This window comes from Enoplosus armatus, chromosome 8 (genome assembly GCF_043641665.1).
Source record: "Enoplosus armatus isolate fEnoArm2 chromosome 8, fEnoArm2.hap1, whole genome shotgun sequence".
Taxonomy (NCBI): Eukaryota; Metazoa; Chordata; class Actinopteri; order Centrarchiformes; family Enoplosidae; genus Enoplosus; species Enoplosus armatus.
In genome coordinates, this window is record NC_092187.1 from 22,692,384 (window position 1) to 22,753,331 (window position 60,948).

At 41.1% G+C, this 60,948-nt stretch overlaps 2 protein-coding genes across 2 annotated transcripts; both read left to right on the top strand.

Annotated features, from left to right (window-relative positions):
* Nucleotides 1-20,750: 20,750 nt before the first annotated feature.
* sall4 (spalt-like transcription factor 4) lies at nucleotides 20,751-26,685 on the top strand. Its single transcript, XM_070910684.1, is given in 5 exon segments — nucleotides 20,751-20,800; nucleotides 20,802-20,917; nucleotides 23,276-25,738; nucleotides 25,827-26,131; nucleotides 26,251-26,685. Coding segments are annotated over 5 exon segments (3,369 nt in total).
* A 3,864-nt stretch (nucleotides 26,686-30,549) lies between these two features.
* Nucleotides 30,550-59,781, top strand: LOC139288819 (probable phospholipid-transporting ATPase IIA). The gene is made up of 28 exons (XM_070910240.1): nucleotides 30,550-30,617; nucleotides 32,834-32,978; nucleotides 35,392-35,505; nucleotides 35,688-35,796; nucleotides 37,119-37,177; nucleotides 38,132-38,183; nucleotides 39,250-39,344; nucleotides 40,633-40,713; nucleotides 41,131-41,206; nucleotides 41,678-41,754; nucleotides 41,991-42,151; nucleotides 42,254-42,396; nucleotides 43,234-43,346; nucleotides 44,142-44,351; nucleotides 46,988-47,149; nucleotides 47,740-47,832; nucleotides 47,965-48,048; nucleotides 48,961-49,131; nucleotides 50,205-50,303; nucleotides 51,694-51,783; nucleotides 52,055-52,199; nucleotides 52,870-52,934; nucleotides 54,211-54,366; nucleotides 55,792-55,856; nucleotides 56,087-56,195; nucleotides 56,301-56,358; nucleotides 57,812-58,015; nucleotides 59,645-59,781. The coding sequence occupies exons 1-28, from the start codon at nucleotides 30,550-30,552 to the stop codon at nucleotides 59,779-59,781; spliced, it is 3,141 nt and encodes a 1,046-aa protein (XP_070766341.1).
* The last annotated feature ends 1,167 nt before the right edge of the window (nucleotides 59,782-60,948 follow it).

Here is a 60,948-nt window from a genome sequence, read left to right on the forward strand (position 1 = left end):
CAGACCTCTTGATACTGTATGGCACTTCTCAGTTCCTTCCTTCCTGTGTTTGAATGGGGTCATAAACGCCCCCCCCCCCCCCCCCCCTCACCAAAAAAAAGCCATTTCCACTCACAGCTGCTTAAAGAAATCGTAAGTTGCGAGGCATTCCTCCCAGACATAAATAGGTAAAGAGAGGACCAGCTGATAGCAGGACCAGAACTACATCAGCACATGAGAGTTAGCAAAGGACGGCAGGTACTTTAGATGGTGTGAAAACAAACCTGAATGAACTCAGTATTCAGCTGGTTTCTTTCATCAGAGGTGTGTTTTAGTGTAAAGTGTTGTTCACGCTGCACTCCTCCGGGTACAATCTGTCACTCAGGTCAACAATACATTTCTGACCTTTGCTTTGTTTGCACACAATTTGCTATCCCATCAGTAAATGGCATTGAATGGCTTAATGAAATTAACTGATTGGTGAAGTATTGATATGGATTTGTTTTTCCGATGCAGGCGTCTTTTGGCTGTGACACTATTGACATATTAAGTGAGTTTGTGATTCCTCAGTACACTGCGGGCTTTTATCTTGTCTCTGTCCCATTCTTTTTGTCCGTGTGATTGAAATACAAGATGATAGAGCTAATTGATCAGCCTTTTACAGCCGCGTAACAAAAAGACACTTTAATGTGCCTTTCTGATGCAATGTGATTATTTGCTAAGACACTGTTAGGATATTGTAGTGTCCAAGAGTGGAATCAATAGCAGAACTTAGATTATTTTGCCCCTGTGAGTGGTTGTATGCTTCATGTTATATATTTTTTTTCTTTTTTAATAAAAGCACAAGTTAAAGTTATTGTCTTCTCAAATCTTCACAAATTTCTTCTCACTAATCAGATTTTCTTTCACATTCTCTGAATGCTTTGTCACCTCTTTTTTTTTTTGTGGTATTCAGTGTTTAGGGTGTTGTTTTTGTCTTTTTTGTCTATCTTGGGTTGTCAGGAAGCATTAACCTGACAGGCTCTTTTGTTGTTCTTTCTTTATGATTGAAAGCAGCAGTTTAAAACCAGTTCTCAGGGGGCACAAAAATAAGTATAAATTTGAGGCAATAGGCATGGCTGGAGTGAGAGTGCCAAAGCCCATAAAAGTCCTTTAATGGACAAAGGAATGCTACAGTATCTGCTGCTCTCCAACACAGAGCCAGTGCCTTTTTATAACAATGTCCTTTATAACGATGTGGGTTTCACCATTTAGCGATGAGCGCTGAGTGTGATCTCGTGAATGCAAATAACCAGCTATCAGCTTTTGTGATTCGGTAACAAAGACATTTAGCCATTGTTTCCCTGTCCTGTTTCTGTGCCACTAACCCTAAACAAGCGAATGTTTGCGTGGTTTTGACCGTGCGCATGGTGCCATGTATTGAAGCGGGAACAATCGCTCAATTGTTGTCTTTTATTCCATATTTTGTGGGATGCAAAGTTGCGTTGGGAACACTGGCTAAGTGTTAGTCTTGTGCCATCAGGTTTGTTTAGCTGTGCACAGATACAGGATTTGTTTTTTCATGCTCACTTCAGTGACAGCCTCTGATCATTCTCACATGTCAGCATGTTGCTTTGTGTTTCCTCTATCCACATTCTCATCGTTCGCAGTGCAGGACAGTCACTTTTTGTGTGGTTCGACATTTGTTTTCATTGCCGGCCTGCCGTTATGGAGTGATTAGATTGTTCCTCATCGTTCAATAGTTTATAAAGTTACCTTTGTGAAGGACTGGAATAGTAAAGCTGATTATAACAATGCAGATAAATGTGGTTCTGTAGGATTGTGTGGACATTTAGAATGAGGCCGTACTAGTTGCTTTATTTCAGTGTGAGCACCTGGTGGGACTAACAATTCAAACATTGAACTTTTTAATTAATACGTATGTGTTATCTCAGTGAGTGGCCAGTGTTAGAATATTGTCCCAATTAAACTTGTTGCATAACAAAACAGGCCTATTTACAATTTTAGAAGTGCCTGCGGTTTCGACAGATGGCTATGAGCAAGCAAAATATTTTCTTTGTTCACACATACCTTATCCTAAGAAAACAAACGTGATGGAAATCGGATCTTTACAGATACAAGCCATTGTTGTGTTTGTGTGTGTGTGCACATGCATGTGTCTGTTTACCCCGCCTGCTTTCAAGGCACTTAATGCACACAGATACTGCTGCGGCCAAATTCATTCTTATGCAATCTGGAAAAAAAAAAAAAAAAAAAAAAATCCCGGGTGATATGGAGCAATTAGGAAAGCAGTGTGAGTAATATGGATTACTGTTGATTCTCAATAGATTAACTCTGCAATATTAGCTTTTTGAGCATCTTTACAGGGAAGTTTATATATTCACAAACGTGGGAAAGACAGAAAATACATTTTCTCACGCAAACAGTCAAGAAATATTTCATTTTCATAACTGCTGTGGTTTGGTTCATCGGGGTGGCCTGAGGTACTTGCCTGTATATCGCTGGTGATGACTCAGTACACGGGGGGACTGAGTCAGTGGCAGACCCAGGAAATGTGCTTGTTTTCATTTTGATGTGGTGTGTTTCTCAGGAATAGATAGGCGGAGAGAGGGGATGGTGATGGGGGCAGAGAGAGAAGATAAGATTAAAGCTGTGCTTTTTTTAAAGTATTACTATCAGCATAACTAAAGTGGCTACAAAAGGAGTCACTTCTTTTTTTGGTGTTGTTATCAGTAAAAAAGAAGGAGAAAATCTGCCTCCATCCCTATTGGTGCCCATTTGTTTTTTTCTTTAAATGAAGTTCTCTCACTGCCACCATAATGTCCACCCGACCCCATGATCTAAGTCATAGCCTGTCCATATTTGCTGTTTGTTTGACCCCATAAGGGCACGAACCCTGGCTGATCCTTCATCTGAGGACAAAGCTTATGTTTGCAGTGACATCATAAATGCCTGCGCAGAGAAAACAATGGCTGATGAATTCAGCGGGAGTCGGGCACAGTGGACGGCAGAGACACAGAGACGTGGCCAGAAACTTCCAGTGTCATGGAAAGTTTTCAGACCAGGACCCACACCTTGACCAAACACGCAGAGTGCTCCCAAAATGCGGTCCGAAGGGATCAAATTGCTGTAGTTGTTTTAGAGACAGTGGCGGGGAGGGGCCGAGCATTGCCGGGGACCATCAGGTTATATCACTAAATGTTTATATGAAGCTTTGTGACGGCTGGAGACAGTCAGAGATGGGGCTCTGCTCCTTGGGGAAGAAAAGACGCTTTGTTTTTATAGGCTGCCTGGAATGTGTTGAGGACTGTGGACATCTGCTTTATTAGCATATGTGATTCCACCCCCAGCTATGAATCTGCTGGTGGTCTGATAATGCATCATACTGTTGCTGATATCTGTAAATACAGACTGTGTGAATGGCTGGTTGTTTGTTTGTTTTTTTACACCATTTAATGAATGGGGTGTGGTTCCGAATCATATTTTAACCTGTGACTGAAACAGAAGGAGGCTTCGTTAAGTGAGACACAGAGATTAGCACTATATGAATATGTGTTTTAGTCTGGCTCTCCAGAAGCTTATTGGTGTGAAAATTCCTCAGAGTCATTACAGATGCATCCCACCCATGCACTCATACTGGCTCATGGATTACCATTTTCTTTGTTAGGCTAATTGCATTATTGTGGCTTTTTTTTAAATCAAGTAGGGGGATATGTGAGCCGTATGTATGCATGTACAATCACTTATGGATGAGATTTATTTTCTTTCAAATGGAAATGAAACTGTTAGAACGTGAAGATTGTTACTTAAAATTGATAAATTATTTTTGCTGAATGTTTTTTTTTTATTATTATTAGCAACTATAAACTATATCATCTCAAACTCTTCCCTGATGTTACCCTGGTTCGTGACTGACCCACGGCACACAGCCTCCGGGTATTTCCCGTATTCACAGCTTCATGCCAGATAATTAATTAGTTTATGAAAGATGCACCATTTCTCCCAAAAAAAAAAAAGCGGAGTGATAAAGATCACATGGCAAAGTCCCTTCAGACAGATATCATCTATTAAATAGACCAGGCCCGTGTAACCTAACACCTTTTAGGGAATGCACTCAATCAAGCCTATTGTTTCTGCTCACATACAGTTCCTTGTGAGAGATAAGTGTGGCCTGGCCACAGAGATAACAACAATGCCTTAAAAGCATGGATGAGACGCTCACTGTCAACACCTCCGTTTGTAAGATTCCTGCCCAGATTAATGTGCTTGTTCAGCTCAGTCAGGCAGCCGTGGCCGTCCAGATGGAAAACAACAATAAATATACTGTATATGGAAAGTTAGATTACTGATGTGACTCTCCGGCAAACCATTGCTTCTAATATCACATTATCCCTGACTAATATCCAGACTATTAGTCAGGATGTAATGAGGTGGGCCGATGCCTGCGGTGTGATTCACAGAACAATTTGATGAGGGCAGCTTCTGAATAGGCAGCATAAATATTATGGCGCGGAGGATGTGAGTCAGAACAGAGAGAATCCAGTTCATTGGGCCATTATTTGAGTTGAAAGGAAGGAGAGGAAGTTGGTTTGAAGATTTGTCACCAGCAGATCTCTCTGTTTTAGGAAGGGGGGGTGGGCTCTGCATGGCTCAGGAATGTGAAAAAAAAAAGGGTATTGGGAGGTTTTCCCATAAATAAGACTGACTTGTCTAACTAGATTCTGTGTTTGGTGCAGTTTAACAATAATTACAAAATGATTCAAAACACAAATATTAATTTTAATTTCATATTTATTTCATTTTATATACATCTTCACAGTTATGGTTGAAAAGCAACAAATCGCCTGACCTAAATGTGCTTCACGTGCGTCTTAATAACTGTCTGCTTCCAGGAGTCTCAGAGCAACAGGTAAATCAGAAACTGACCCTGTTCTTGTGCTTTCTGTCGTCAGCTCCGATTGGTTCATTATTTCATTTCAAGTCTTGTGACTGCATCTGCATTCCTGCTAAAAGCTCATTTGAGGCAGTTGTCCTCAGACACTCATCACCGGTGGTGGGAGGCTGATGTATCCATCTGCGCCTGCGAAGGGGCCCTAATCCTTGACAACTGTGCCCCTCTGGCACCATATCCGTTGCACTGCTGGTTGTGTGATACAATAGGCTCCCCTCCTTTGTCCTTGAAATTGTTTTAATTAGCCCCACTGCGGGGGTTGGGGTGGCAAACATGAGACTGACTCAACAGGATTGACAAAATCACAGGAGCATGATACGACAGGCTCGGAGATGACAGATGTGCGTTTGAAACAGAAAATAAATGGATAAAAGTAACAGATCTAGAGTCAGCGCAGGTTTATAAATCACAATGAATTAGTCAAATCAACCTTGGACCTCAGCTGGTAGGCTAGATAAATACAGCTGTCAAAAAGATTGTGAATAACGTTGGAAATTCCTACATTTGGACCCATAAAGCAAAATATCTTTCAGTGAACTTTAATTAACTGATTAACCTAATAGAGGATGTGAATACTTTATAAAGACACTTGTAGGGTTTCATATTCCAGCAGTGGTACTGCAGTGGAGTTGAACATCCAAAAAGGAATTTAAGTAGGAAGTAATGAATATTTCCTGACTGACAAACCTGCTGCAAAACAAAATTCTCCTCAAATGTCACTTGCAAAACTCTAAAACCTGTTATGCTCGCTGGTCCACGATTCACTAAACAAATGCAACGTAGGTGTGTGTGTGTGTGTGTGTGTGTGTGTGTGGGGGGGTGGTTGTGTGTGGACATGCATGTGTAGGGTTCGATAAGCCACGGCCACATGCGTTCGCTTGTCCCACCGCCAAACCCCGCAGCAGCCACTCGGACCTCCCGGCAGCCAGTCAGCCCTGCCAACAAGAGGTGACAAGAAGCCAAGTCGTTACGGGATCATGTGACCTCTAAAAGAGCCACCATAATCCAATATCCATGTCTATTGGAAACTTAATTCAAGGAATCTCTGTGGAATGCCAGCCATAGCATTAGCAGCAGCTCTTGATCCGGGGGAGGAGCAGCTGTAATTTAGAGGAATGGTTTTCAGGCAGCAAAACAGGGTGAAAAATGGAGGCCAAAAAAACTTAGTTTGGCCTTTTATGTAAATGCTCTTACCCCCCCCTCCAAATTCAGCTCTCCCAGGTCAAATACAACCCATCCCCCTCGTGTTCTCCTCCTCTCACCTCCCCCCATGGGAGGAGGGGTGTTGGAGAGAGAGAGAGAGAGATCCCAAACCATCTGAATCCCTTTTAACTAAGTGGCCAGAGAGGAGTAAGGGCAATTATTCCACCATGATGCATTCCTCTTCAAAAGAGGATACCAACACTGTTCAACACATGGAATGCAAGCTGTGTTATGGGCACTGAAGGCATGTCACATCCTCACGGAAAACTAGAGATGTGCATCAGAAACAGCAAAACAGGTGCTCACGAAGGCATTAAGTGCCGCGTGCGTATGTACATGCTTTTACAATATGTTTAATATTAACTAATTCATCACACAGCCGAGTGGATGTTGCTGTTTAACTCCTTCAACAATCAACACATTTATTTCAGATGAACAAAATTGTGTTCCTTAGATTTGATTATCCCTCACTCACGCTGTAGGTCAGTTTCCTGCCGCTATAAACAAGCTTAATGATGAAAAATACAGCTGAGGGACGTTTGAATGGAGAAGCCTACAATTAACAAAGATTAATAATGGTGTGCTGGGATGAAGCCCCTCCTCGTACTGAGCCCCTCAGGCAAAGTTTCTGTGAGAGAGAGAAAAAAAAAAAAAAAGTGTTTGTTTATTTTCACCCTTCATAGTCATGCTGATTATAAGAAACTGGAGACGTTGCATTCTTGTCTGCGAGGAATTTCTGGTGGGGTTTTTTTTCCTCCCCTGTCACCTTTCAACATCGGTTCATTGAAAATGGAATAAAAGAAGTGCATGTTGGTTTTTATGAGAAATTGATGGAGACATGTATTTATCAAATTTTGATTATTCTGCAAATCTTTTATTTGCTCAAATTCATCATTTAAAATCCCATTCTTACACTGCCTAACAGCCTTCAAGAGGAAATAGCACACTCCCCCACACTTCTTGTGATTTTAGTGCTGTGTGGCCTCACTCCCCATCTCCCACCTGTAGCTCGTGCAGTATTGATTGCTCCAGACAGCCTTGCAAGGTCCACTTCTTCAGTGGTGTTTAATGGAGCTCATCGTCCCCTACCAATTCTCTCACCATTTCCCCCTGAAACTGGACACTTCTGCCCATGTATCATCCAGCAGCACCTTCCTTAGGAAGCGACTGGAGCATGGAGCGAGAGCTTTAACACTTTAAAGAGTTAAGACAATGAGCTCAAGACAAATTTCCAAACGGAGCAGCTGTGTGGTGGAAAACATTTGCCTTTGTCCAGACCTTCCCACAGCCACATAGGGGCTGTCATATGCCGAGCATTTGTTTGACAGTTTCAGATGGGTTTTTGAATGCATGTGAGGTGGAACCAAACACGTTCTCATGTGTGTGAAAGTCACAGGGCATAAAGACAGATGTAGCATTGCTCAGCTCCTGTTCTCCCACCTCATCTGTGGTATGACTTCGGCCTGAGCCCTGAAGAATCAGCTGGGTTGTGGTATTATTATTATTATTATTATTAATGTTAAGTTGATAAAGCAATGATTTGACATTTTGGGAAATACACTCATTTGCTTTTTGCAAGTTAAATGAGAAAAAAATAAATGCTCCTGTCTGTACGGTAAATATGAAGCTACCGCCAACAGCTGGTTAGCTTAGCTTAGCATAAACAATGGAAGCAGGGGGAAACAGCTAGCCTGGCTCGGGCTTAATGTTTCCCCCTTTTTCCTGTCGGTGTGCTAAGCTAAGCTGCTGGCTGTAGCTTCATATTAGCACAAACATGAGAGTGGTATCGATCCTCTCATCTAACTCTCAGAAAGAAATCGAATAACGATGGCCGAAGAGCAAAACCTCCTGTCTGAAAAATGCACTTTTTTGAGAAACCAAACAAAACTTGTTGTTTTCTTGCAGAGTGCTATTTGTTAAGGATACCCAATACATAATACACTGTTTTGGGACTATATTACTATATTGTTGTATGTTAACAATACCGACTAGGTATTAGTGCCTCACAAAGTGAACATAGGAGGCTTTTCCCCACTTTTCCTGGATCATTTTGCAGATAGGAGGTTTTGCGCTTTGGCCATCGATAAGCATGTTTCCCAAAATGTCAAACTATTCCCCAACTCCAAAGTGTGGACCTATTCACCATTTCAACATTTGAAAGAGACGACATTAGTCAGAAATCTCTGTAGTCTGTGTCTCATCCCAAACTTCACAGTGTCTGTATCGTGTTAGCAGGCAGATTCTGCAGACAGCTGAATGTGTCTGTGCGATAAGTCCAACCCCAGCCTTTCATCCTCTGGACGTTCGGACGGAGACACAGACAGGTCAGGGTTAATGACAGGCTGTCATTGCACCTTTAATGTACTATGTGTTGAGTAAAGGCCGTTTACTCCTCCAGATATGGAGATATAATCAAATATTGATGGAAAACTACAAGCTGCAGAGATATCCTCACTGGCTGGTTGTAAGATTGAGATGGTTTTGTAAAAACAAATGTTTTTGATTTATAATGAATTTGTCCTCCATCAAGGTGGGTTCATATTCCATATCTGTGAACCCTCCCTCTCCTCTCTGCCCTCCCCACAAAGAAACTAAGTATGAACATTTCCTTTAGAGGAGTCTGACTGTAATGGAATACTTGTTAAAAAGAGAAGAATGTGCTTTAATTTGTCAAGGGGATCTGAGCTGACAACTTTAGTAAAGTCCACTATAACAACCTTCCAGGGCCCCTGACCTAGGGAGGGAGTGACCCCTGACCTTATTTGGGCCTCTTTTATGAGGACTTTTTTGGCTCCGGCCAGATGGCTAAACTATCAAAGGGTTTTTTTATGAGGAAAATCTGCAGGCAAGAGCGAAGTAGTATATTTATCTCATTGTGCAGAGGACGAAGCCTCTGTAACTTCCGACTAGGACTGGATACGCAGAGGGGAGTGTATGTGAGCGCCGGCCTGCTCACTGCTGCTAAACATCTGAAGGGTTGTCATTTAGCTCAAACAAATTATTTATTTGTCATCAGTAATATCAGCTAATTAAGCCCACTGACCTCCTTACTTTCCATCTTTCGACTCCACTTTTTCAAATTCAAACGCAACGTAGACGTTACAGTTTTGATATAATTGCAAGATATTTTGCACAATGGTTTGGATTAGCTAGCCATCCTGAAAAAAAGCATTTGTCTTTGTGTCTCCATTATCAGCAGCTTACTATTGACTCAGTCCTCCGTCTCCGCTAACAGCAGCAGCAAACAAGAAAAAAAGATATTGATTTTATGTCTTTGCTACTCAAAAAGCAGCTGCTTGTCAATAGTTGCAATCAGACCGACAGTAGAACGTCGAAGAATCTTCTGTCTTCAAACAAACCCGGTCATTTTTTACGGGTAATGTAAAACCAGTGTATGAACAGATTTTTCTAAATGCTGCCCTGAAACTGATGTGACAGTTGCCTGAGATCACAGATGAGCGCGAATCAGAGGAATTTGTGTGTTTGAGAAAGGGGAAGAGTTGTGTGTCCCAGGGTCGCTATAACTCGCTCAGCTCACATCACTCATGTGGCGTCTTTATGAGCGATGGGCTGTTTTGTTGGATTAGGTTTCTGGGGAAGCATTCAGGGCCGGCCTGTAAGCAGAGCGATACAGGAATAGATTCAAGATCCCAGTAAACGTTTGATATGACGTTTGATATGCATATAACCCAGTGCACATGTTTGCATGTGCATTTGCATGAATCTGACTGTCTGAATGATAAAAATGCTACTATATTAGTTGTAGCAGGAAGTGGCTGCCTTCTCATACACAGCTGTTGTATGCATTACCTGTTTGTTGTTCTCATCAGACACCAAATCAGCTGCTCCCTCTGAGCCTACTCATCAAAGGTCTTTTGACCTCTGTATGAACAGGAGCCGGATCATCTCCAGACATGTATTCCACATGAGTAGAAAGGAGATATAAAGGAGTTTTAAAGTCATTGCAGATTCATCGTGTACACGTATCAAAAAGAATTCTCTCCTTTTTTACGTTAAGAACCAAAACTCATGTCACTTAAATATCCAAATATTGTATGTTTTGGTGTTTATAACCTTCCAAAGCTATTCCCAGAGACACCGATCAATCATTTATGAACACTGGTAGCTTTCAGAGTGGTATCTAACCCTTCATAACTGGGGTAACCTAAGCTGTCGCCTGGCCCGGTTGTTTTAATGTGGCCATTCCTTCTCCTGATTGCACTCAGAGGTCGAGCGAGATCTGAAGTCACTGGAAGCAGTTAAAATAATAGGAGCTGACCATGTGTTTGAGGTTATGAGAAGGGGAGGGGACGGCCCCCTTACACAGAGCCAAAACAGCCTCAGTGGAGACGGCTGCAGTTTGCTTCAACGTGATTAGAACCTGGAGAATATATGATGATCGAACATTGGTTATGAGGATTTTCACCAGTTATTGAGCTGTTCAGATCTCGTGACTGATTTTGTACATTTCTTTGATTGTATTCGCACCTTTGGAGTTACTTTCAGTTATCAACAGGCAGCATGCAACACGTACAGCTATCTCAGATATTGATCAGTAGCCCACAACAGGTCATTTGATATTCTAATCCAGCATTTAAAATGACTGCTGCTGAAGAACTGAGCCAAATAAGATGAAATCTGGAAAGTGAACTAAAGCACTCCTGGCAAAAAAAAAAAAAAAAAAAATCCAAACTGAAAAGTATACAAATATAGAAATTATACGAATGAACTATTTGTAAAATCATAACTCAATAAGGAATCCATGTTGTGGTGTGTACATTTGTCTGCACAAACTGCCTGTTTACTTTCCCCTGCAGGGCAACGGCTCAGCACATGTACACACACACGATTGCCTGCTCTCAAAAATACTCACTCACGCACATGTACATACACTCCGCACAGCTGTCTCCGCCCATTTTCATTCACAAAGAGAAGCGTGGTGAGGAGGGCGGAGCTAAAGTGTACCCACACTGAAAGAGCACACCAGGCACATCTGCTGTGTGCTGCAGAGAAAGCCACTTATCAGTCAAAGTGATACTTTTATTGTGAAAATTCACTAAAGACCCTGGAACCGCTAAACAAAATGTTCATCATAAAGATGCTTGTGTGGTTCCCGTCAGTAAGTTTGAGTACTTTGCTCCACGCCGTTTTGACTTCACAGTTTGCTTTGTGTGTCTTGCAAATGAGCTAGAACCAGAACTATAAGGGGGATCCTTCACCTCAAGATTTTTTTTTCCCCCTCCTGTTTCACTGTTAAATCTCCTAAAGGTTAGAACACAAAGACCCCTCAGCGCTGGCCAGCCCACCCTGCAGATGGCCGGAGGATCAGAGGCTGTCAGCACGCTTAAACGAGCCAAGAGTCGAGGCTTCGGCCCTGCGGGGGAGGACAGAGCATGAATGGGGTATTTCCACCAACCTCTATAGCCCCCCACTGGGCATTTGTAAAATGATTTGTGGCAAATTTGTTTAATCAATATGGATGTGGGGGTTTGGTTGCCCTCCTCGGACAGAAGTCTTTCTTTACCCCCCCCCCTTGCCTGTAAATGCACCAGTGGTCACTGTGTATTAGGAAAACTCAGGGCTGACTTTTGTTTGTATCTGTGTGAGTGAGGGTCCAAAACTAAGTGGATGCATACCTGAGAGGAAATGACTCAGTGAGCAGGAGAGAGATTTCCAAACAGCACAGGGATTCTAACAAGTCTTACAGGTTTGGACGCTTCATAACAAAGACTTCTTGTCTGTGCGTCCCTTTAAATGTATTTTTGGTTTTTACTTTTTACTTTTATCTGAGTCGAGGGTCCAAAGGGTTCGGGGTAGGTTACCTACTTAGTGGCATGTTTCTCTGCGACAAAGGCGTGTATAATATCATGAGCCTTTCCATGATATTGTGACACATTTTGAGATTTTCATTGACACTGTTTGTGCAGTCAAATTTGGGGGGGAGATACTGTAAAAAAAAAAAATGACACACTTTGAATGTATTGTGTGGGAATTCATTTTCACTAAAAGCTTAAATCCTTCCTCCATCACGTCAGAAAGCAGCAATAGTCTCCCTTTTATTCAGGGGCTTTTGCAGGCAGGCAGGTGGCTTCAATCCAATTCTACCGCGGCTGCTGTCCACGAGGAATCAAAGGACAAAGGCACTATAGGGTTTTCTCCTTTTTGTCTAGGTTGTGATTTACAGTTGTGCCTCCCATAAAGTAAACCACCCTCTCTCACACACACACACACACACAAACTTTTGCTCATTTCTTTCTCGTCAGAGAGGAGAGAGAGGTCGCTGTGGTCGTCACATCCGCTGAATTAATTATTTTGGTTACATCCTAACACGTTATGGTATTTCTCATTGACAAGTTTCACTCTCATCTTCATAGCTCACACACACACCGACTCTACTTCGTTGTCATGTACTCTGAAATATCTTAATTATGTTTTAATTGTCGCGATGTTTGTATGTTGCCTCGTTTATTCACCTGTTGTGTTTATGTGCTGTTATGTTTCACCAATAAAAGCAAAATAAAAAAAAAAAAGAGAAAGTCCTAGCAGCATACATATTCTACCTCTGCATACCTTCCTGGTTGCTATGCACTGTTATTATTTACAGCCCATCCAGCTGGATGTTTCTGGCTCTTCCTCTGGAATTGTTTGCCATAATAAACCTTTTGTCACACATTTTTCATTGAGTTGAATAACTTCAACAGGCCCTCATATGGCTTTTCTTTTTTTTTTTTCTTTTTCACTTCCTATCAAAACAGTGCTACTGCATCACAGTTCCTGGACAGATGTAGGCCGAATTCCTAATTTCAGTCTCATTCTCTCAGCCTGTCAGTTTTGAAAGGGGGAAGCAGGACAGAAAATAATCGGCAGAACATCCCATAAGTCTGAATGTGGGGGCAGCAGATGTGGGTGTGGAGGGGGTTGCCACTGGGCCTCCCCAAGGCCCATCTGACTATTGTTCAGCGTAGAAGCCATTTCTGTGGTTGCTATAACAACCATAATACACTCTTATCCATGTCCCTGCACTCATGGTAGAATGAGCTCTGATTCTTTGAACTTTATTGACAAGAAGAAGCAATAACAAGCTCCAACATGTCTTTTTTCTTTTTTTTTTTTTTTATCTAAATGTTAACCTTATTCATGATCAGATATTATGGCACCAAGAGGCAGATACAGCTACTGTGTTTTCAAGAGCACAAAGTAACGAGAACACCATGATATTCAACTCATCTTACAGTGAACAGATTTTTAAATGCCAGGGAGTGAATATTGTTGAATACAGTAGGCAGAGGCTGTGGGGATTAACAGTTTCTTTCAGCGGTCACAGAAGGCAGTCAATACCTCTGAGGTCTGCGGCTGTCTTTGTCAATGGCCCCTGTAAACCTACATTGAAGAGCCTGAAAACCCACCAGGTGTCTTATAGTCTTTGAGCCCCCGGAGAACGACCACATTCACTGTCAAGTGCTTTATGCAGCGTGTTTCTTTTGTATTCAGGGAAGTTTTTACCCTCCAACACCCAAGGGCACTGTTGAGAGCTCTTTGCTTATGTTAAATTAAGCCTTTAAAAATACTTGAATCATTATTCTATTTGTAACTTGTCTGTAACGTCTGTTGCCACATCTGTCAGTGACAAAAAGACTTGAAAGTGTGATCAGAAAAACAACATGGAACATGGCAGCACTGATATCTTTATTATTTATTCTCTTCATTCACACACATTTTGACATTTTGGAAAATGTTTAAACGTGACCTCCACATGATCAATCAGTATTTAGGCGACTCTCATTCGTTGCGAGTACATATGCTGTGTGTTTGTGTGTGCATAATGTTGGTGGGTGTGGCAGCATGAGATCGTGTTAACACGGGTGTGTTACGATCTTCAATGTTTCATCTGCCCCATACTTCACTCTTATCACTTTGTCATCTGACTGCACTTTCATGCAAAACTTAATCCATCAGTGTGAACGAGCACAACATGTCCCCTCCTGCACCATAAACCAACTTGCTTACATTTGGTTTAAAACACAAAATCAATGTATTAATTTACAATGTTTACTTATTTGACTCCTCAGATGTTACTGAGGTTGTTTGGTGTAATTTACATCCATCCATTTGAAGCGTATGGTTCCTGAAGGCCATACACGCCCCTGAATCAGATTGTTTTATTCCTCTAATTTCTCAAAAGTGAACATTAAAGAGAAACATGCAGATTCTTTGTTTCCTATTGATGCATTTTTGGCTTTATCCTATTGCTATTGCCTATTCTTATTGATTTAAATAGAATTGTTTTTGCCCTTCAGCTGAAATGAACACTTGGAAATCACCACTATTTAAATGAAGTATGCTATTGTATAACTGGTGCATTCTCATAAGCTAATTAGAAGTGAGAGAGGACTGATATCCTGCAGGCCCTCTGCTCAGCACTTCCCACCCTGTAAATGTTTATGACCCTGGCCCAGATTGCATCTCAGATTTGAAGGATTGGCCCCCTGTTGACTCACAGCTTGATGGTGACTGCCAAGCTCTCCCTATCTCTTTGTTTATTGTGTCTCAAATTCTTCAAGTTTGACCTCCTCCTCCTCCTCTTCCCTCCAAACTACAATTCCTCTTGATAAATGTATAGAAATGTGTAAATCAATAGCGGGTTAAATGTAAGAGTTGTGGGGGTTTCTAATCTTAAAACACAAATCTGCTGTTGAGCTTTACTTTTGCTCTAATGTGTGACTTCAGCCCTCCAGGCTCGTTATTGCACAGACTCATCATACGCTTCTTCACTGTGTGGCTGATTAGAAGAGAGAGTGAGAAGTGGACACAGTGGGGTTCTCTTCATACAGTGAGTCCTTGTCCCCCCCCCCCAACACTCTATTGTTTATTGATGGAGGCGGTTGTCATAGTCATGCAATAACAAAAGCCTGACTATTGGTGTGTTTACCTCTGCACAGGAACCACTGGGCAATTCTCCATTAAATTACAGCCATGTGTGGGCCACTGATCTCTCCCCTCACCCGCCAGCCCCCGCACCAGAGACACACACACACACACACACTCAGGGTTGAGCAGGATATTAGACTGTTACCATCACTATAAACCGAGACCTAAAAAGCACACATTGGCTTTCTTCTGTCACGTCATCCACCTGTAAGGAGAAAGTGTGGCAAATAAACAGCGGTTACAATAATTATCATCCAAATCTACTTTTTAAGAGTTCATGAGCAGAGCAGAGGTTGTTTGTGGAATGCTGTGGCCCATAATTTCCCCCCCAACCCCCCAGCCCCGACTCCCAGCCCCTCAGCCAACGGTGTGAGACAAATAAGCAGTCATGTTGTTATCTCTAAAGGCACAGATCCAGTTTAAAGACAGAGTCGTTTATACTTCCTGCTTCACCCAAGTGTTACAACCATTTCCGGTTAAACTCTTAACATGCAAATGGGTGTGTTGATGAATTGGATTTTGTATTTCGTCAGATTTTGTTGCAGTCACGTTTTATATTCAAAGATCTCCTCCGAACTAGTTTCAAACCGTATACGCTTCAACAGATGAATGTCAAAACAGCTTCGTGCTTCGTTCTGCACAGTGAGGGCCAAACATCCAGGTGAAGGAACAATAAGCAAACACATTTTTGAGTGGAGGGGGAGCTTTAAAAATGTAATTCATTACAGAAAGTCCGCTCCATATATGCTGTGTCTACATATCTACATCTATGTGATCAGTTGACCAGTATGTGGCATGCAGTATGACTCATATGGGGGATGCCTTTCAAAAGAGCAACATTCAATGGGGGAAAAAAACAATATTGGTACAGCAGACAAACATCCAATACCTTTCACCTCAATGCCCTCAGTCTCTATTCTAGGCTGATGTTACCAAACAAAAGACCTAAATACATGTGTTCATGAAAAGGAGGACTTTTGAAAGGGTGTTTGCCGATCAATAATGAAAACAGTCTGACACTATAGTAATTGCAGTGAGCCTCTATACTTGTATTTGCTAGATAATGCCATGTTTAGATGATTGTACAATCACTGGGAACAAAGGGTGGCAGGGAAAAAAGATGTCTGTGTAGTCTTAACAGTGCTGTCACAGAAAAAGGGGGCATTGATTGCCTACGAGCAAAGCTTATGTTGTGATATGACTAATATGAATGGGAAAAAAAACACAGGACCAAGGTAGTCGAAGCAACAACAAAAGGTCATCGGGACTGTTTTCATTCGTGCTTGCCTGTCCTCAGCATTACTTACCCTTTCCATGGGAATCAAGTCTTGCATGAAAAAAAAGCAAACTTTTCCCTTTGTCCTTTGTGTGAGTTTAATGACGTTATTTATGACTACAAGGGAGGAAATGTTTTAAGGGGCACCTGAAGAAAACCAACAGAGGATAAAATAATGTAACAGGATATAGGAAATACACTCAGAAGGAATCCTGATGCCAGTGAGCAAGAAACTGGTCAACCATTAAAAGACTTTTTGTGGGGTCCCACTGTTGAAGAGAGCACATCTGAAATGGTGAGAAATGAGCCACCTGGCTGTGTTTTCAGGTCCCTATGTAGGAAAAACAATGTTTTGTCATTGTGTTTCTCCAGTTGCCAGTTAATTATTTGCAATCTAACACTTCTCAAGCGTGTGATTCAATGCAAGGAGCTCAGGATTATACTGAAATGTCATCATGAATGTTGAAAGGTTGTGACACGTTATAAAGTGTTTCCTGGTACATCTGGCGACCATAGTTGATCATGAACTATTTGTGTTTTCTCCTCCAGAAATGTTCTCAAAAGCAAAGTTGTCTAGAGGGCAAATATGTTACATTTCAAAAATTGGACTGCTGGACACAAGATGTCTCCTTCTTCACTGAAAAGACAGTGTTCAGTGTGTGTGCGCCGTGAGGTTTCATGTTTCCATGTCACCCTCGTGTGAGTTGTATATTGGAGCATGATTGGCTTTCAAGATAGGTGTGACATCACAAATCATGTGAGTACATGCACGACTTAAACTCAGATTTAAGGCGACAGCGTTCCTTCTTCAGCAGATTAACGTGAAAACAGCCGTCTGGTCTCAAACTAGAAATACATCATTCTGCAACAGTGAAGGTGGAGGGGACTTTAAGTTATTTTAGTTTAGCTCAGTTTAGCAAACTTCAAGATCAAATCTAGTTATTTGAACACACTGATGAGTAAAACAGGCTCTTTTCATCATATTGGCCTTGTTTTGACAACAGTACTGATTGTCACACTGATGTGAAAAAGCTCATCCTTGTTCCCCAAGTTGGCCTGTGCCTTTCATCTTTTACTGAGTCCTAAAAAACACATGTTCAATTCACAATTCCTCAGCAAGTGTCGGGCGGTTATTGCTTGTCCACTGCAAGGTCGTCGTAAAGCTCGGCAAATGACGCATCTGAGAAACTTAACGTCCGACCATCTCGCAGCGTTCTCTTGTGTAAGCTCCAGAGGAGATAGGTCAGGAAAAAGGTCTGGATATAGAAAACATTCAGTGAACACATCGAGGCTGTTTTGAAACTGCCATGTTGGCTGATTATGAGGTCTTTCATCTGTGACCAGTGTGGATTCACTCTTTGTCAGATACATGACCTGGTGAGAGGAGTCAAGGACACAGTATATGTGCTATCTGTGCTCTCCTCAACAGTTATTGTGCCGCTTTTAACCAAAATAAAATGACCACAATGGACCTCAGCGGCTAACAAACAGCCAACACTTTAACAAAAGGCAGCGAAAAGGCCAAGGACCTATCCGTCTATATGGTGTCTTGCTTTTTACAGAATGAGGACGGAGCAGCCAGATGGATTTCTTTTCTCTCACAAAAACACGTTTTATTATTATTAAACAGATTTACTGTATAAATCGTGTCATTTAATTTCCAAAAAGTGTACATCGTGGAGCTGATATCCCTCTGGTTCCCACAACTGCAGTTTTACGACCGCACACAGTTTGACTTGTTTAGATTGACAGTAGAAGACACAGCGTATTCAAGCATAGTTTCTTATTGGGGCAATAAACCGTCTAGACAGCACTCCCCTCTTTTTCACCTTCAGCCAGTCCCTTAAAGGGCATTTGTTTATCTGAATATATTGGCTTGTCTTTGTCTCACAGTTATCAGCTGTGGCATTATATAACGCATACTTTAATGGTAGAAAGGCCAATGTCATGTAAGATGTAGGGTTACTCAAACTTTGTATACTATAGTTTATTTCAATGTAAACACTTGTCTATAGTATATTTGTAAATTATCAGCTAATGTATGAATAACTTTTTCATGTATATAGTCACTTCATTGTCTTTATATGTCAAAATAATTGCAAGTGTCCGTCACAAGTTACCAGAGGCAAAGCTGATGACTTCATCATTCATCACTGGTCCATCAACAAATCCAATAATAGTCTACTAATGCTTTTTTTTTTGTTTTCATGTCTTTTTATAACATCGGAATTGCCTCCAGGTGTGTATATATAAAATAAATAAATAACAATGTCTGTAAAGCCATTTGAAAGTGCCTTGTGTATGAGTTGTGCCATATTAATACATTTCCCTTGCCTTATAGACGAATTGTTTCCGCTTTATTGTGAAAGGAGAGCTTTCTGTTGCAGGTTTCTTTCTCACTGTTTACTCCCTGAAAGCCAGGAGGAGTTTTATATTTAATGTCATTCTTGTTATATCTCAGTGTCCCATGGGGATTCTTTTCTCTCTTCTTCTTCTACATCTCATGAATAATGAATTTGTACCCAAAATAGATTTTCCCACACTTCAATGATCTCAAGTGACCCCCTCGGAGCCTGTACAGCAGCATTTGTACACAGCGTGGTATGTCCTCGGTATGTCACGTTCCAAAGATAAAATCCTTTCTGCACAAGGTAACGTGAGAATAAGGAAAGTTATGTCATGTTCAAGCATACTTCATATCTTCATATCTAAAAGATTAGAGGTGTGGTCTGGATCTCAAAAAGAGATTTACTGGAACGTTAACCAGACTCACAAAGAGTTTTGTAAAACCAAATCCTGTGTCATCACTGAACATGTCTGGATCTTTACCCTCTGATTTTAAGGGAAATAAATGTGAGATTTCAGAATATGTAATAATCCATTCAGTTGTTCTATATAACCCGTGTAAATCTCCTTTTTTTAATTATAGAGTTCACTTCAAACATGCTGGAGGTGACCACTGCACTAATAAAGGTTTTCCTCTTGCGTAGATTCTCTTCAGTGATGTGAGATGAATTTCCTGGAATGTTTTTTGGCACTCCAACTATGCCCACAAGGTGAATGTTAATGTGAAGCAGAACCAACAGTGTTATTCCGGCATCTTTTTGTACAACACGTTGTTACACCAGCACCAACACATTTATTGACTGGGGAGACACACCAGCACACTGACATGTAAGAAACACAGGACAAACTATGCGACAAATTGAGCCTTCTTAGAAAATAAAGTCCCACTGCAAATGGATAATCTCTCACAATAGTTAGAGGTATCATCTAGGATGAACGCTACTCAAGGTTTCTTGCTAAAAGCCACCCGTGTAATGGATTATTATTGTTTGCATTAGCTTGAACAATCACAGTAGATAAGAGATCTATATAATACTGAACATTTTGGAGCAGAGACAAGTAACGGACATTTAAATGGGGGAAAACAGTAACTTCCAGTCACAATAACAACCACCGTGAACCAAAAAAAGCATGTATATTTTGTTTTATTATCCTTTAAAATGTATCATTTGTTATAGTCATGTCATGTTTGGTATTTTCTGTGATGGCTGAAATGTCTTTTGTAAACCTACATCATAAATAACAATGTCAGCCTCAAAAAAATGCTGTGTAAACCAAGTTAATGTGTGTGTTCCCTCCATTACTGTACAAAACTGCTCTAACCTTTGACTGTATTTGGAGTTTCAATAAAACTTTTAAAGTTAGTGATCCCTTGATATTAATTAGAATCTATAAATGTCTCAAGGATTATTATGAGAACATAACAGTGATACCACGTGTGTGTATGATGAGATCACCATGAGCTGACGTTTCCTTACCACAGATGCAGGAACATCCTAAATACATTACAGTGATACTGTGAAAGGATAAAAGATACAAAATATGATGAGTTTCCTGCAAAGTGTTGTGCAGCATGCATGCGCAATGAGTCCCTGCAGAAAAAGCACTATACACACACGAGCTCCAGCATGTGTGTATGAATTTGATAAGAATCTAATAGGAAATAAACACCACAAAGTACGTAAGGTTACTATTTAAACGCTTATAATTATAATATCCCGGTGTTTCTGGTTAAAAGTGCCACAGGTTGTGAGCAGAATACCAGTTTAAGACGATATTGTTTGACTGATCCTTTGCTCAGTTGTGTCTGTCCGTGACAAATATATATATATATATATATATTTTCATGAACAGGGAAAAGAGCGATGAGTTGGGTGTTATTAACCCTGCCTCCATCCTGCAGTCCATCCACTAGCATGGCTCCTCCCGCCCCCTCCTGCCACTCCGCTCCGCTCATCAATAGGGAGCACATTTGAATAATGTGTGAGCACTTGGACTGGAGCCAATCAGCTGTCAGAGGACCGTGATAAATCGCAATGCATTATTGATAATAATAATTACGTTGACATGCGCATTTCTACTTGAGGGGCTAATTTTCCAAGCCGAGGAATTTGTAGAAGAAGGAGAGGAAAATTGTTTGCAACTCTTTGCTCCTGATGGTTGCACCATGTCGAGGCGCAAGCAAGCCAAACCGCAGCACATCAACTCCGACGAGCCCGGTTCGTTAGGAAATGGTAAGTTTACACACAGGCGGAGAGAGAGCCGCTTACCCAGAAAGTTCAACATGTAGCACCGCCATGCAGGACTGCGAACTATCGACATTTTATCTCAAAGTTTTTCTTTTTGGAAGAGGGGAGGGGGGGGGCTGCCTTTTACATTGTTCCTCACGCACTTTGACCTGTCGCTGTCCGTTTGAATTGACCAGGAGGTAAAGTTACCCGGAGTCCCGGGAGGCGACAAATTATTAAGAAATCATTTTCAACACAACACAGGTGCTCGCGAGGGTCGTGTGTTAAATGTAACAGTGGAAGTTTTCACTTGTTCTCGGCCGAGTCGCATCCTCTTATTTGGAACTTTTTACGTGGTCCTAATGTTCAGCTGAGGGACCGGCTCCATCCTGAACCCATTACTCGTCGGTGTTTTGTAGTTATTCGGTGGGCAAATTGAAGACGGTGCGTCCCTTTGAACTTTTTTGGGGGCTTCGCTGAGGCGGGTGTCGCTACCTGTTGGATTGTTTGATAGACTGGAGGAAGTTGTGTGGCAGAGAATGAGTGTCTCGGCCGCTCTGCTCTCTTTTATGTGTATGTTTCTTTTTCTTTTACTTCATTCAGATATTTCTGACTGGTCTCATTTATCATGACGCACCGCTTTTAATTGATGGCACATATTAGTGCGTGCTCTCCAAGCTCTCTGACTGGATTTAGACTGTCGGCTATTGTTACAGTGGCCATTGTTGGTGGTGTAAATTGTAATGATACAAATGTATACTGTGCTTGGAGTCTTGCTGTATCTAATATAACAACGTATATCTCCATGTTTGTGGAGTTTGTTTGCGCCAAAATTGAGGTTTTAAACGAAGGTGGCCTAAAACTGTATGAAATGTGACTCTGGAGTAAGCTGACCTAAAGGCAATAAATCCCCCAGTTTAATGCATGACTGTTTCCTTTCGTACATATGTGTAGAGGTGGGGGATGGAGCAGTGGCCTTTTTGTGGAGACTGGGTGGGGGTGCGTTTTGGTGTTGCCATATGCAAGCTCCAGCGCTGCCGTAGACATCACCTTTTTATACCCAGGAAACTTTGTTAACGCGGCGTTTGGAGAGCTGCGGTGCGTCCTGACTTGTGTATATAGAACATTGTTGTTTGAGAAGAGTGTGCGGTTTGTGCACCACGCAGGTTCCGTGAGTTGAATGTTGTAGTCTGACCTCGTGTCATGTACCCCAGTAAAGGTGATCACACACAGGTCATGCGCCGTCAAGTGGTAAACTGGAGCGTTGCCTCTTTATTTTTACTTAATAATCGACACGTTGTGAAGATTAGGAGAGAGTACATGGTTAAATATTCCTCAGTTAAACCTTGTGTGTTGTTGTTGTTGTTTCTATCGAAGTTACTTGGATTAAGATAAGCGCAGCAGTACTGTATAGTGCGCAAATGTGTTTGGCTGAGTCTCGCTGTTTCCTCCATAGAGATGGTGTAATGCAGTTTGCAACTTTTTTTTTTTTTTTTTTTTTTTTTGGTTTCAATACCTCCTGGTGAGCAATTAACAAGTCCAACAGTTTCCTTGTGCAAATGCAAACAGGTGGTCTACCCCCTTTCTCTGAGGCATTAGCATTTAACAATACACCCAGTTGTGAAATGGCCTCTTGGTTAGCAGACAAATTAAAATGCACACAGGAGCACTTATCAGGCTTTCACAGGCTGCAGAAATGCTTGACTGAAATCAACAATAGATTAACCATTTTTTTTTCTTTCAGTCTTTCTTTGAATAGTAAACTTTGTTTTGTATACTTTCTTGTCTACTCTATTTTATACCCTTATTGTGGAACCTAGATTCACCTTTTTACTGGATTTTAGTTTGGTATCACACATTTTGCCCCCCATGTGGCACTGGAAACAGATCTCATTTTTAGCAAACCCTGTTTCAGAAATGTAATGCCCATGGCTCTTTGTCTTTTTGGGCATTGTTCTGGATAATGTCAAAGGTAGATGATTGCCCTCTGCTGGTCCTGTGGACAATAGCCACATTCAGAGTCCTTAACAGCCCAGTGCAGTGACCTACAGGGAGTGGACAAAATAAAAGGAACACCTTACAAGAGTATCCAATGAACACACCAACCTAACATACCTCATTACATGGAATCAAACGAATGCTTCGTCAAAAATGTAACATAAGCACCACAAAGTTGAAATATATTACAAGTCTGTTGTGCAGGGTCTTGTTTATCTGTTACCACAGTTTGACTTATCGTGACACATTAGCAATAAAATTGTTTTCTAAACTTGCAAATGTGTTATACTAAGTAATTTTATTGGTCAGATATTGTCACAACTGTATGACTATCATTAATTTAAACCTTGTGCCCTCTTGTTTAAGGGCTTCTTCGAGATGATCAAGCTGAGGAGACTGGAAATGATATGAAGAGGTTCAGAATGGACGAGACCAGGGTCTGCAACAAGTGCTGTGCTGAATTCTTTGATGAGGCAGAATATCTTGAGCATGAGAAGAATTGCACTAAAAGTCAGCAAGTGGTCATCATGAAAGATGGAGATGGCAATGAAGTGCCTGAGGAATATTCGCAAGGCTCCCCTGAAGGCCTTACGAGTGACCATGATGATAGCCAGTCCAGTAGTCATTCCCTATCAAATGTCAACACAGACCATCTGGAAAGAACAGAGGAAGACTCCAGCATGAATGCAGAGGACTTAGGACAACAGGATCAGGCGGACATGGCTGCTAACCCTGAGATGACTTTCCATCCCTTATCCAAACTGCAAGATTCAAATGTCACACTTGAAACCATGGCAGACACTAAAGTGGCTGTCTCCCAACATTCGTCACAGAATACGTCTCTGACCTCATCACAGGAAGCTGTGCAGGCCATCCCGATGATCCTGGAACAGTTGGTGTGCCTCCAGCAGCAGCAGCTACAGCAAATCCAGCTCACAGAACAGATTCGAATCCAAGTAGCTATGATGACTCCACAGGGTCTCCAGTCATCCGTAGGGGCAGTAATGGATCCTCTGAAAGCCCTCGGCGCACATCTCTCTCAACAGCTGTCTGCTGCAGCAGCTCTGATTGGAAAAAGGACCGGCAGTCAGAGCCTTTCTATGGAGACGATGAAGCAAGGTAAACTACCTCTCCCTACTGGCATCCCTACCTCTCTACCTGGAGGATTGGGTTCAATGACTTCTAAAACAGATATTTTGAAGGGCATTCCAGATCTGGCTAGCCGTTTACCAGCACTACTGCCACAGTCACCAGGTGTCATGGGTTTCCCTAGCACCTTCAGTGGTATCCAAGCAGGGATTGAGTCCTCCAAAAAAATGAAGACAAAAATGCTGAACCACCCACCAGAATCAAAGAATGGTGACTCATTATACAAGCACAAGTGCAAGTACTGTGGAAAGACCTTTGGCAATGACAGTGCTCTTCAGATTCACTTACGTTCTCACACCGGCGAGAGGCCCTTCAAGTGTAACATATGCGGAAACCGCTTCACAACCAAAGGAAACCTCAAAGTGCATTTTCAGAGGCATAAAGACAAGTATCCTACCATCGGCATGAACCCACATCCTGTGCCAGAACACCTTGACAATATTCCCACCAGCAGTGGCATTCCCTTTGGCATGTCTGTGCCCATGGATGAGTCAAATTTGACTGAAGTTAAGCCTATGATAGGCCATCCTGCTACTGGGTTCCATTCGTCATCCATGCCAGGATTGAAGACAACATTTGACAGCCTTGCAGGGGACCCATTTTCCCAGAGAACCTCACCATCAACAAGCGATAGCTCCCCATCTGTTTCCTCTAATGTGTATGGCCATGAGACGGGACTGGATCCGAATCAGAAGGATGCCAAAGAATTGCTTGGAGCACTGCATCATATGAACGGTACTGCTCTCCCCGGAGAACAAAGCTCTGGAACCGCAAAACTTCAGCAGATGGTGGATGGTCTGGAAAAGAGAACCAGTGACCCCAACGAGTGTGTAATCTGCCATAGGGTACTCAGTTGCCAGAGCTCACTCAAAATGCATTATCGCACACACACCGGCGAGAGGCCCTACAAGTGCAAAATCTGTGGCCGCGCATTCTCCACCAAGGGTAACCTCAAGGCCCATTATGGAGTGCACAGGGCTAACACTCCCCTTAAAATGCAGCACTCATGTCCCATCTGCCAGAAGAAGTTCACGAATGCTGTGGTTCTCCAGCAGCACATTCGTATGCACATGGGTGGGCAGATCCCCAACACCCCGATGCCAGAAAACCAGTTTGAAGCAGCAGAAGCATTGGAGCCATCTCTACCAGAGGACATGCCTGTGGATGCCAATGGTTTTGACGCAAGCATGGAGGATCATGAGCCAGAGCTGAACTCCCACAAGCCAAACAACACTTCAGATTCCCTCCCATCTGCCCCTGAGGAACAACCACAACAACATGCAGCCACTGCCGTGTTTTCCAGCCTGGATGTGTTGAAGAATCTCACCTCTGCTCTTGCACTGAAACGACAGAGTAGCACCGCCTCGGATAGCGAGGGAACAGCCAAAGAATCCCCATCAGCTCCTAGAGAGCAGGAATATCAGAATGGCCGTAGTCCTGCCATTTCTGACTCTGCCATGTCGTTTCACTCATCTTCCCCAGTTAACAACATGAGTAGTTGCAAGTCTCCTGAGTCTGCTGTTGATGAATTTGCCCGCAGTTTGTCAAAACCAGAATCTGATGGTGGCGCTCAAGGTGGCACTGAGTCAAGTGGAGCCCTTGACCTCACAGCATCAAGCAGCTTCATCCCCAAAGCGATTAAAGAAGAACCTGGCATTCAATTCACAAATGGAGACTATGGTGAGTTTTTTTTTTTGTTTGATAAAAATATTTCAGAGGCTGTAATGTTGGAAGCTTTGATCTAATTTTCCATCTCTTGTGCCAACAGTTCCTGGTAACATGTCTTTCATGAGGTTACCATCAAGTCTGGCCAGTCTGGAGATGAAGATCCCTTCAGAGAATCCTTTGGGCCCCCATGGTTTGTTCAGCTCCCATATGCCTCAGGGAACAGCCATGTCCTCCTCGGTCTCCACCGCACCGCGACGATCAACCAAACAGCACGTGTGTAATGCCTGTGGCAAGAACTTCTCATCTGCCAGCGCCTTGCAGATCCATGAGCGCACTCATACAGGGGAGAAGCCTTTTGCCTGCAACATCTGTGGCAGGGCTTTCACCACCAAGGGAAATCTAAAGGTATGTCTTGTCAAAGTGCTGAATGTCATTTTCGGTCCATTTTTAAATGCGTACTCGGGAATAATGTAATATCAAGCGTTTCGATGAGATTGTAATTAACGGTGTGTCTTGTCTTTCAGGTACATATTGGCACTCACATGTGGAACAACTCGTCACGGCGTGGCCAGCGTCTGTCTCTGGATAATCCTATGGCACTGATGGCAATGAGCTCAGAGGCTAAGATATTGCCAGAAATTATGCAGGCCCCCAAAGAACTGGGTGCTCCACAAATGAACTTTGACGCATCTCTGTGGAACCAGTATGCTGCCGCCTTCAGTGGTGGCCTGACCATGAAGACCAATGAAATTTCTGTCATTCAGGGCGGCGGCATCCCACTCCCTGGGAGCCCTGCCGGCGGGCCTCTGATTGGATCCACAGGAGGCCTCATGAAGATGGATGGATCCCACTCCGGCTTGCCTGCCTCCATGGCCGAAATTGAGAAGAACAGCTCCGACAGTGTGCCAAAATCGCAGTTCCCACATTTCATGGAGGAGGGTAAAATTGCAGTTAATTAGGCAATTTATCACCTGAACACAGTTTTTGAATGTCTCCTTTTTGAATGAGGTACAATCAATATTCAGAGAAAACTTTGTAGAATTCTGCTTAGATTGTTTGAATTTTTCCAGTAACTTCATCGCAGCTCTCTTCCCTCTTGATCTGAATGATTCTCAAGTGTTATTTTTAGTTGAACTTGATATAACTACTGTAGTTGTATTTTATTTTATTTTATATAAATATATATGCGGGTATTTTTTTCCTGTGACTTTTTTTGTTTTTGTTTTGCTGTCTATCCAGAAGTTTGAATGTATAACTTACTTGAAACTGCTTTAATTCACTGTCTCCTTGATACTTTTGAAGGATTTTGACTTTAATAGGAAAGGTTTCAGGGCATGACTTTTTAAGGACACCATGTCTCAGTGTTCAGAAATAATGGTATAGTTGACTGTATGTATCTATAATGACTACTTTCCCTCCCATTGTGTGCCATAGGTTTTATGACATTGTGCATTTCTGTAGTGGTAAATGTCATTGGCATGTCTCATTTTGAAGGGGCTTTTGATCAGACTGACATGTTATTCCAGTGTCTTGTCTATTAAATCACTGTGCAGCAGTTCAGTCAGTTTCAGATAATGTAGATTATAAAATAGGTTTTCATCTTTGTTGCATCAGTGCTGAAATACAGTAGTTAATGACTTAAACCTTTTGCCAAGTGCCTAACCTGAATTGTACATGTTGCTGTTGTCTTTCATTGCACCATAAGGTTGTTATGAAAGCTCTGTTAGACTAATAAATTAGTGTGTTGTACCGTGTAGCATTACACGTATTTCATATATATTTTTTTTATCAGTTTACAAAAGTCAACCCCCTCCCCAACATATTCCACTTGTAAATCTGCAGAGTCAAATTTAGTTGGCTGAGGTCTGAAGGCTATTATATGCTTAATGTTCTCATGCCTGCACTTTATTTCAGGTTGTAGTTACATTTACATTTTATAGTTACATTTCACTGCTTTTATTGTGATGGCTGAACAGGGAAAGGGCAAATCAACAATTTTGTTAACTTTTCCTTCCCCTCAAATTTTGTTTGAAATAACCATTTAGAGTAATTGTCAGACATAACTTTTTTTTTCTAGGTTATCTTATCAACTTGTAGCATTATTTATTTATAATTCACAATATGCTTGAGTTTAGGGGGTAAGTTCTACCTCGTTTAGATTTTAGTTGTCCTCCACGCTCCCTACTCTCAACGCAACGCTCTGTACATTTTCCGATACATTCTTGAGTATGCGATAAGATTTTTTCATTCTCAACCTGCTGAGTTGAACAGTAATGAATGTATCACTGGACACTTTACACAACTCAGAATGGTCAGAGTACTTTGTAGGCCCCTGCTGTACATTCCTAATCGATATGCATTTGCCAAGTTGTGCCTTTCTTTAGCAAACCATGTCAAAACTGCTTTCAAGTTGTCTCTACAATTCAAGTGATGTTGAGCCAATTTGGCCTGTTTACAATGTAAATGTTTTTTGTTTTTCAAATGTTTCCTCCACCTAAATGTTTTCTGATTTTGAAAAATAAAATCAGGGTGACTTTTCCAACATGTTTCCTGTTATAACTTCACCACAGACAAGACATTGTTACCAAACTTGTTTGAGTGGATACCCAAGGACAGAAAACGTCTCCGGCTGCGTAGAGTAGGCTGGGAACTTATTTGATAGTGTTGCTCTAGCTACTGAAATGTACCCTACCTCCTATGCTAATTTCTATTCCAGGACAGGCAAGTTTGAATGCACATAAAATCCCTAATTTACATCAATTCACCTTCAGATGACTCAAGCGAAGTATTACTTTCTATTCTCACGACTCACCAGTAGCCATTAATCCCTTGCCATTTTGCATCCTCAATGAAAAACAATTTGCATCCACAACTGAAGGGTGCTCTTCAAACATGTGTCCACAATCCATTTCAGGTAAACTATACAGTGGCCTTTACGATTTGTCTTTATAGGATACAATACTCTGCATTATTGTCACTGTAGGGCACTCAAACTAGCAGCGGGCATACAGCGAGTAAGCGCTGTACAACAACTGTACTGTACTGTACTGCAATGCAACATTCACAAAAATGATCCAAAAGAGCCATATCTATGAATTCTGATTAAATTCTCACCCGCACCTGCACCTATGATGGTTTCTAGTGCGCTCGATATATTGAATATTTTGTCCACCTACACTGGCAAATACAGAGTATTAAAAATAATCCAAACCAACACAACACCATAAACAACAGCCTTAAAAATCACCAACACAAATCCCAACTGCTGTATTGGATTGCAATGCCGTAGTGGAAGAAGTAAAAGTAGAAATACCATAATGCATAAATACTCTGCCACAAGTAAAAGACATAGTAAAAATACATATATCCAGTATTGCCAGCAAAATGTCCTTAAAGTATCTAAATTGAATTAATTAATTAAATGATATGACCTAATTTATAAACTGTTGGGTAGTTCAAAGACCCTGCACACCCATGGTCCAACCACACAGGTATTTTGCCTGATTATACCTTTTCTCAGGATTGTGGCTTGACTGACATCCTCTCTCACTTGTTAGTTTTGTTGTGGGAAAAGTTGCAAACATATCACTGTCATAAGTACATGAATGGCAACCTCAAATCCCTGCATATTTTTGCACAGGTCCAACCTGAGCAGGTCCAATCAGCCACAACAGCTGAAAACACCTGTATTTAATCTATAATATAGCATCATATTCCATACTGTGATCATTGTAATGTAAAATCAAAACGACTATTAACTATAGCTGTTAAATAAATGTAGTGGAAGTACAATATGCAAATTCCCTCAGAAGAAGTGTTGTAGAAGTGTAAAATAGCATAACATTACTATAATAAAGTACCTCTAATTTGTACTTAAGTGCAGTGCTTTAGTAAATGTACTTAGTTACTTTGCACCACTGCTCAGTAGTTTCCAGTTTCTAGTTTTACAGGTTTACAGGCATTTTGGTAAACACACTTCTGATATTACCTATTGCCAGAAATAATCGATAGGTGAACCATAGCTACTGTAATATGATGTTAACTTAATATAGTGACACAGAGAGCAACTGATGAGAAATGTAACTCCCTGCTAATAGTCATAATGTAACACTAAAACATCCACGTTCCTACAAACTATAAATGATATATTTACAGTTTAAAATACACACTGTGCTTTAAATATCATGCTTTAACAATATAAATCCTGCATGCTGTATATACTGCACATAGACGTGTATACATGCATGATACTGTACATGAAGTATATCCATTCGATATTTATTTCTTTGCATTATTTGTATTATTTACAGTTTACAGAAACACTTGTATGACTTGTATGCAGACATTGTGTATTGTTGGTTATTGTTTTATATATATTTATATATAAACCTATTTTTTTCACCTACTCGTATGTATATAATTGTTCTATGTTGTTTTTAGCTGTATGCCTATTTCTGTCTTCCTGTATATTGTTCTGTTTAAGTACATTGAGGGCAACTTAAAACCTTATATGTGTTCACATACTTGGCTAATAAATCCTGATTCTGATTATCCCCAAAGCAACATACAAAGAAAGAGTTGTTCAGTCCTGTAACAAACATTCACAATACAAATCTAAAATCAAAACATTATATTATGAAATGGGTCCGTGTCTCATGCCATGATAGGTCTGCTAGGTGTAGCCAGTGCTGTCTGTCCCAGCAGCGCTGACCTGCTGACTGTTGAACCGTCCTGCGTGAGTGACAGCTGGGAAGCCTCCGCCCAGAACCGCTACAGCCAGGCGGACTGCCTATAGCCTGCACCCGCTACCAGGAGCCGCAGGAATGACCGACAATATCCCCCTTCAACCCGTGAGACGACCGAAAAGACACGACAGTAAACACAGAAATGGGTAAGGGCTTGATACAGCTCGGAAACATTAATATGAAGCCATTTTAACGTTAACGTATTTCGCTCGTGGGCTTCTGCTGATGTCAGTTAGCCGTTAAATTGTTAAGAGGAGCGCGTCGACATTGACTAACGTTAGCTAAGCGGTGGCGGTTCTTAGGAGAAATAGCAGTTAGGGATAAAACAACGGCTAACGGACACGGACCTGCTAATAAAATGAATGTGGCTATTAAATGTAGCTTTTAATAAGCTAGCTAGAGCTTCAGGAGACATCCTTGTTCCGGGGTGCAGTTGGAGCAAGTGCAATTGACGCCCATGTCAATATTTGCTCGGTTGAGAGGAACTCTGTCTGTCAAAGAGCAGAAATGTAGGCCCTGACTTAAAAGAACTGGTCACATATCACAAATGATGGTTTGTATGTTTATTCTGAGGAGCACATAAAAGGGCAGGCCGCATTGATGGTGATGAAGAAACACGCTCAGGGCAGACACAGTGCTGACATGCAGCCAATAGTCTGATCAGGCTGCCATGGTGATGTCACCTCCTGTAATACACACAAAGACAGTCAAAGATCTGGAAAGTCAGTCACAATGCAGACATATTGTAGCTAGCAGCACAACGTACAGTATGTTCTGCAGCTCATAGTATAATGCATAGTCAAGCCTGATGGCCATCATTGTGTCCAACTCACCTGTCCACCCTTTGACATGGCAGTTATGCAGTCTGTTGCCAGTTTATTAGGTACACCTAGCTAAAACGAATGCAGTCTAATACGAACGTACTGCCAAACAATTATACCCTCGTGAAGATTATAATGTTCAGTTTTATATCAATGAGGGGAGGCTAAATAATAGGAACACCTGTCTGTAAAATGCAGTATGGTTCAACAGCATCACAAACTACATCCTCCACAGTGGTCATTAAGTTGAATCATCACCTCTCTTACGCAGTTTCAACAAAAACTGAACATTATACCCTTTGTAAAGGTTGGATTTATTGCAGGACTGTTGCATTCGACTGCATTTGTTTTAGCTAGGTGTACCCAATAAACTGGCAACTGAGTGTACTACAAAACCAACAAAAGACTGCAATGAAGTGTCCCATATGTCAATAAGTAAACATACCTGCTAGCTGTCAAGCATTAAGATCTACAGTAAAGTTGAATAAGTTGATTAATTGACAGGAAAATAATTGGTACAGACAATTAATTAGTCATTTAAGTCATTTTTCAAGCAAAAATGACAAACATTTTCTGCCTCTAGCTTCTTTAAATTGAGGATTTGCAGCTTTTGAACTGTTGATCGGACAAAACAAGACATTTGACTATGCCATCTTGGGTTCTGGGAAATTTTAATGGCCATTTTCCACTTTTTAAAAATATTTTATAGAAATAAAAGAAGGGTTAGCGTGGCGATCCCTCACTATGTTGGGCTGGTATTTTATACTCTAACCAATCAATTGAGAGGATTATCTTCCTCAGGATTACAGAAACCAGGAGTTGCTTTACAATGACAGAGCTCATTCCTGTTTTTGTTATTCTCTCTCTGTGATATGATATAACCATATGTTTGGTTTCCCCCCGAATATGAGCTATAAAGGAACCCCAGCTGTAGCATATAAAGACGAAGAGGAACCTTGTTATCGCACAGTATACTATATTAACTGCATTAGAAAATGCCCTTTCTCTGAATGGAACCATTTTATCCGCAGCTGTATATTCGTCACGCCTATATTTTATGTTTATAGTCAGTGTTTTATAACTTACGAAGTCGTTCAATTATTAATCACGAGGTCACTGGGCTCTTAGTGGATTGATTTGGGTAGAGCGAAGGGAGTGGCCCCCATTTTCCAGATGAGGTTAATATTTGTTTTGTAAGGCATAATCACTCCAGACTCCATGGTCATGGACTTTTAGCTCAGCCTTGCCTGTTCTGTGGGTTTGTAGCTGCAATAAGCAATACATTAACTAAGGGATGTGACAAGAAATTCATTAAAAATGGAGCCGTTACCTCGACAGCACCACACAACACAACACAGGTTTATGAGTCAAACTCCAGAACCTTCATTTTAAAGTGAAACAGCCTAAATGAATCAACTAAATCCTAAATATTTTATTTTATTTTATTTTTTTCATGTAACTGTCTATTTCTCAGCACATATTGAACCAAATTGTGAGATTACTTGTGAAATTCCTTAACCGTCCCCGCCTCTTCCTCTCAGGTGCTGCCCGTGGTCGAGATGCTGTGGGATGGGTGACTTCCGTCCCCGCACCGTGTGGCTCGGCCACCCAGAAAAGAGGGAGCAGAGGTACCCCAGGAATGTCATTAACAACCAGAAGTACAACTTCTTCACCTTCCTGCCTGCGGTTAGTGTCAGTCAAAGGTCACCCCTCCACCCCCCTCCTTTTAACCCCCAAAACCACCACCCACCTCTCTCAGCCCGGCCCTGATTCACTGTCTCTTGTCGGACACATTTTCCCATTAAGACAATCATAATATTTGGAATCTGGTTGTCTTGGCTGTCATCTTGTACTCCTCAATGTTGGTTGCTAATAATGTGGGTGGTCAAGGCATTCTCAAATCGCTGTGGATCAGAGGATCACATTAGGGCTGTAACTACTTTCATTATCAATTAATATGATGTTTTCCGATTAATAATTTAGGCTAGAATTTAGATAGAACTCCCATGAGCCCTAGGTAGTGTCTAGAAATTGCCCGTTTTGTCCGGCCAGTTCAAAACCCAAAGATATTCACTTTACAATAATATAAAACAGACAAAAGCAGAAAACACTCACACTTAAGAGGCTGGTACCAGCAAATGTTTGGCCTGATTGCTTGAAGAGGGACTCAAACAATGAACCATTTATTAAAATAGTTGTTGTCTAAGTTTCGGTCGATCGACTAATCAATAAGATCAGATACGTGCCTCAAATGTGAATAATATTTGTGTTTTGTTTGCTCATAGTCAGCCTAATCCCATAAATACATAGACGCTGGTTACATTTTTACTCATATGACATACGCCAGAGGGCTTTTTCTGATAGATGCACAGTTTGCACCGTCATAGCAATGTACCAGCCTGGAATGCTGCTGAGGCTTGGTTTATGAATGATATATTGATTACTTTCTTCAGTTCTCATGCCGGCCGAGATGAGAAGATCATTAGTCATTCATAAATAGTGTAACGTCTCAGGTTAAAATTAAGATTTTTGAATGGTGACAAGAGAAGCATGATCGATAGTTTCAGTCACATTTGGACAAACAGCTACATGGTCTTATATCATCAGATCTTTCAGATCACATTCTTAGAAGAATATGGTAATGACATGTGAAGTTACTAAGCTGTGTGTTTCTGACCCTTGCATTTTGCCCGGCCTGATTTACATATGTATTTGTTTTCCAAACATTCAGTTGTCTTAAGATCTTAGGACTTTTCTGTATATGTAGTCAGACATTGAAAGTAGCTCAAATTTGTTTGGAAAGCAGAACACAAGAGCAAAGCCTTTTTGCATTGCAAATTGTGATGTTTTTTATTTACGCTGGTTCTTGTCAAGAAGTTCTTGTCACTAGAACATCTTGCAGTCTTTATTCTTCTGTGCATAGTTTCATGTTCTCTACTCTCCACTCGGCAACGGGTTTGGAAATGACATACAGTAGCAATGTGAAGTTTTCCTTTGGTAGTAATCTTGCACACTGGTGGTAATGAAAGTTGTTGCATGAGTGTTAATTTTAAAAATGACACTAGTGGAGGAAAAGCTACAATATGTGGTTGCATATTGTTTCATATCTCTAGTTTAAAACTGGGATATATATGGTTGAAAGTGTTTTAGTTTTTAGTGGGGGTGGACGGTACGTCAATACGTACCATGAGATTCTACACATTTGTCTACAGTCAGAGATTTTGCCACACTGTTAATATTCAGTTATCCCTTCTAAAATGTCGAGTGTGTATAATCATCAAATCATTGTGGACAATATTGAATTTTATTATGATTTTTGCATCAATTTGAGGAAGTTGTTTGATTTGTCAAGTTTTTAATTCACTGGATTGATTTTCCAGAAAATAGACTATGTTATGATTAGGGCTTCAACTAAAGATCATTTTAATTATTGATTCATTTTCCCATTCTTTTCTCTCTTATTTTCTCTTATATTCACATTTGAGAAGCAACATTATTAGTGATTTTTAGTGTATCACACAAATAGTGATTGCATTTGTGCTTAAAAGTGAGTAATGGATTCTCATAATAGTTTCCATTTAATATTCTGTCGACCGACTAATAAATTCATCAACTAACTGTTTCAGGCCTAATAATGATCCATATCTATATAATGAAATACAATTACATTATACAGTGACAGAGGATTTCATCCCACTCCTACTTTTTTGATTTCTATATGTTTGCTGGGATGCTGGTTCTGTCAACAGAATTATATTCCCTAAAAGGGCAGTTTTATTTTAAAGGAAACAGCTTTAAACTTGTCACACATAAAATATTGAAATTGTGTTGTAACAAATGTTGAATGAATGTATACCTGATTTTTCATTTTCTTACTTTATGTTTATAGATGCTTCGATGACTTTTCATCTACAAGTCACCAAAACAGTGTTATAAAAAGGCACATGGAGGCCAATGGTGTCGAATGCATTTTCTATCAAAATAAGTCGTCAGTCATGGGCTTAAAAAAAAAGTCTAGCAGTAAATGTCAGATACAGTCATATGCACAATAACTTGCCACACAGCAAATGTTTTACTCTTCTTTGTTTTATGTTCACAGGTGCTGTTCAATCAGTTCAAGTACTTCTTCAACTTGTACTTTTTGCTCTTGGCCTGCTCTCAATTTGTCAAGGAGCTACGCTTAGGTGCGCTGTACACCTATTGGGTCCCTTTGGTATGTGTTCATTTTTCATACTTAATTTGTGTTCAGTGCATCTTGGTATTTCTTTTTTTGATGGAAATGTTCAGGTATTTCCCACAAACACAGTTGCTGCTGCACTCACATATGTAAAGTTGGTTTGTTGTTTTCTACTTTGGAGAAAATTACTTTTTAAATTTTGACATTTCACTATCCAGGGTCTTGTTTTGGCGATTACTATCATGAGAGAGGCAGTTGAAGAAATAAGATGCTACATCCGAGACAAAGAAGTGAACTCTCAGATTTACAGCAAGCTTTCAACAAGAGGTAAGAATTAGAAGCCTGGACAGCACTGGTTATGTTTTGTCTGTGTTGATATCTGAACCATGTTCCTTATTTCAGCATCAGCGTCTATTAACTGTAGGAGGTTGGTCCTATTAAAACTTATTGGGGCTAGGGGAAATGGTGGGTAATTCAAAGCAGAGATGTAAAAGTGTACATAAGAGGCCTTGGTATAAAGTGCTACCAGCAATAAAAAGCAGGAGACCTCTTGTGGTTTCCATCACTTTGCCCCTTTGATGTGGCAGCTTGTTTTACCCATAAACACAATGACTGGTTGCCTCCATGATAGCGGCCCCCGTGCATATCTTGTGGTTTATAGAAACTTTATGTCAGAGCCTGGTGTGCTGTTTTCTAGCATAGGAAGCATAACTTAGGAATGTTTTGTTAAATCACGTTGTCACATGAAAATGTTTTATTTTCTCAATTAGTCAATTCATCATTTTGTCTATGTCACAAAATAGTGAAAAATGCCCGTTATAATTTCCCACTGCTCAATGAGATGTATTTAAATAGCTTTTCTTATTTGACAGTCCAAAAAGAAAAGCAACAAGTCTTCTCCTTTGAAAAGCTGGAACCAGTGAATGTTTGACATTTTTGCCTTAAAAATTACTTATCAATTAATCGGCTAATTGTTGCAGCTCTAATTGTATGTTTTGCAACAAATGTGCATGAGATACTGACATAAAAACACAAAATATCTTCAGTCTCTGTTGTGACTTCACAGGATTATAAGATTGTGACTTCACAACAGAGGCTGAAGATATTTTGCCACGCTTTGTTTCTGAAAGGCGTTACATGAAGCTGCCGTGTCCTTTTCTATAAAGTATAAAACACAAAATGTTTTTAGAGGAGCAGAGCACCAAAGTCCCTTGTACCCCATTGCATAGCAATATTAATGTGCTTTAATGTCTTACATATGCAAAGTCCAGAGGTCACGACAGAGGTCAAGGGTCAGTGATCTCTTCCAAACAATTTTGCCTGTTCATTCCCAATGAAATGAGAGAAAAGGCTCAACTCCCCCAGCATTCTTTCGAATCTGCAAGGAAACTTGCTTTCCCAAATTCACTGGGGTGACTGGTGATGCACGCAGGACAACAGTTCACCCAAAGGAGAAGTCATATTTGATTTAAAAAAGGATCAGTCTAAAATCTATGTTCAATTAAAGTGGACGGTCCATATTTATCGAAAACATTGACTACATGATTTGCAAATTTGAATTTCATATATTTTTAGCATATGCAACCCATCAAATAATATACAAAGTTACGGAATACTTCATTAACTTTAAATTTTGTTCTGTATTTCAGGCACAGTGAAGGTTAAAAGCAGCGGTATTCAAGTTGGAGATCTTATAATCGTGGAAAAGGTTTGTTAAAGATAATTCCATCCACACCTGTGAATAGCTTTGTTTTTTAGGACTGTCAAGTTACCATTTATATGACAGCGAATAATGAGGGGGTTGTTAATCTTCTGTGCTCCGCTGGCGACTGAGGTGAAAGGAGTAAGTAAAGATTTTGTAATCTTGTGATCAATGCTGAGCCTCAGCCTGTCAAACCCAATGTAAACACAACAGACGTGAGCCTAAAATGCCTTTAATTAGATCTTAAACACAAATTCAACTATGTGCTATTTATTGATATAATTTTTTCATCTTGAAATCCCATTTATAGTTTTAAAACCTCTCAGTTAGTTTGAGTTTTCAGGGGAATCTGTTGTGTTGCTCTTCTTGTGGACAGAGTGGATCCTCTGAGGTCTTTGCACATGAAATATGAGAAGTGAGTCCTGTCTTCAGTTTCCAACTCATTTCAAAGCAGCTGAAGGAAAGGTCACACATGTTGTCCTACACATTTCACTAATATGACTGAGTGATTTAGAGTTATGTGAGTTACCATTCAGAAATGTGAGCTCCTCAGCAGAGGTGAAACCAGTAGCTAACAAAAAGAGAGCTTTGGAATTTTTAAATTAACCTGCATTTGAAGAGCCATCATATATCTTTATTAGATGCATCGACCACTTAGCAATAATCCATGCGCTGTTCAGTTTTTAGGAAGCTGTCCAGATGAATTGAATGGAGAATTTGTCTAGTGTAGTGGAAGGACCAGGTCAGGCAGAGTGTAAAACCTGGTCAGGGTCCCGTTAAGGCCACGACAGGATGATTTGCTGGAGGGCTTATTCTTTTGACTGACTGGCTGCTGGTAATGTGGCACATGAAAAGCCAAGTCTTACTTTTCCACAGTTAAAGAGCAGAGGAGGGAGGGGGAAAAGTGCAGGATCAGGAAGTGATGTTGAAGTCATGTTTTCTTTCTGCCTTTCTTTGTAGAACCAGCGTGTTCCTGCTGACATGATCTTTTTAAGGACCTCTGAAAGAAATGGTAAACATCTGCTGGTCATTCATCCAGATCTCCAAAACAGGCTGGCTGCCTGACTGCCTGGCTGCCTGGCTGGGGAAATGACTTGTTTAAAAAGGCGCTGAGGTGCAGGGATTAACCCTGAGCCAGGACAGGAAGTCCTACAATGTCTAAATTGTAATTGGGTCCAGTACTAAACTATCAGTCAAAGTGTGGTGTGGTGGAGAGTTCCTACTCCATGTAATCGTGAGATGGGCTTTGTAGACAAAACATTGTTCTCTCTTTATCTTCGTCGATGACTAATTTTGTCTTTCAAATGAGAAGATAATGAAAAAACAAAAATCAAATGCAAAGAGAAAACAGGAGACATGAGAGGAGGATGCCTCATCTGAATAATCAAATATGGATTAGGACCAGATTTGTCCGTGATAACACAAACTTCGTGAATTTCATTGTTTATTTGCACATATACAAAATACACATATGTTCATTCAAAGTAACAACCTGTAAGGCACAGCACATTAAAAGCAAGATGTTTTATTTTCAACTTCTAGAAACCCAAATGTGACTCTGTAAGAGAAGCTATGCTACGCTGTGAAGCATGTTGTTGTTGTGTCTTCCTCTTGGGGGGAAGAAAAACAACAGCTTTGTTTTACTGGAAATAGTGCTTGGTTATCTCTCTTCCATGTGGAGGCCATTAGGTCAATTATGAAGAGCCTAGGCCAGGAATGGCAGTTTTGGGCAGGATGACGCATGCAGGCCAGTTGGGGGATGGGCTTTGGTGGATGCCTCCACTTCTTTCCCACCAGCAATATGCAGCTTAGTCCCATTCACACAAGTTGCTGCTATTCATTTGGGACTCCATGCTGAATTGTTTTATTGCCCTTTTTGATGTATTTATTCAAACTGGGAACTTGAAAACGGATGTGTATCTATTGGAATATAAATGGAGTGATTGGTACAATCAATGCCATGCCAAGAATAAAGATTGTGATGTCCCCCTTTTACCTGAAAGCCTATCTATTGTTGCCCCCTAGGGGTGAATGTGTTTCCATATGGCATCAGTGGCAACTCTTGTCCTTCTTCCCAGGCTCTTGTTTCCTGCGGACTGACCAGCTGGATGGAGAGACGGACTGGAAACTACGCCTCCCAGTGGCCTGCACACAGAGGCTGCCAACTGCTGCTGTGAGTGGTAAAACAAAGATGGAGAAGTAGTAACGGTACAGGAGAAATTTGTCTGTGTATGCCGTTGCTGTGCCTTGTATTTTGTGTAGAACTGATGATTATATGCGTAATTGCAAATGCTGACTATGATTTCAGAGATGCAAGTGTAGGTCAAAGGTCAAAGGTTCACCTCAGGCCCGTCCTTTTCAATGAGTTCTTCAGTGTTCAACCAGTTTAGGGTTTATATAATATACAAATATTCATGCTGATATTTTTAGGTTTCAAATAGTCAGTTAGTCAATCAATTGTAACAGTATGATACAATTAAATACAATATTATACAAATACATTTGGTAGTTTAATAGTTATTTAAGCAGTGTGGACCTAAAGACGAAGAATTAATTTGCAGTTATAGATTTTACACGCTGTAGCTGGTGTCAGGAAGAAACCCTCCTACTTTGCTGTTGTTTGATGTGGAGTAAAAGACGAATATTGGCTGCTTTTGGCAAACTGACATATTGGTCTAGACCTGAAATAATTAGTTAAATAATCAATTAGTCCATTGACAGAAATTAATTGGCAACTTTTTTGATAATTGATTATTTGTTTAAGTCAGCTTTTAAGTAAAAGTGGCCAAAAAAATCACTGATTCCAACTTCTCAAATGTGAATATTTGCGGGTTTTCTTAATTTTCTATGATAATAAATTGAATATGTTTTGGTTTTGGACTTCTGGTCGGTCAAAACAAGACACACTGAAGATGTTAATTTGGACAGTTCATTGATTAATCGAGATAATAATCAGTAGATTCATCGATTGATAAAAGATAATTGTTAGTTGCAGCCCTTGGGCTAACTCAACCTTGAACTGCTACTTTTCCTACCTGTGCTGCTTCTGTCACCTCCTGCTCTCTGAGCCCCTGGTGACTTGTTTTCTCTCAAAAAACATCCTGGATCCACCAGATAGTAACAATAAAATAACCGCCATATTTGTCAAACAAAGTCATGGAATATTTATTTTCTGAATGTGTCGTAGCAGTTTGTCTACTAATTATAGCCTCAAGCAAAGCCTCAGCAATGTAAAATGCAAAACCGTAGAGCAAACACTGCTGCTGTATAAACTGTAAGTGAAAATATAAATTAACCTGATATCCAAATAAGTAATCTATTATCCAAGATAGTTACATCATGTTTGATGAGCATGTTAGGCAAAACTTTGCTTGTTCTCATTTTTTTCTCAACAGTTTATAATATTCAAGTCACGTTTTCTTGTGTCAGTGATCCTAAACCACGTTTTTGATGTCTCACAGGACCTTCTACAAATCAGATCATATGTGTACGCAGAAGAACCAAACATTGATATCCATAACTTTATTGGAACTTTCACCAGGGTGAGTGCTTATACTGTATTACTCTTCTGTTGAACCCTGAGCCCCTTTTAGACATGCACCCCTTTATGTTGATCTGATGGCAATTTAACATCAGCACCTGAGTCGCGTTCACTTAAAGGTCATGACGGCAATCGTGCTAGATTGGACCGAGTAACATTTCTATATCACGGTGAAAGTCTTAAATGAACGCCGTCAGACAAACTTAAAGACTACCGCAGCACAAGGTCAGCCACGCACAGAGAGAGAGAAAGAGCGCCTTATATCAGATCAGCCTATAAAACTATTTGTCCTCTCGGGGTTCTCTTAACTACCACAGTAATGATTTGACTAACAGTCTCTCCCTATGAGATAGCTATTATTTGACGGGTATCTGTCTTCTCTCATCATTCTGTATATTTGTCGTCTCAACTGTTACAGGAAGATGGGGACCCGCCAGTCAACGAAAGTCTCAGCATTGAGAACACCCTGTGGGCCAGCACCGTTGTTGCCTCTGGTAAATATCTGACTGGCGGTGCAGTTCTGCCGATGAGGCAGCTAATATCCAGGAAATAACCAGGACCAGCCTTTGCCCTTAGCGCACAGAGCGGTGCTGAAGCGTGGCTTCCTTCACAACTGTTGATCTGATGACATGTCTAACCAAACACACACACAGAAAAAGTAATGAGGCAGTCAGGCATTTTGCCTCGTTTATAAATAGCTCAGGGGCAGCTTATCATAATGGTAAAGAAAGGGTGCTTCTCCCACAGGAGACTCAATCCACTTTAAACCACGCTAACATATGTTGTCCATCAAGCAATATGAAGTCTGCATCCTATATTCCAAATGACATCCTTCATTTGAAAAAGTCTATTCATGCCAAGATTATAAGTCTGGGAAACATCTTCTTGACATACTGTGTTTTATGTTGTTCCTTTTATTATATCGACCTGAGGCAGTTTTGGTCTTTTTCTCTCCCTCGCCCCAGGCACAGTGGTGGGGGTTGTGATTTACACAGGCAGGGAGCTGCGCAGCGTCATGAACACCTCTAACCCAAGGCACAAGGTACAGTAGTGGGAACCAGAGCCCAAAGACCAACATTTGATCATTTAGTTTGCATGAGGATGTATTTATTTGTAGGATTTTGATTGAATTTATCCATAATAGATTAATTATGTAATTCATTTAACTTTTAATTAATTGATGCGTTCATTTACTTAGACTTACATATTGCACTTACACAGACCATTTCTGTTTATATTCACTTGACTCATAATGTTTGCCTCTGTTGTTCATGGCAGGTGGGTTTGTTTGACTTGGAAGTGAACTGTTTGACTAAGATCTTGTTTGGTGCCCTGGTGGTGTTGTCACTGGTCATGGTGGCCCTCCAGCATTTCGCTGGCCGTTGGTACCTCCAGATCTTTCGCTTCCTGCTGCTCTTCTCTCACATTGTGCCCATTAGGTGCGACTTAAGATTCTCTTCTTTAAAATCATCTTCAGTGTTGCATTGTGTTTACATGCAAGGAGTTAAAAAGCACTCATGTACTGTTTTTATTTGATGCAGTTTGCGTGTCAATCTGGATATGGGAAAGATGGTTTTCAGTTGGATGATTAAGAAAGACTCCAAGATCCCTGGGACGATGGTGAGGGCTAGCACCATACCTGAACAGCTTGGACGCATCTCCTACCTGCTGACTGACAAAACAGGTTAGACTGCAGGAAGTGGCTGTGAAAAGCAGCATACTTTATAGTAAAGTACCCTTGATTGGGTGGCCAAAAGAATCACTGAGGCCACCGTGTGGAGTACTAAAATGAGTGGTTATAGTGCTGGGGATTTGCCAAGGAAGTATCCAGTAGGACAGAGTTAAATTGTTTCCTTCCCTGGGGGGGGGGGTTTGCTCCATGGTGGGGTTTCTGCTCCCAGAGACCTGCTACTTATTGGACCCTTAAATCATAAAAAAAGCCCAAAGTCTCTCATCCATACACACCTTTTAGAGCGCAACACCTCCACCAGTGCACTTTCTCAGGCGCGAGGTGTTACGCGTCAGATTTATAGCCCTCATGCCCAATAAAATGATCAGCCATTTCCCCATCCAGAGCATGATAAGGCCGGTGGGGTCTGCAGGTCAGACTAATGTACGTGCGAGGCCCCCGAGGTCTTTTTGATATACTGGCGGAAAATGCTTTTAAAGTGAGTGTGAGGATATGGAGGATGTGAGTAGTGTAGTAGTGAAAGGAGGGCTTCTGGCTTTTTCCCCCCAATCACCATGTGTGACATGCAAACTCTGTTTTAAATAACCGATTGTTTGTAAATCCCAACCTGTGGAAGATGTAGAAATACTTCCAGTTATTGATACGAGAAGAGTTTCCAGAATGATTCATTTATCATTTATCATCATCTAAAATATCAGATTTTCTGCCCTCAATTATTATGTCTCACATGTAGCACATTATGCTAAAATTAATCTTGAACTTAACTGTTTCAATTGTATTTATTTTGGAGGAATTTCACTATTTGAATGCCTGTACTGTAATCTTTACCAGGGACTCTCACTCAAAATGAAATGGTGTTCAGGCGGCTGCATCTTGGAACTGTGGCATATGGGATGGACTCGATGGATGAAGTACAGAGCCATGTGTTCAGCGCCTACACACAGGTATAAAAAATACTTGCATGAGTCTGTGCACTTCTCTGTGTCTGTCAGAGAGAAGAAATTACTGAAAATTCACTCACAACATTCAGAAAACAAACAGAAAACAAAAGATTGAGATTCCAAAATCCCGGGAAAGGCTAAAACAAACAGATACAAGCATTGTTTCAAGAAACATATCAGTTTGTGATTATTGTTTGGCCGAATGCTTCCTGACCTCAGATGACACTCTTTGTCCTCCTTGACACCAGAGGTTAGTGAAGCAGGAAACAGGATTAGCCCACAAGCAAAGCACTGACCGGACTTCTTTAATGACGCTACCATTAACCCCTGGAACGCACAGCCTTCTAAAAATAGCAAGGCCACAATACAGAGGCAAATTGTTCATATTTACTTTACACATCTGGTTATGTTTACAGACCACTATGACAGCAAATGATTTAAACTGGGGTTAGTGAAGCAGCTAGTTTCTCAGACTAAAACCTACACATCCCCAGTCAGTCATCTCTAATCTCTTAAATTAGCTTTTTGAATGTGTATTGATGTATATAGAAGTTCAAGTGTTCATACAGCTTGTTTCATTTTCAATGAAAAACAGGACTACAAAATTTCAGTCACTCATACGGCTTCATTTTGTGGACAGTACAGATTATTTGTTCTATTGGCTACAATAGCTGCGCTCTCAGAAAAACCTTGACCTCAAAGAAAGACTCCCTTTAGAAAAAGGTGTTATAACTCTTTTCAGATTCCAGTATGTCCCTCTTTTGATCACAGTACCTTCTGTACCTTATTTCTCTTCAGCCCACCCATGACCTTCCATCCTCCAGGGCTCCGGCGGCCACTAAGGTCCGCAAGACCATCAGCAGTAGAGTTCATGAGGCAGTGAAGGCCATCGCCCTGGTGCACAACGTGACACCCGTATACGAGGCCAATGGTGTGACGGACCAGGCCGAGGCTGAGCAGCATTATGAAGACACATGCAGAGTCTACCAGGCTTCCAGCCCAGATGAGGTATGATGGCCAGCCACACAGAACCGCATGCACGTTCCTCTAGTTTTAGTATTTATTTTTTATCAACATAAGGGTTAAATGCTCCTTAGTAGACTCTTCAAAACCCACAGGGCATCTGCTGATATGAAAATGTAATAGTACCAATTATCTTGGCTCTAAATCCTAAAATATATCACAAACAACCTCAGCGATTTAAAAGCCCCCTCCAGTCCAAAATATGATTTACTTATTGCTACTTCACTCTGCTGAAGAGAGGAAGTTTCTGTGTTCTCACCTTAAATCTGAGTTTACGTGTACATAAGAGCATGATTTTCACACACTCAACTAGTTTGAAAGCCAGTCGTGGTCCAATATACAACTTACACAAAGGTGATGTGGAAACTTGAAACCCTCAGCACACACACAGTTAAACTTTTGAAATGCAATATATATGTATATATTCTGGATTGTTCAATGAGGGATTTGAGATATTTTAACAAGGTGATTGAAGTTCTTTTTGGAAATACCGTACCAATCAGACTCAAATTATTATTCATAGCAGAGTATTTTTGTGTGTCTGAAAACATGTCTGGAGGGGATCTTTAACATTTTATCATATAATTATCATATAACCTCTAATTCCAGCAGACACAACAGTTTAAATATTGAAATATGTTTAAAAAGAGGACGTAAGTAAAATAAATAAATAAAGTAAAATTAAAGAACAGAAATAAGACACGGTGGGCTCGCTGGATTTATTCTTTAAAAACAATAACAGTTTATTGCTCTGCTTCTTTTTTGCATCTGTGTGGAATCAAAAATGCAGACTTGAACGTTTCACACATTTATTATACAAACAGCTGCAGTATATCCATCAGATGACGTACGTAAATACACACAGGCAAATACCTATATGTAGATATACTTCAGCTTGACCCGTTGGGAAATGTACACTTAATCTACTTGAACATAATTTTCTCAAGGACAGAACAGACTTCCGATCTCAAGATGGAGAGTTTCTCAGTAAAGGCCATTATCTTGAGTGTCTTCACTGCTTTCTTACTTGAGGGCGAACATTCACAAGCCAAATAACATTCCACATTTATGTCCTTGATCAGTATGAATTCTTTGAACATCAGGAAGAGGGCTGCGGAATTTGACTTGATCCATTTCCTGCGGTGTAAATACGGATTTCCTTAATGTGCTCCCCAGCCCATTGCACTTATGCCCTTTTGAATTTCCTCTTTGATAACATACTTTAATAGAGCCCAGTACATCTGTTGTGATTAAAGATCTGTGGTTTATATTGTGGGAAGGAAATTGAGCCGTTTTATTCTTTTAGGTCACGCTGGATAAAAATTTAAACTGTTTTCTTGGAGTTGTTGAGCCCTGAAAGGTGCATTGTCTCGGTTTGATGCAATCTAGATTCAGTTTGCTTTCCTACAGCTTTCAGGAAGTCTTAATATAGATCTGGTTTTGGCTGTGAGCTATATGGACACAATGTCAGTGACTGTTGAATGCATGGTTTTTACCAATGCAGTCAAACCTGACATTTTGCCACATACATGTCACTATTTCAAGATATATACATGCACATGAAAAAGTGATTTTTTTTTTTTTTTTTGCTCATGTATTAATGTCAGTAATAATAATCAAAAGGATGACTTATATTATGTGTGATTCACCAAGGCACCTTTTCAGCTCATAATGTCAGCCGTGTGGTGGTTCTGAGTCAAGCACACAGCATTATTCAGTCCAGTTAGAAATCTGCAGCTAACCCAGATGCTGCTATTACAAGGTGGTGCTGTTGTGGCCGACACCAGGTCCAAGAATGCCTCGACAGTGACTAATTTCTAGACTGTGACTAAACACTTCATCTTCATATTTCCCAACCTGGATGAGTAACATTACGGTAGTCAGAGCTTTTCTGACGTTAAAGTGCTCCTGGCCAGGCATTGTCAGACTACATGGTCATGTATTGCCAAAAATACATAGTTTCAGAACCACAAAATCTGTGTTGTTTTTTTTAAAAGTTAGAGTTGGAACGTGGCAGTCTTTGTTGTTTTCTCTCATCTGTGTCCATTTGGCCGCTCTGCTATTAGACCTGTCAGAAGATGGATGATGAATTGGGTATGTGATGTGGCTTCTGGTCTGGAAGTTATTGGGCAATGTCATCTCCCCTCTTTGTCTCCCCACAGAGACCCACAAACACACAAGTTAACATTAGCATTAATGGATGTCATCTGTTGTGTCCTTCAGAAAGGATCGAGCAAAAACTATATTTTCAGTTCAGAAATGGACATCTCCCTAGTTTATCCGTCAATAGTCTTGAGTGCTGAAAATGCTTGAGCCATTGATTAAGGCTGAATGGTTACTGTGCTCTTTGACATCCTACTCAGCCCAAAGTGCCCTTCACTGTTTTCTTTGTAATTCAAGTAATGATCATCAATAATCATATTGACATAGTGGCTTTAACACGAAAATAATACAAACTCTAAGCAGTGGTCACTTTTGACTCTTCTTGTGTGTACCTGAACAATAATTATGTTTTATTATTTGGTAAACAACAACAAATGTTAGCTATTATATTCACCTATATTCACTTATATATTTTAAAATGACCACCCACTGAAGCCTTTACAATGCGCTGTTGGTAGGTGTCGCTGGTGCAGTGGACTGAGAGTGTTGGTCTGACACTGGTGGGACGAGACCAGTCCTCCATGCAGCTGCGGACCCCTACTGGCCAAATACTGAACTTCACCATCCTGCAGATATTCCCCTTCACCTATGAGAGCAAGAGGATGGGCATCATAGTGCGAGTGAGTGCCAAGATTTAGAACTTTATTACTTGTGATTAAGGCTCTCTTCCGTTGCAGCAGCTGTTGTGCATTTTGCTTTTTCATGTGCTTCAAAGAAATTTAATTGATTTCCTAGTTTGACCTGCTTAAATATTACTTTCTATTACAATGTAAGTCAGTGCTTGTTGCTAGGGGGGGGGGGGGGGGGCAATTGGGACTTAACACAAGCTTTAACAAGACAAACAAAAGAAAAACAGATTACTATTAAACATTATCTGAGAAAAACCTCACCTTTAATGACCTCTGACTAAGTCTGATGACTAACTTTATTTTTGTTGGCTGGGCTATAACTCAGGAAGCCTGGGATTTTGAAAGTTGACTTCCTCATGATAATATTTTCAAAAGCTTTTTTGAAACCCCTTGTGGATACCAAAATAAATTATGCATTTCTAGGCAACACAAAATCATAAAATAGTGCACGTGCACCTTGGCTCACGTGGGTATGGACTGGAAATCCCTTCTGAGTGAAACAGACTTGGGTATTTGTGTAAGATGTTTTTATATCCTATTGATGTCTCATGCTGAATAAACTGGGATTAATTGGTTTCTAGGATGAATCTACAGGAGAGATCACTTTCTACATGAAGGGTGCTGATGTGGTGATGGCAGGCATCGTCCAGTATAATGACTGGCTGGAAGAGGAGGTAGAATTCCTTCTTTTTCACAAGACATGATGAAGATGTAACAACAGCAATTTTATTCCTGTTATAAATAACTCACAGACGTATACGCTTTGTAACCTGCTGAATCCAGATGTTGCTGACTCTGTTTTCTAGTGCGGAAACATGGCGAGGGAGGGCCTGAGGGTCCTTGTGGTCTCCAAAAAGTCCCTGACAGAGGAGCAGTATCAAGACTTTGAGGTAAGCGCCGTCTCATAAGATTAACCCACAGTGGTGTGAGGCTTAGCTGAGGTGCTGGGTCTCAGATTCGTCCTAGAACAAGACAATACTCACACACAATTTACACATTTATTTTGTCTGGCTTATGTTTAATAAAGCTGTTATAGCTGGTAAACCGCAGAAACATCAACAGTGTGTTCCATATCTCAAATTACACTCAAACAAATGCAGAATGATATTTTATGCAGGCATGTTGAGTATTTCTAAATGTCAAAGCGTGTGTTGTTGGGTAATTAGAGGGTCCAGTCCATATACCCCACCCTCCCACGCACGAACACCCAGGCCCCACTCATTGTTTGAGCAGGGCAGGGTTGTCTCCCCTACAGTCTTCAGCCCCAGGCCCATTACTGAAGTGTATAATTGTGTGAGCAGAGCTGGTGGGCAGCAGTGAGTCACCAACTGAGTCACACACAGAGTTTGTGTTCCTGTATGAGTCACACTCAGATTGTTTTTGCTTTATCTCACTCGCAAATTGCCATGGAGCTGGAGCACTGAAGATGGGCGTTAACCAATTGATCATGTCTGTTCTCTATTTCCAGCTTTCTAAAACATAGTAGCTTTAAGGGCTGCTTGCAAGCAAATGCCTGGTAGTTTGTATTTAAACTGAAACTTTGATATCTTATATGGAAGTTTCATGCTGTTTATGCTGCACACAGTTCAATCTCTGTGTAGGTTGCAAGTTGAGTTGAGGCATCCCTGTGGCAGTTGTGTATACTTTTCTCTAAGTTTGTCATGACTTCCACAGCTGGTGGCCATATTGATATTTTCTCCTTCTATTCCTTGCTGTGTCCCTTCTTGCAATGATTCTACCTTATTTATACTAATTTAATCTCCTCCCGCTCGAAATATTCCCATCCCTCTCTCGCTCCCCAGGCACGGTACGTCCAGGCCAAGCTCAGCGTCCACGACCGCTCTCTGAAGGTGGCCACGGTGATTGAGAGTCTAGAGATGGAGATGGAGCTGCTGTGTCTGACTGGGGTGGAGGACCAGCTCCAGACGGATGTCAGGCCCACCCTGGAGATCCTCCGCAACGCAGGCATCAAGGTCTGGGGGGCAGACGGCCTCATAGCTCACAGTAGCAACAAACTAAAGAAACAAAACATAGAAACAAGACAACTACATATGTTTTTCATATCTACCTACATGAACGAGCCTCATCCAAGTGCCTCCTTTAAGTATAAAAACCAAGGCTATAGTGAATTTGAATGAATTATATGGAAAGTGGTTGTTGATTAGTACACTTCAGATGGTTGATATAAACCATTAGACCACATTTTTATGAAAATGAGCATTTGGTTTTGTGCAAGGAAACCAGAAAGCTGATGAGTCACTGTTGGGAAAGTTGGCCTAATTTAAAGGGTCGGTTCGCCCAAAATCCCAAATGTTCTCACTTAGCTTCAGTGGCATCTGGCAGTGCCAATAGTTTAGTTTTATCTGCTCAGGTTTTGAGATACCTGTTTCTGAGATTTCTGTCTCCACCCCAGTACAGTGGAAGTGAATGTAATTTCATTTCAGCTGCTCACAGCATTTGAAAAATGAATGGGGTTCTGTGGGTTCTCCAGAGTAGAAGAAAGACATGTCACTGCTGAAGTTTTTAATGTAGTTGTTTCAGTGCTGTGAACATCAGAAATGAAATTCCATTCATCTCCATTGAATCTGAGTGGTGGCAGAAATCTCTGGGATGAATATCTCGAGACCCGAGCAAATAAAACCCAAAACCACTACAGTTAAGAAATCTTCTTTTGTAATTTGGGTGAATCAACCATTTAAATTCTCTGCGATTACCCTCTTTAAGCAACATCCAAAACGGTCGTGATATGCTGTGATACCAATCTATGTGATGTCTTCTGTTTGAAGCACAAGTACAATTAAGTAAACCATGTTTGATCATAAGATAAGTTCACACACTGTGGCTCCCAGACAGAGCAGTTACAGGTTGCTTGATTAAGTCAGTGATTAGAGTCTTTGATCCCTGGAACTGAGCTTTTATTAACTGATTTAACAGAGAGATTATGGAACCAGTTTGTTTCACGTAGTCACAGGTTTGAGTGGAATTTCTCTTCAAACATCAGTGTTTCTAATGAATCCAAACATGATCTTTGCTGGTTTCTGTGTAGGTTTGGATGCTGACCGGAGACAAGCTTGAAACGGCCACATGCACGGCTAAGAACGCCCATCTGATCACCCGCAACCAGGACATCCATATCTTCAGACCCGTAAGTGCAGGACGAGGGCCTTTTCCTTTTATATGCATATGAAGTGGGTAATAGTTGATTTTAGTCCCACAGGGTTCATCCCAGTTCAATGCAACACTGACAGTTTCCTGACTCCATCGACCCACGGGCATCCATTCTCTGTGCGACCAAGGCCCATTAGCTAGTGGTCATGCAGCCCCACACAACTACGCATGCAGCCCAAGCCAGCATCCACAGCTGAATAAATCACCTCCCACCAGTGAAAGCATCCAAGCCACTGTCAAAGAGAACAAACAGGCCTTCGCTCAAACAGAGAGGAGAAACCAGCTGAACCACTCCCAGAGGGAACATGCAGAGGGCTCACTTCCTAATTTGTTTTGCAGGTTTTGGGCTTTCTCGCCGCTTTGATAGTCCCCTTCTGCCTTCCCCTCTGGACCCATGCCAGAGCAGAAGGAGCGCCTGCCATATAGGAAGGTTACAACTTGCGTACGACTGCGGTTACTGGAAGAGAATAACAATGGTTGGCACGGCTTGAAAACCTCTGTCCCAGTGGACGGGGGAGTGCTGACTGGGCCTGCAACACATACATCTGGATTAGTTTCCTGGTGGCCACCAATGGCCTGATCTGGATTGACGTATGAATAGTCAGCGGTTAAAGGATATTCATTCCAGAGCATAACTGTTGTTGACGGATTAACACCATGCCTTGTCAGTGCTGCATTTTTGGGGAATCTTTAAGTCTATATTTGAACCTGACACAATTGTTAGGAACCTCAGTTGATTTTATAATACAGTATATTTTCTCATTTCCCAGTTTCCCATTCCAATTGAACTTTTTGAAGCGTATCTGGTAACGGCCAGACATTACCGTTATTACATTATACATTCATTTCATTTCATTTCTGCTTCGTTGAGCTAAAAACTGTAACAGAGGTTGATCCATCATAACAACCCTACAACAATATAATTAGAATATGCACACACTTTAAAGGGTGGTGGTGTATGAACGTCTTCCAGTTCAAGTTACAGCCCCATGTTAACATAATGCATAGATGATCCCAATAATTTCCATGCAGTCAGTAGAGTTATACAAATTTTAGCTATCGTGAGAGAAAATGTTTGATCGGTCCCTATTGATATGGGAAAAATACTCAGTTTAATATTGTGACATTTATTTCAGTCATATCCTCCGGCCTTATCAGTTCATCATTTAGTTAGTTGGATGCTTTTGGCAGGTATTTCGTTTCTCTAACGTCTGCTGTCAATGCAGCTGGAGGGAAATGAGCTGCCATTCTTAAAATCTACCGCTCTGATAACAATCAGGGTGCAAAAGCTGACAGATTGCCATCCTTGATAGTGTGTGCTTGCTTGCATATGCGTACATTTATAAATGTGGTTGCTATTGCCATAGGTGACAACACGAGGGGAAGCCCACCTGGAGCTCAACGCTTTCAGGAGAAAACACGACTGCGCGCTGGTGATATCGGGGGACTCGCTTGAGGTAAACTCTGAGTGCATCTGTGTGTGTTTAACCCTCCTCCCACTGACTTGTCTCTCCTTATGAAACTCTGACATGTTTTCTGTGGGATGCATGATAATATCGCTGCCTCTGAAGCATCTCTGGAAGTGGTATCTGTGGTTAAAGTCACTTTCTAAACCGCAGTAGGAGTTAAACTGTAACTTAAGTTGAGGTGTTAAAGATCCACAGTTGAGATCAGTTATATGCGGTGGCCTAAGTTGCTCACCCGTCTGTTCTGGTGGGTTTCTTGCAGGTTTGTCTGAAATACTATGAGTATGAGTTCATGGAGCTTGCATGTCAGTGTCCCGCTGTGGTTTGCTGCCGATGTACCCCCACTCAGAAGGCTCAGATAGTCCGGCTGCTGCAGGAGCGCACAGGCAAACTCACCTGTGCTGTAGGTGAGTTGAAAATAGCAACTGTCCAGCAGCTTTTTCATGGGGGGGCAGTGGGTTTACTGTGGGTTTTAACATTCAACAACTTCTTTCCTTTCTCCAAATCCCCCTCAAAACATATTTATCTGTTTCAGCCACAAACCTCACTTCTACTCATCTCACCAGCACTCCCAGTATGGTCATTGATAAAATGCCACAATTAAGCAGAGCTGATTTAAATGTGCATTAATGATAAGATACTATTTATGATGATGTATGTATGATGATGATCACGAGGGCTAGAAACTTGTAACATAAACTAATTAAATTAATCACTGAGCTTCTTCTTTCACACATGTGAGGAGTGGAACACAACTCACTGAATTGAACATCAATCAACCTGAACATTTTAATGTGATTTTATTGTCTTATTGGAAAGATATTTTTATTACTATTTTGTTTTTCTGTCAAATTCAGCCACCCAGCCCCTTTATCTCACCCTTTATCTGGCAAATTCCAAACAGACATGTCATTTTCCTTTCTTTGGTTGTAGTTCTGATCTCTTAATCAGGCCAAATTAAGGGAGTGTCTGGTGACATTCACACACACAGACACACACGATACTGTCACTAACAGTTTGTATTGGTGAGTCACTGATGTGAATCCTGACACCTCCATGGCTTTTGTTTTCTCTTAGGGGATGGAGGAAACGATGTCAGCATGATCCAGGAAGCCGACTGTGGCGTGGGAGTGGAGGGAAAAGTAAGACTCTCTCCATGTCATCGCCTCACATTGACGTGCCGCTCTCACAGATTTTTGCTTTGTGTTTCCTGTCAAGATCTCTCTCACGTTCAGAGACATGTAGAGAGACGGGCACACAGATGATTCCTCTCCATGAGGGTCTATTGTCTGAGTAGAGGAAACAAAGATGACAGGATGCTTTTGTGCTTAAGTAAAAGTAAGAGTCTCTCATCAGCCAGCCTCTTGTGCTTCTCATGGTTCTCTTTGTAAATTCCCGGTCTAGATGGCTGGTTTGCTCAGACATGGACCTCATACATGTGTCAGCAATGATACTAGTTGTAGAAATGTTTTGACTTTTGGGGAAATTCGCTTATTCCCTTTCTTGCTCTCATGCGAAGAGTTTGTTGAGAACCGCTGCTTAGCTTAGCTTAGCTTAGCACAAAGACTGGAAACGGGGAAACTGCTAGCCTGGCTCTGAACAAGGGTAACAAATTGTACCTCCTAGCACCTCTAAAGCTCACTAATTAACATGTTATGTCTTGTTTGTGTGATCCGTACAAAAACGTAAGTGTAAACACAACAATTTTGTCGTTCTACTCGAGGTTGTGTGTGGAAATACTTCCTGGCCGGAAGCAGAGACTTACCGAAGTCTCTGATGGTTTTCCAGGAAGTCTGTGTGCTCTCGGCCAAGAAGTAGTCCGGCACATAAGCCCCCATTTTATGACAGAAAATAAAACTTGTTAGACAAGACTTGTTAACAGCAATTTTGATGATTGAATAATATTGATTAAGTAATTTTTTAAGCCAAAATGCCAAAAAATTCTCTGGTTCACAAATGTGAATATTTCCAGATTTTCTGAGTCTTCTGTGACAGTGAACTGAATTTCATGTTGGACAAAACAAGCAGTCTGAATATTTCAACTTGGGCTTTGGGAAATTGTGATTGGCGTTTTACAGACCAAACAATTAATTGACTAATTGACAAAATTATCATCAGAATAATCAGTAATGAAAATCATATATGTTGCAGACGTACTCCAGTTTTTGTATTTCCATGCTTTATTAGAATCTGCAGATCTGATGCCGGAAGAATTCCTGATTTTTTTTATTATTATTTTTACTAATGCCATGTTTGCAGGGAGTATTTGTCCACCTTCAGTCTGATTTTTGTGTTTCTTGCTATATATCTGTCACTGTACGATCAATTCATAATGAAACACCCAAAAGCCTGCTTTTCAGGTCAGCAAGGACTTCTTGTAGCTTGTCCTCACTGCCCTCTGTGCTGCATGTTTGACAGGAAGGAAAGCAGGCCTCGTTGGCTGCCGACTTCTCTGTGACTCAGTTCAAACATTTAGGCCGTCTCCTCATGGTCCACGGTCGGAACAGCTACAAAAGGTCTGCAGCCCTCAGCCAGTTTGTCATCCACAGGAGCCTGTGCATCAGCACCATGCAGGTACAGTCCAATTAAAACATGGTGCCATTTGTGTTCATCAGTCATGTTGAAATTTTACCTTTTGGATTACAAGTATTTTACAGATTATCAATTTGCAAAACTTTGACCACCAACGTCTGCACTCATTTTGGCCTCAAAGTCCCACAAAATGAAAGCATCTGTAACAGAAATTAGGTAATACCTCACATACTAAGGCTAGCAGAGCATCAAACAGTTTACAAGTTTAATCCTTGTTGCATTTTAAAATAGAAAATATGGCTGTCAAACTGTAACTAGGTAACTAACTCATCAAAACAGTCTGTAGTGATGATTTCCTCTTGATTATAAAATGGTAATGAGAAAAAAGCACAATCTATGCAGAAATAAGTAAGTGGAATGATTTGAAGTTAGAATTATGAATGATCGAATATGCTGTATTACTGTAAACATATAAAATATGTAAAGCATATAAAGTCAGACTCTAGATTGAAGCATGTCTAGAGTCTGTCCTCACACTAAAGGAAATCCCACATTCATACAAGGTGAGTGATCTGTACAGTACATTTAGTAATAAACATTGAAACTTAAAATGACACTATATACTATAATATGAGTATAATATATGCTGAAGCATGTGATTTAGTGTTTTGCTGTTTGTATATGAGGACAGCATTATCTTGCACATTGAAACATTGAGGCAAAGCAATCATAAAATACTGTAAAATGAAAAAGAATGCATGCTATCTTGAAGTTTAAACACCTAAAATCTAAATGTGAGGAGGAAATGATCGGGGCGAGGCAGGGAGAAGTTTCAGGGGTGGTCATGGAAGGGTGGGGTGCATGATGACTCAGAGGAGTGGGCTCGTGGTGCCCTTCTGAGCCGCCCCCCTCCACACACACACACACACACCCAACACCGTCCCCAATCCAGTTCCCATATCCCAGTCCAACCTCAGCCCCCGCCATGGAGGGACAGCCCGTGACTCACTGCATCATGGACTTTGGGGTTTCAGGGAGGCCCTCCACACATTAACACCAACCGCAGCCGCAGCTGTGACCTGCCTGGATGTCAGGCTGACTAGTTGACAGCTCAGTATTGGCATCATGCGTATGTTGAAGACGCATGCTAGAATTAGTCGGTGAAGTTTGATTTTCTTTGACAGTATCGCCGCGGCAGAATGAGGATTATTGCATTTTCTGTGTGGGATTTAGCTAATTGATTAGTGGTTACTTTTTGATCTACCATGCCAGATTAATACTGTATCTTTCATTTCCTCCTATTTCTGTGATCTAAATGGACTCTCTTATTTCAGTTTGTAGCATTTGGAAAGCGATGCCCCTGATTTCTTCCATTGTCATCTGTAGTTCCATTTGAGTATTGATATGAAAAGAAGAATAAATGATGGCACAGTGACTTTCTCGGTTCTTCTTTTTGTGTTTCCCTAGGCGGTCTTCTCCTCAGTTTTCTTCTTTGCTTCAGTCCCTCTCTACCAAGGATTCCTTACTATTGGGTGAGATACAAACTCTGAATGGCGATGACTTATCAAGAGAGCATTTGACTGCCTTGTTTCCCTGGCATTTCCTCTGTGTTAAAGCGCTGTTGAAATGCGAGAAGGGGAAAATATGAAAGCATTGTCTATTGGACTGATGCATTTCACTGCTGAATCGAACAATGAAATGTGTGCCATTTTATTGGGAGCATGTTCCCCACACTGAGGTCACACGGATTTCTCTGTTTCAGCTACTCCACTATCTACACCATGTTCCCTGTTTTCTCTCTGGTGTTGGACAAAGATGTTAAGTCAGAGGTGGCAATGTTATATCCGGAATTGTACAAAGATCTCTTGAAGGTATTTCATGAATGTTCTTACAAAAAGTCTTACAGTGCAGCCAAATATGATATACAGAAATGTGTTTGAAAAATGGTGAATTTTATGTCTGATTTCTTTCCACAGGGTCGACCACTTTCTTTCAAGACATTTCTAATATGGGTCTTAATAAGTATCTATCAAGGTAAGGAACAGTTTAAACAAACTGCTGAAGTAAGAGATATACTTATAATAACCTAAATACAACGGTACACACAAACACATGTTGTAAGGTCAACATACACTGCAAACATACTGTATCATAGAGGCACCACTTTACATACAAAGACTCAGCAGTTTTGGAGCGTTCAAACAGTATTTTAGGCCACATTTTTGCTCTAGTCGTTTGCAGATGTACAAGGCGTCAGATCAGACACCAAGATGAAGATCAGATGTCTAATTTAGGCAGACAGACAAATCAAACCCCGAAAAACAAAGATAAAAGAAGGTATCTGGCTGAGCTTCGTGACACAGTACTCTTTAACAGCCCACACACTTTCTTCTTAATTTCTGTAGGATTTATTTCTGTGTGTCAGAAAAGCCTGAGGTAACTTTCCGACATGGACCATTTGTAGTGAAAAGACGTTTACAGGGGCATCATAAGCTACGCCCCGAAACCTTTTATCTATTACTGTCAAAACATTAACGGCCCATTTTACTACTGATCTCAAGCTACTGTATATCTCCAAGTAATGGGGCCTGTTTTCCAAACCACTTCTCTGTATGTTGGTATCACTTTACTCACAGTTTCTTCTACTGTAGCTTCTGTGGGATGTTCAAGGCGATTAAATCATTTCAGGTACACGATTGTTTGTGCCAGGTCGAAGATTTTTAAAAGAATTGTGAGAAAAGATATGCAAATAAGGAAAAACGTGTCTGTTTAACATTAATGAAGCAATGGAGAGGACTGTGTGGCTGGCTAATTTAGTTAAAAACACGGGTAGATAAACACGCTCAGCAGCAGCCTTTTCAGTAAGCTACCTAGCTCCAGCTAACTTCCATCAATCTACACCAGCTGGTGCACGTAACGTTAATCATCCATATAGCCTACTGTACTGCATCCTGCTGTAGCATCACTATATTAGCTCTTGTAGCAGTAGCTGAATCATATAACGCTAACAAAGTTAGCTCTGATGAATGTTAGCTGCTGGTGTGCTCTGCTCAGTGTGTTTGACTACTAGTGTTTTCAGGTAAGCTAGCAAGCAACACAGTCCTCTCATTTACTCCAGTCTGTGTTCATCATTGATGCTAGACACACACCCACATCCTGGACTAATCTCTGGACATGCCCACCCCATAATCATATAAGCATGAGGAGAATTAGAAATGTGGAGAGGGCAACGGGAAAAGGAAATAGATAAATGATTAAATGTGCACCAAGATAAAATATAGAACTGATTGGAGGTGAAGGAAAAGTATACAGCTTGATTTTTCTCATGGTTTTGACTCATAGTTTCAGGCCTACGTAGTTCTGATCCTGCAGGATAGTATTTCAGTCACACTTTTTCCAGGCTAAAGATCTACTGGTTAAATGTTGCTGTTCATTCCTGTGAAGTGTTGGTCTCACTCTCAGGTTGTATCCTCTTTTACCTCCGCAGGGAGCATCATCATGTACGGGGCGATGCTGCTCTTCGAGTCAGAGTTCGTCCATATTGTTGCCATTTCCTTCACCTCTCTCATCCTGACTGAGCTGCTGATGGTGGCCCTGACCATTCAGACGTGGCACTGGCTCATGATAGTCGGCGAGCTCCTGAGCTTGGCCTGTTACGTCGCCTCACTCGTCTTCCTGCACGAGTTCATAGGTGAGTGAACACAAACACGCGTACATAATCTCACATTTCACCCACACAGGAGGCGACTCTGAACCTGTAGCAGCGTGTCTCATTCAAACGAGAAAACGAATGCAGTCTGCATTCATTTCACTGATAGATGTTATTGTGCGTTTGCTGACCTTGAAATAGTGCGTAAGAGGGACCTGCTTATTCATATTATGCCTCTGGTGTACAATAAGCTTTGGTATGCTGGATATGAGGAAGGCTAAAGGTGAGTGCATTGACAAATTGTCCTGGTGTGGACGAGGCTCAGGCATACTGTAGTATCAAAGAGGAAATGCCAACCGTCCTGTTTCCTGTGGACTGCCAAGGTTCATGTGTTTATCACAGTAAAGATAGAAACCGATTCATGAAACATAAACAACTTTTATAGCAGAAGACGTTTGTATTGTTAGTGTTTATATTACTCCATTACAGCCTGCATGTTTCCAGGCTGTTGGACATTTATTTACTTGAGCTGGCAAAAAACAGCCAGTTTTAGTTGAACCATATTAAGACTCGTGACATATACAGTACTCTAACCGAGGGCCTTCCAGGCCTTTATTTTCAGCTTTATGTGGGGTGTGGAGCTCCATTTTCAGCCTACAATCTCGACCGCTGAGGGTCATGACTGGCATGTGGTCAAGTTTACCCTTTTTGGACACTTTTCCTCCCTCTTGAAGTCAGACTGGAATAGATTTAAAAGGCTGTTCTTCTGTTGCATGTGCAGTTTATACACTTCTTTGGACATTTTCCAAGGAAATTCGTTTGAAACTAATTTTTCTGTCTTCTGCATTCAAGGACTGATATGGTTTTGTCAAGAACCCCTGAGAGAAATTATATTTGACTTATTACTCACTTTTAACATGGACAGTCTATAGTAGAGGTTGTCAGGCACGCCACCCCCACACAAAGCTTAGCACCCGATTGCCGCAATTTGTGTCATAACTCAGTAAAATCTGACACACACAGACATGATTCTTTTTAAAAGTGGTGTGACTCATACTTTCCGATGTACAAACAAACGTCCATAAATTTGCTTAGAAATCATAGAAAAAAGACATTCCTTATACCCCCAGAACTTCACTTAAAATCATCACGTTTTTAAGTTTTCTTCAGCATCAAAGTAATCCAGTGATCGTTGTCTGTGCCTCCATGGGTGCATTGCAAACAGGAACTGCAAATAGCTAAATCGGCATACTTTTAATGTTGGCCATTTCCGAAATGCAAACGTGTACTAATACTAAACTAACTAAAAAAAAAAAAACAGAGCTCAAGTTGTAGCCTGCAGCTAACTCACCGTCTCCGTGGCAACGTTATACTTCCTGTACTTCCTGCAAAACTTGCAGGAGCATGATTATCACCGAAATCAAACGGGAGGGCAGTTGTCTAAATTTTGTGTGAGGGGTGGCACACAGTGTCAGAATGGTCTTTACCAAATGAGATAACGATGCCAGTACCAACATTTAACGTGACTTGATTATGAAATGAGTTGAGCTACAGTTATGATAAAACTGTCAACTGCCCAAAAATGACACTCAGAACCGTTAAATGATGCTTAGAAATGTATGTCTGTATCCTACAACCTCAATCTGACCTTTGACTCTTCATCTGTGCCAGACGTATACTTCATCACCACAGTATCGTTCCTGTGGAAGGTGACTGTCATCACGCTGGTGAGCTGTCTTCCCCTTTACATCCTCAAGTACCTACGCAGACGCTTCTCCCCGCCCAGCTACTCCAAGCTGACCTCTTAAAGACCGAGAGGAGCCTCCGGCCTCATGTACTGCAGGAAAACAGAAAGGAGTCCCTGTCTTCATCCAGCTGAGCCTGCGCTTAGACCAGAGAGTCAAACATGGATTCATTCCTTTAATTTGTTAGCTCGACTTTGAAATGTGAAAGGCGGACAGTTTTGTCAGGGTCAGGCTGTTTGCGGAGAGGGAGAGTTTGTGTTACTTGCTACACGTGTTTGATGCAAAGACTGAGTCAGTTTAACCGACGTATTTATTGTCAGCATAAAAATGTCCTGAACAGAAATATTTAATGTAATAACACACAGCTATATGTAATGAATTAAGGCACAAAATCAGTTTAGTAAATTATGCAGGTCCAGTTCATTTTATGTCAAAAATCACATCAAGGAGAGTAACCGGAAAAGTTGGACTCAGTTCTGTAGATGTGTCATTTGGGCTGGAAACTTATTTTACTCTAATTTCCAGTTCCATCTGAAATAGTAAAGCGGTTTTTATTGTTAGACACTGAAACTGACGTAGCATTCTCACTCAGGACTTGATTCACACTCTCCTTCAGCGGTGATTTCTAAATGGAGTTTGAGAATTATATGGTAAAATAAAGTTTACTGGCTAGACTTTGCATAAAACACACGTCTGCAAGTTTGTGTATTTGTTTATGCGTCACCACGATGCTACAGCCCGACACGGCGGAGGTGGTGTGGTTGTTTATTTTAGCATGACCTGTGGTGTCTGATGTTAAATCTGTCTTTGTCTCTTTGTACGGACCCTGAGTTGTTAGTGTTTGTGGAGCGCGGTCAAAACAGCCACAAAGGAGTGTTGGTTATTTGCAGCCGAAACCTTCCGCCGGGGCTCCCGACAGTCTGTGCGTCCGCAGGGGAATGTGCAGCCTCTCATGTGGCTGCTCGGCAGGCCAGCGCCGGCCACGCTTCAGCATTGCATGATGACTCACTGTAACAGTGACCTAAAGCCATAACTGAAAATACCCCGGTGACCGGCGTCCAGCTGCCCCCTTTCATGTCGTCTAATCCCGGGCCCCCCCCTCACTTCTACTAACCTCCACAGTTCAGTTGTGGAAGAAAAAAGGGATCAAATCACGTCTCCTCAGCCAAACACAATGTGAATATTGTCAATAAGTATTAGTACTGCACATTGAGAGAAACCAACTGACAC

Bases quoted from the DNA above. Each gene is read 5' to 3' on its own strand.
- LOC139288819 (XM_070910240.1), top strand. From the start codon at position 30,550: ATGACCGACAATATCCCCCTTCAACCCGTGAGACGACCGAAAAGACAC. The intron at 40,714-41,130 runs GTGAGTGCTTAT...CAACTGTTACAG, and splicing joins TTATTGGAACTTTCACCAGG to GAAGATGGGGACCCGCCAGT. The intron at 49,132-50,204 runs GTCTGGGGGGCA...GTTTCTGTGTAG, and splicing joins TCCGCAACGCAGGCATCAAG to GTTTGGATGCTGACCGGAGA.